The 72089-nt window shown below is 37.6% G+C and overlaps 4 protein-coding genes, 1 non-coding gene and 1 pseudogene across 7 annotated transcripts; 2 read left to right on the top strand and 4 right to left on the bottom strand.

The window, feature by feature from the left end:
- Positions 1-14595: 14595 nt before the first annotated feature.
- Positions 14596-16861, bottom strand: LOC112175589 (zinc-finger homeodomain protein 4). Its single transcript, XM_024313282.2, has one exon. The coding sequence runs from the start codon at positions 16031-16033 to the stop codon at positions 14885-14887; it is 1149 nt and encodes a 382-aa protein (XP_024169050.1). The 5' UTR covers positions 16034-16861; the 3' UTR covers positions 14596-14884.
- A 6636-nt stretch (positions 16862-23497) lies between these two features.
- On the bottom strand, positions 23498-24453 carry LOC112180169 (uncharacterized protein At4g28440). Its single transcript, XM_024318673.2, has one exon. It carries the CDS (start codon positions 24382-24384, stop codon positions 23827-23829), a length of 558 nt encoding a protein of 185 aa, XP_024174441.1. The 5' UTR covers positions 24385-24453; the 3' UTR covers positions 23498-23826.
- Positions 24454-35267: 10814 nt separating this feature from the next.
- LOC112177873 lies at positions 35268-42198 on the top strand (annotated as a pseudogene).
- A 506-nt stretch (positions 42199-42704) lies between these two features.
- LOC112181064 lies at positions 42705-42821 on the bottom strand. Its single transcript, XR_002928674.1, has one exon. It is a non-coding gene; the product is annotated as a U5 spliceosomal RNA (small nuclear RNA).
- Positions 42822-49188: 6367 nt separating this feature from the next.
- On the top strand, positions 49189-54340 carry LOC112176880 (carbamoyl-phosphate synthase large chain, chloroplastic). Its single transcript, XM_024314980.2, has 3 exons — positions 49189-50843; positions 51173-51865; positions 52554-54340. Exons 1-3 carry the CDS (start codon positions 49515-49517, stop codon positions 54102-54104), a joined length of 3573 nt encoding a protein of 1190 aa, XP_024170748.1. The 5' UTR covers positions 49189-49514; the 3' UTR covers positions 54105-54340.
- A 213-nt stretch (positions 54341-54553) lies between these two features.
- On the bottom strand, positions 54554-59965 carry LOC112176881 (1-acyl-sn-glycerol-3-phosphate acyltransferase 3). Of its 3 annotated transcripts, none has more exons than XM_040510561.1 (12): positions 59830-59965; positions 59554-59716; positions 58216-58338; positions 57611-57650; positions 57415-57488; positions 57035-57094; positions 56762-56839; positions 56521-56679; positions 55976-56101; positions 55610-55702; positions 55096-55182; positions 54554-55000 (listed from the first exon to the last, which is right to left on the bottom strand). In XM_040510561.1, the coding sequence occupies exons 2-12, from the start codon at positions 59701-59703 to the stop codon at positions 54779-54781; spliced, it is 1212 nt and encodes a 403-aa protein (XP_040366495.1). In that variant the 5' UTR covers positions 59704-59716; positions 59830-59965; the 3' UTR covers positions 54554-54778. The 3 variants fall into 3 exon arrangements, with proteins under 3 accessions (XP_040366495.1, XP_040366494.1, XP_024170749.2); XM_040510560.1 differs by having other exon boundaries at positions 59554-59722; positions 59830-59916; XM_024314981.2 differs by lacking the exon at positions 59830-59965 and having other exon boundaries at positions 59554-59797.
- Between the last annotated feature and the right edge of the window lie 12124 nt (positions 59966-72089).

Genomic DNA, 72089 nt, shown 5'->3' with positions numbered 1-72089 from the left:
CCTAGAGTCTCAAAAGATTCAGTGAGGTAAAGATTAACATCACCTGTTAAATAAAATACACCAGCATCAAGAGGGGAGACCGCGGTTGGCAGTCTTTGCTCCTTCGATGCTAAAGTCATTTAATATATTTATGTTGACAGAGTAGTGGCAGGTAAGTGTTATATGTGTAATGAATAAAGAGAGCGGAATACCTTTTATAGATAAGATGAGGGTTGGCCGTGGTCTTATTTTCGATGTGAGACAGATATGCTTCAGTTTAGTGCTTTTAGACCTCTTTGAGAGCCTATTGTTGCAAGGTAAGTGACAGCATGTCAAAGCTATTTTGGCTTTGTGAGGCTAGTGACGGCATGTCAAAGCATGTTTTGGCCTGAGGCTTGACTCAACCAAAAGCTTGGCTTGCAGTGTTTCCGTTCCTCATACTTGTTGAACCATTTCGACTATGGGAGGCAAACCTCAATTGGTGCTAATTAGTGTCATGTATGTACACCCACCATATTGTGCAGGCTATCTAAGAGGTCGTTGCTTATGCCTAGCGGTGTGTGATATAGGCGATATGTACCCTATTGTTCAAGTTGTCAAGGGTCATTGTGGTTTTCCCATAATATAGAAGAATACCCTATTGATTAAGCACAACAACTAAAACTCATAGATCAAGAATTATGGTCAAATGAAAATTCTTAGATCATCATGGAGTTATAAGAAAAATAAAGAAGACTAATGAGCAAAAATTAAAGCACACCATGCTGATAATGTGTTATAAATTAGAGAATAATAAAGAGAGACACAATATTAATAAACCAGTTGATAGAAGACACAATATTTTATAAAACTCACTGTTAATGTTTAGGATTTCAGAGGATGTCGGATCTCATTAATGCGAAAAGGGGCCTAGAGTCTCAAAAGATTCAGTGAGGTAAAGATTAACATCACCTGTTAAATAAAATACACCAGCATCAAGAGGGGAGACCGCGGTTGGCAGTCTTTGCTCCTTCGATGCTAAAGTCATTTAATATATTTATGTTGACAGAGTAGTGGCAGGTAAGTGTTATATGTGTAATGAATAAAGAGAGCGGAATACCTTTTATAGATAAGATGAGGGTTGGCCGTGGTCTTATTTTCGATGTGAGACAGATATGCTTCAGTTTAGTGCTTTTAGACCTCTTTGAGAGCCTATTGTTGCAAGGTAAGTGACAGCATGTCAAAGCTATTTTGGCTTTGTGAGGCTAGTGACGGCATGTCAAAGCATGTTTTGGCCTGAGGCTTGACTCAACCAAAAGCTTGGCTTGCAGTGTTTCCGTTCCTCATACTTGTTGAACCATTTCGACTATGGGAGGCAAACCTCAATTGGTGCTAATTAGTGTCATGTATGTACACCCACCATATTGTGCAGGCTATCTAAGAGGTCGTTGCTTATGCCTAGCGGTGTGTGATATAGGCGATATGTACCCTATTGTTCAAGTTGTCAAGGGTCATTGTGGTTTTCCCATAATATAGAAGAATACCCTATTGATTAAGCACAACAACTAAAACTCATAGATCAAGAATTATGGTCAAATGAAAATTCTTAGATCATCATGGAGTTATAAGAAAAATAAAGAAGACTAATGAGCAAAAATTAAAGCACACCATGCTGATAATGTGTTATAAATTAGAGAATAATAAAGAGAGACACAATATTAATAAACCAGTTGATAGAAGCCACTGAGAGAGAATAAAGAAAAACCCTAACAGAGAAAATCTACTAGTCCGGCTGCGCCACCATACCTGTGCTGGCCTATGGCCTCACCAGCATCTGCCGAGTGTGGCTGAACAAGATGTTTGGTGTAAATAGTTAGATTTTGGGGTCAGGAGGTTTTCTTTTGCCTCGTTTCCAGTTGACGGAGGTGGCTGCACAAGTTTTAGTTTCGAGGCAGAGGGTGATCTGCGGTGTAGATGGGGTGTGCACTAGATCTGGATCGTGGGTTTGTGGATGGATCCACTCAGATCTCGCTGTAAATCTGGTAAAGATAGATGGCTTGGTTTGGGATCAAGCAGCAAAGGGCGGCAATGGAAGTTTCAATGCTGGTTTCGCTCTCTAGGTTGCAGCCTTGAGGATTAGGAAATCTGTTGGTGCTTTGCTAGCAGTGTCTGCTCTACGACGGTAGGGATCCGAAGGTAGAGTGAAGGACAAGGGGGCAGTGGTGGCGGGACTGTCTATGCAGCAATCAGCCTGGGCTGGGTCCAAGGCTGGGAACCTTCTGGCCTTAATCCAATGGTGGGCCTGTCACGGGCCTAGTGGTTCTTGGGCCTGGGATTTTACTCTAGGTCCATTAGAATTTGATTTTTATGTTAAATATTTTAGTTATTGTTATTTTTACTTGTTAGTTGTTGAGTTTATAAGTTGCTACCATTATTTGGTGAAACGATGTGGGCTTGGTCTCGGTATATGCACCTTGAGTGCCTTATCTGTTTTAGGTAGGTAGCGAGTTCCTTGCATTGGCAAATGGTGGCAATCTTCTAGTGGCAGTAACATGTCTGATCTAGGTAGGTGGTGAGTTCCTTGCTTGGTCAAATGGTCGCATCCGCCTAGTGGCATGATGAAACTAAGTGTTACTTGATGTATATTCTAGTGGTAACATAGTGAGAAAGCTGTGTTATTTGTAATGATACTTCTTCGAAATAGAGTTATCTTCCCGGTATGTCACCGCAATTGTAAAACGAATGCAGTAGCCAGTACGTAGAGCACTCTTCGCTAGTTGGTGTTTGTCAGAAGACATTGTTTTAGTTAAGGCTCTTGTTATTATTTCAGAAAGTTCTCATGATGCTTATTGTAATATGGGGTATAGGCACTATGTCCCCCCATGTATTATAAGGTTTCATTAACTAAGGCTTGAGGGCAACCACATTGGCCCTTATTCACCAAAAAAAAAAAAACACAATGTATGAGGGAGTTAAAAGATTTCTCATTAGACTCTTTTATATAAGAGTTAGAGTTTGCATCCTAAGAACATAACTATTAAATATTTACATGAAAAACCACATTTATTTATTATTTAAAACAGTTAGATCTTTTCCAATTTATTTTATAATTTTATGATACTAATAAATTTTGTTAAAAAAATAACATTTTATTTGAAAAGAAAAAAATATCAAATCATATTTTTTCTTCAAAGAAAATATGTTTTGCAAGTTGAAAATGTATTTTTTTAGTATTTATATATACACACGCACGTGTGTGTGTGTGTGTGTGTGTCCCGGGTATCCCTAGTCATAGAGGACAGAACCAGAGCCGCCATCGTCGCTGCTCCGAACCTCCTTGAGTGGTGTCCGCACTTTTGGATCAGTTGCGGACGTCCGCTATATATATATATAAGACCTCTTTAAACTTGAAAAGTGAGGATTTTTTTTTTTTAACTTTTAGCTTGTAGTTTAAAATCTAAACCATTCATCCTCTAGTTACATATACACATATGAATCCTACAAAAAATTAATCAAATCGGAAAACGTTTAACCATTTGATTAGCACAATATTCATTTTAATTTTATCTAACGGACCACATTTGTTTATAATCATTTTAATGACCAAATGATTATAGATTTGGTTGATTTTTTGTAGACGCAAATCTTGCATAGGGCTCTAAAGGATCAATGGTTGAAATCACTGAATTATGTCATATACTAGTATAAAATAGTAAAAATTCTCAAATTCTCAAAGTAAGGATGTCCTCTCTGGAATTGGCCTCTATATGTGTGTGTGTGTGTGTGTGTGTGTGTGTGTGTCTACAGATTTTATCCAGAGCGGAGCTCCGCTTTGAAATTAACGTGTGAAGTTTGAGTTTTGGGTCACTTTTCTGTCGCATATTCACATCTCGACCATTCAGTTTTGAGGTACTACTGTATAGATCATCTCTGCAAATTTTCAGCCAAAATGATGATAGTTAAGATATCTAACTTGCTTAAACCAATGGACGGACTGAATCTGTCAACCTGAACCGTAATAGTTTTAAGGCAGTTATCAATGCCTTAACGATAACCATTTTGGCTGAAAATTTGCAGAGTTGATCTATACACTAGTACCTAAAAGCTGAACGGTCGAGATGTGGATATGCGACCAAAAAGTTACTCAAAACTCGAACTTCACACGTTCATTTCAAAGCGGAGCTCCGCTTTGGATAGGATCTATATATATATAGATCTTATCCAGAGCGAGGCATCGCTTTGAAATTTCAGAGCGAGGTTAGGGTTTAGGGTCACTTTTCGGTCGCATATCCACATCTCAACCGTTCAGTTTCTAGGTACTAATGTATAGATCATCTCTGCAAAATTTCAGCCAAATTGATGGTCGTTAAGGCGTTGATAACTGCCTTAAAGCTAGTACGGTTCAGGTTGGACAGATTCAGTTCGTCCATTGGTTTAAGCGAGTTAGATACCTTAAAGACCATCAATTTCGTTGAAATTTTGCAGAGATGATCTATACATTAGTACCTAAAAACTGAACGGTTGAGATGTGGATATGCGACCGAAAAGTGACCCTAAACCCTAACCTCGCTCTGAAATTTCAAAGCGATGCCTCGCTCTGGATTGGATCTGTATATATATATATATATATATATATATATATATATATGTATATACTTTTACTAAAAAAAACACTTCAGTCCCTTGCCTTTTAATTTGACATGTTTAGTCCCTATACTCTCAATTTTTGGACCAAAAGGTCCATTCCGTTAGTCTCCATCCAAAACATCCGTTAAGTTGCTAACGTGACATTTTTTTTCCCCCTAAAATGTCTATTCTACCCTTACCCTCACTTTTTTATCTAAATTTATTTTTTTCCCTTTATTTTTGTTTATCTCTTTCTTTTTTTTTCACCTTTCACCTTTCACTTTCCCTTCGTCGTCTCTTCTCCTTCTTCAGTTCTTCATTCCCAGATTCAAACTTCCAGTTCACCCCAAAAAAAAAAAAAAAAATCAAACTCCCAGTATTGTGATCTTCAAAGGCGCCATAATCAACACTTACAAAATCAACACTAATACCCACAACCCAAGAACCCAAAAGCGTCCAGCTTGTGATGCCCTGGAAATTCGTATTTATTTTCCGAGGATTTTTCGGAATTTAAATTAGGGGTATCGGACGGTTTCGTGGCTCATGGATGGAGCGGAAGTGTTTCAGGCGAATAATTTTTCAGGAAGCGTCGTTTTAGGGGGGCGCAAGGGTTGACTTTTTATTCATTGAGATTCTCTGAAAACTTCCTTCACAAAAGTTGTAAAGCGCGTCGATACGAGTTCGTGGACATGCGGAACGTGAGAATCGGAATTCGTATGAAGAAGTTATGGACTTCGGAAAAAGATTCCATTTTGGTATATATGGGATTTTTCCAGAAAAATATCAGAAAAATCTGAGTTTCCATTTTGGGAAACTTTTCTCTCTCTTCGGTCCCGACCCGGTTTCGCCCTCTCCCCTTCGCCGGCTTCATTCTCCATCCTCCAGCCACCAATCGGCGCGATTCCAAAGGGAATCCTGCTCGCCTCAGTCCCCTCTACACGTCTGTGGTGGTGATTCGTCGTGGGAAGCACCGTAGACGGCGTTACAAGGCCGGGAAGTTTGGTGGCGGCGATGCTTCGAACCCATATCGGAACTTCCAATTCCGGCCACCTTTGTCGGTGATTCTTGAGGGTTTTTGGAGCCCATAGGACGTTGATGCTTCTCCTAAAGCGGTTTGGGACTATTTCACTTCTGGAGGACGAATTCGAAGCTTTAAAATTCTAGGGCTCATCGAATTTCAGATATTGCGAGGTAAATTCTGGCCAAACGGCTATGATTTAGACTTTGTGTTAGTTATGAAAGGTTAAATTGGAGTTGAGATGAAGAACTTTGGTGTTGGGAGTTTTGTCAAATTCTGACTTTGGGCCCGGGGCGGTGCCGCCATTGTGGTGGTGTTTTCCGGTGGTTTCCGGCCACCTCAGGGATAGTTTATGTTCCTGAGTTCGATCTACTCGTCAATACGAGCATTTTGATATATTGTTTGTAATTTTTGGAGATCGTATGAGCATGTTAGGGTTTTTACGGTTTCGGACCGTTCGATGTTCCGATCCGTGAGGATCCGACTATTCGATCGACTTGTGGTTTTGGCATATCGATCGTAGAAGTATTCTAGAGACATTGGGTGGTCTCGGATGTGGTTTCGCCTCGATTGGCGTCACTTTGGGGATTTTAGTTCAAAACAGGGGTTTCGGACTTAAATCGTTTGTGAATTGTTACTAAGTGGAAACCGATTGTGATTAGGTACTTGACGAAGTATTCTTGGACGGTCGTTTTGTGGGTTGGCTACTTTGTTCTGTATTGAAGACGCAGCAAGAGTTTCGAGGTGAGTAATCTCACAATGTTCATTCACGAACGTGTTTACCATATTGTCTTGAGAGTTATGGGATTAATTGTGACTATAGTGGTATTAGTGACATTCCTGAGTGGTTGATCATGTGTGTGTGTGTGTGTGTGTGTGTATTCGCGTGATATATATATGTATTGGTGGAATCTGTGTGATGAGTTGGATGATCACTATCTGTGTGATGACTGGCGATATCTGTGTGATGATTAGTTAGATGATCGCTATCTGTGTGATGACCGGCGATATCTGTGTGATGAATATGTGCGATGATCGCTATCTGTGTGATGACCGGCGATATATGTGTGATGATTAGTTGGATAATCGCTATCTATGTGATGACCGGCGATATCTGTGTGATGATTAGTTAGATGATGACTATCTGTGTGATTATCAGTACGATGATGACTATCTGTGCGATGATCAGTACGATGATGGCTATCTGTGTGATGATCAGTAGGATGATGGCTAATCTATGTGATGATTAGTTAGATGATGACTATCTGTGTGATTATCAGTACGATGATGACTATCTGTGCGATGATCAGTACGATGATGGCTATCTGTGTGATGATCAGTAGGATGATGGCTAATCTATGTGATGATTAGTTAGATGATGACTATCTGTGTGATGATCAGTAAGATGATGACTATCTGTATGATGATCAGTAGGATCATGGCTATCTGTGTGATGATCAGTAAGATAATGGCTATCTGTGTGATGACAGCTCAGTAGCGGAGTTGAATTGTTATTAAGTTAACAAAGATCGAGATGACTGTTGTGATGGTCAGGGCTACCTACAGACGTCAGAGTGTGAGATTACGATGAGTACTATGATTTGAATTGCTTGACTTAGTGTGACCTCCTGAACTAAATTATATGCAGGGGTTGCCATGAATTGTTTTGTTTGTTTTGAATTGTGATTGCCTTGTTTTCTTCTTGATTTGATTGATTGATGGCTTGATTTATCTTGAAGACCATAGTGGTGACGATTGTGCTATGTGTGAGGATAGGAAGGTGATTCATTATTTTCACCTTGATGTCATGTTGATTACAAAAAGCTCCGAGGGGGGGAGGGAATGAGTGTGATTTGGAATTTGCCGTAGTGCGTTAGAATGGCGTCAAACATTGCTTGAGGAAGTCTTGTTTGATTGAATTTGTCTAATGGGATGCTAGGTTGAGAATCTGAACATGAAGTTTAGTCACCAGTTGACTTATGTAGGCACGATATGGAAGGTTATGGAATTAATGGCCGTAGGTGTGAGATATGTGCATATCGTGTTTAGGTTGAGGTGACTTAAGAAATGTGTTTTGCTTTGTGGTTTTGAGTTTACTCATACGAGCTTGCCAAAGCTTACCGGGTTTGTTGTGTGGCATCCCGGTACACCATTCCAACGGTGTAGGGGTTATTTCTAAAGGTCAGGTTAATCGTGGCTGATGCTAAGGTAGCGTTCTTGCAGCTTAATGGTAAGAAGTCAATTTTGTGACTTTACCGTTATAAGGACTTCCGCTTGTAGTGAGCTCTGAGGAGCATTTATGTTTTATTTTGTTGTTGACAATTTAATTCGTAAGCTCGTGTATTATGTGACTCTGTAGAGCGAGTCAATATTGGAATTATGGGTTCAGGGCATCAATATGTACTTGGGTTAAAAGGGAAAAAGTTTCTAAGTATTTTGTATTGATGGCTGAACGTTCACGCATATATAATTATGGAGTTATATATCGATTTTTATTGTGTATAAAATCAGGGGCGTGACATAGCTTATACCAAAGTTTCAAAATTCTGCTTACACCAATTCCTCCGTCGAATCCCATAATCCAACCGTCCACATCGCTCTTCCGATTTCCTTTTCAATTTTAATTCTATGCACAAAATCTCACTTCTTCATATGTTGCTGCCTCTCTGAATGCTCAGAGCTTCGCCGCAGTAAGTCTAGCACACCGCACCAATCTGCAATGGTGTTAAGATCACCTAATCCCTTGGAATTTCAAACCGCGAACCCTAATCAGATAACAACTTAAACATCTGCACAATTATGTATGAAAAAGTTTCCCATGTTCTGGGTAAATCAAAGACCCCAGAAATTAACACAAGAAAGAGAAAATCAAATACAAAAGAATAATCCGAAAGGAGGTTTGATATACAGAAAATGGTGGAGAGATCTGAAAGAAGAGACTGGCTTCCTGAGCTGCGTAAGCCATGGTAGAAATTTAGGGATTTGGAGCGGCAAAAAGAGACGAAGGAAGACGAACAATTAGAGGAAGAGTCTGGAAGCCGTATGTATATGGTTTTCAATGCTTTCTCTGGGACTCAAGGAATTCTATGCTTGACCGAAGATTGCCATTCTTTCTTGTTCGATTCGATGAATTAGAAATTGATTCAATTTTCAAAATTGAAGAAGGGAGAAGACAGCAAAGGAAGACAGAAGCAAGAGAAGACAGAAAGCCATGTACTCCTCTTCAGAAAGCAAGTCCTCGAAACGCTGTCCAGGGTTGAATCCCCGCTATCATCTTTGCTCAACCGCCACCGGAAAAAGCCCCAAGCCCACGGGCCGACGTTCATCGTCTTTTCCCCAGACCGGATCATCTTCTCTCTCGACCTCGATTTCGGATTTGAATCGGAACTCCAAACAGCTGCTCCACCATAGAGCACTCCTCCACCGACGCCGTTTGGAGTTTGGCGGTGTTGGGCTAAGGCTTCTAGCCCAACGAGGTCGGTTGGGGTTCACAGCTCGGCGAGGAAAACTATTATGTGAGAGAGTAATGGAAGAAGAAGAGACAGACAGAAAAAATAAAATAAACAAATAAATTTAGAAAAAAATGAGGGTAAGGGTAGAATAGACATTTGAGCGTGAAAAAATGTCAAAGTCAGCGGCTTAACGGATGTTTTGGATGAAGATTAACGAAATGGACCTATTGGTTCAAAAATTGATAGTATAAGGACTAAACATGCCACATTAAAAGGCAAGGGACTGAAGTGTTTTTTGGATAAAAATCTAAGGACTAAATAGTATTTAATCCATATATATATATATATATATATATAAACAAATACATAAGAAAAAACTTCTGAAACTCAAAAGAAAAGAAAAGCTAAAGAATCTCTTTCTGAGTTTACTAACGAAGAAGCTTTTGAAGAATACTTGAGAAACACTCAAGATGACACATATGATGATTTTATTAAAACAACAAATTATGCTTCAACTTCTGGAATAAAAAATGAACCTACGTTACGTATCAACCAAGTTCGATTATACCAAAAGAGTTGATATGAATAAACAAACAGTGGCCCAATGATGCGGGAAGCGTGAACACGATAGTAAGAGGCTCCGTCAAGCGTCGAAAGCCATGCGAGATGAGCTAGAATCCACTAGCAATTACGGGCACAGCCGTAAGAAAAATAGAGAAACTTCTCTAAGATTTGGTTTTTTATTGATAACTTGAATCAAAATTATAATCTAAGAGGTGCCTTATATATAGGGCACATAGCATAAACCTAATACAACTAGAAAATAAAAAGAATAATTTATTATAGACTAAAACTAGAAAACCTCATTAAATAAAAATCAGAAATAAAATCCTAGATACTAAAGAATATTACGCAAATATATAATTGGAATCCCAACCAAGATTTTGTTCGAGAATCCCGATATATCCAAAATAGTAATTTATGATTAATTCCATCATTAAGAAGTCTATTTGAATACCAGTTTTCAATATTCAAATTATTCTTCTTGATGTGAAGACGCTTCTTTCTTTTCGAGATTCTTTGTTGAAATTGGCTAAAATCTCGTCCTACATCAGTAAATGGGACATATCTTGATCTAACTCATGTATCTTTTAAAGATCAAGAAATAGAAGATTGGACACAATCCATGTTCATTCTAATAACTAATTATAAAAACATATGGACAAAAGAAAGATTCTTAGATTACATAGCAGTAACATTGTAAAGAGACCCTTTGCAGTGGTTAAAATAATGGGAAGGATCCCCAGAAGGAAAGTTACAAAAATTAAATTTACTAACCAACTTTAAAGACATTGACTCAATACTACATGGCTTTACACAAATATTAAAAGAACATTTGTGTGGGGCAACGGATGAAAAAATCATCCATGAAGATGTTGACTGTATATTGTCAAAGATGGAACTTTGCGATATTGTCGGTTTGAAGAATATGCTCAAATGTATAAAAAGTACTATTTTAAAGTAAGATCAGAATCAAGCATATACTGGCATGGTTAACGCAATTTTTTCATAAACTCCCTAATCCATGGGATGAATTAGCATTAAGAAGTTATCCTGACTTCCTAAACAGAATAAATAAAAATGAAGATTTAGGTTTCAGGATAAACTTTGTTCTGAGACTTATCATTGATAGATGTGTGGAAGTTAAAGCTAAAAAATAGGTACAAAGCCAAATTAGCAACGATGCAAGAGGCAGAAAATGTTCTGATAATATACTTAGAGAAAATTGGAAAATTGGTTGTAATCCACAACCAAGATCTTCGGGAAAGAGAAGATATAAATGGAAACCATTTAAAAAGAAGAAATTTTCAAAAAACAAAATGTATATCAGAAAGAAAAAGCAGATAGGAAAAAATCCTAAGCATAAAAAATGCAGATGTTACATTTGTAATGAGGAAGGACATTATGCTCTAGAATGTCCTAGAAAAGGAAAGAATACCAAAAAGATGGTAAAAATGGTTGAAGAAAACAACCTAGAGATATTGTTAGGAGAAGAAATCTCTGACGATGAAGACATTCTCTATGAGCTAGAAACAGAAAGTGATAGCTCAGATGAAGAAGAATTTATCTTTATGCTAAGAGAGCATATTGAAGAAAATTCTGAGGAAGAACTTCAGAATATAAAATTAAAAGATGTCATTGGAGAAGAAATAAGCTTTTCTAATAAACAGCTGCATAATTTAGAAAAAGCTAAATACTCTATAAATAAATAAACTATTTATAAAAATTCTAGATTTCAAATATTTTCTTATAGAATATTTGAACAATTCAGTGGAAACACCACAGCTCAATGTATTGAAGAAGGAACAATGGAAATCCCGTGGTTTGATAAAAAGAGAATAGAAAGATAGAAGAAAAGACATCCAGATATAAGATATGTTCATATTGGTCTAATCCAAATTACTATAACTGCATTGTTTAGGCAAGGTTTGGATACGCCAATACTTGTTGTAGTCTTTGATAAAAGACTAAATAATCCACTTCAGTGAATGATTGGAGGAATTCAATCTAATCTAGTAAATGGAATAGTTTGGTTTAACATCAAACCAAATTACTTTCTATTTATAATAGATAGAAATATTGAAAATTCTAAACGACAAGATAAAAATTCTACAGTCACTTCAAAGGAGGTAGATGTTTGTAGATATTGTATCAATGTCACTTTAACCTAACCAAGGTTAGTGATTTGATCATTTGTAACCATAGTTAGGTTATTTTTGCAACTATAGTAAGTTAAACTCCAGTTACTTTTTTTTAACCATAGTTACTTCTCAATTGTGTGTGTGTGTCTACACATATACATACAAGGCCCTTCTAGTGAGGGATCCCTTTTTTTGGCCATTTTAAGGGATCTCTCATTAGACCTACTTTTCGATCACATATCACATCTCAACAGTTTAGTTTTTAGGTATATATGAGTAGATCATCTCTGTAAATTTTCAGCAAAATTAATAATCATTAAGGCATTCATAACTGCGATTTACAATTATCAATACGAACAGTTCATGTTAGACAGATTTGGTTCGTCCATTGATTTAATCTAGTTCGATACCTTAACGATTACCAATTTGGCTGAAAATTTGTAGAAATGATTTATACATTAAGACCTAAAAACTAAATGGTCGAGATGCCAAATGTGATAGAAAAGTGGGTCCCATAGGGATCCCTTAGTGGAAGGGCTATATATATATACACATAAACATACCAGGACCTAGCTCTGCTAGGGGTTTAATTCCGTCCTTTAAAAAAAAATTCATCATGGCTTTTGGTGATGCAACTGTGACTATGAGTGCAGGGATCTCCTCCCTTATCTTTTCTAGATTGGTCTGAGAATCGCAGCAATGAAGTTTTCTTTCGACGTGTTTTCTAGATTTTTTTGTTCTGCTTACTTCTCGTCTTCAATGTCATTCTGATCTTTGGATAGGGTGTTTTGTTTTAAGCACCATTTAGGGCGCTGTCTTCTTTTGGTACTGGTTTGGTGGTGGATAGATGTGACTTTGATTCAGGTTCGGGTCATAGGACCACCGCAACAAAGTCTTTTTCCTTAGCGTCGGGCTTAGGATTGGGATTACTTCATGCTCTTGAGCATCGAATTGGGATCGACTCCAAGTGTCGGGAGCAGGCTCTGGATTGGCTTATGTTCTTGAAGGCAGGTATTTTGGGCTCGTGATTGGGATCGTGGCCTGCTCAGGTGTACAGGTTTAGGGCTCGAACTCAAAATTAGTTCCAACTCTTAAGCACCGATGGTGGAAGTGGTGCTAATCTTGTCCCTCATGCTAATGGAGGTACGTCCATTTACGACAACGGCAGTTTAACTGCGAAGGAGGCTAATATCCCACTTAACAGGGCTTGGTGGCCTTGGGTGTCTAGGGCTTCCCATGACTTGGTTTTTTAGTCTCCTTAGTTGTACTAGCTTGTACTTGAAAGAGGTAGAGCCTTCTATTTTAAGTAAGGTGTTGCTATCTAAGGAAGGAGTGTAGGGTGTAGGATTACTTTCTACTCCTACTGTTTTTCAGTTTTTGTTTTTAGGTCAGAAGAATCATTAACTCTGTTGTCTCTTTAACCCCTCGCAATCCTTGGTTTTTGTTTAGAATAAAAGTACGTAACTTTAAAAAGTGGGTGTACTTGGGGTATGTTGGTTTTTGATTCTGCTTTTAGAATAGGGTTTTAGGGTACTCTGTACACGGCGTTTTATGATGACCCCATATGGATATGTCGTTTTTGTACTGGTTGATGAATTATAATGAATGAATGGCCTTTTCTACTTAAAAAAAAAAAAAAAATCAATAGTTTCTAATGGAAGACTTAATGACAGTGACTTGAAGTGAAGTTTTTTAAATTAAAGTCCATAAGTTAAAGTGTTGAACAGTCAAAGCTCAATGGTAACATTAATGATTTTTTGCCTACTTTAAGTTAAAACTGTGAAATTTGATAGTTGATAAATAAATCTAAACATAGAAGGAAAAAAGAATCTCAAACATTAAATTTTCACCGATCGATTAGGAAGACCTAAACTGAATGGGAAAACTCATTTAGTAGTTTTGACGTAGTCATCATTTAGTAGTTTTGACGTAGTCATGATGACTACACAGTTTGACGTAGGCATATGGAGGTTCATGATTTTATTTGCTTTGTACTCTGTAAATTTGTATGTGTTTATAAGCGAACATACATATATGAGTGCAGTGTTATATGTGAGAGAGATGTATATTTACGGGTTACTACGTGACATATACGTCTCTTTGTAATGCTAACATTAATTAATAAAGTTATCATTTCTACGAAAAAATTAGCAATAATCGATTAATTAAGAAGAACCTGGACATGGACCAAAACTTTTAGCATGGCAATAAAGAGGACACCATACACCTACAAAGAATGGATAAACTGGCTTCTTGGTTGCAAGAGTCAAGTACGAACACACTCGTTTCCTAAGAATATAGAATCCAAAGTTATGGGAGAAAAGAACAAAATTCAACACATTGTTTTGTCAGCATCGTATTAAAGTAAAGGGTAGTAGTTAATTTTTTTTTTGACGATAAAAGGGTAGTAGTTAATTACCACACTGATTGTGATCTTAAAGAAACTCTGACAATTGTCTAAAATTAATATTGCAGAAACCAATATTGCAATTAAGTATAGTTATTGTAAACTACTGTATCTGTTTCTTCCCCAGATGTAAAAAGAAGAATAAGCTGGAATTCATACAAGCTCATTTCTCATATATGTTATTTTTTATGTAATAAATTTTCAATATTAGCAGTTAAGTAGTAGTGTACGTTCTGGTGAAGAATAAATTACACAAAATATCGATCCGTAGAACTTATTTTAGTCGCCCGGATAATGACTAATATTCTGTACAAAAATTAAATAATTAAGAAACAGGAAAAGTTCATATATAGAATCCTTGTTTGCCTAAAATTAAAAGCCCTTTGATATAGGAATATTATTGAAGTTCCAAATTTAGAACAAAGACTGCAGTACCTCAACTCTTAAGTCTTAACTAATCCATTTCCATGGTAAATGGACTGGAGTACAAGAACATGCATGACCCACAACTCACTGCCAAACCCAGTTTAATTTCCTAAACTACATTGCATAACCCATGTTATTTGATATAACTAACAGAATCAAGGAAAAAACAAAATCGAAGTAGAGAGAATGTGTAAACTAGAGATGATGATCACTTCAATTAAGCTAACTAAGCACATGCAAGCTAGATAGTAATTAATTAATTAAATATATCTACCAGGTTTAATTTATCAAATAACTAAGCAGCAGTACTAGGTGGGGGTTGGGACTTATTCTTAGCCAGATTGTGTTTATTGTTGTGCATCCAAACCTTGAGAACTCTTCTCTTGACACCAATCTCATGGCAGAAGTTTTGTACAACAGACTCCTCTTGCTTCTGAATCTTCCACCCAACTTTCTCTGCAAAGTTGAACATTTTCTCCTTCTGTTCCTGAGTAAACTTTGTCCTGAACCTTTTCTTCACAAGCTGTACTGGTGCCCTGCTGGCCACATTAACCCCACCACCATGGCCATGATGATGAATTTGATCTTGTTCTTGCTCATCAGATTCTGAAGGAAGCTGGGACCCCATCAACCCACCAATGGCCATGTTGTTATTGTACGACATTATCATCTGGTGGGGGTGGTGGTGAGGATGATGTGGTGCAGTTCTTGAGGGTAAGAAGCCTCCTGTGGGATTAGCAGCTGTGTGGAAACCCAAGGCATCAGGGGCTAGTATACTCATGTTCTTGTGCCCATTGGGATGGCCTAATAGGACTTTCCTCCCACCAGTACCAACCCGAGTGTTGCTGTTGAGATCCCATGAGGACATGCCATGATCACCTTCAATTTCTTTTCTGTGGAAGTTTCTGTGGCAGTTGCAGGCAGAGCAGGTGAGAGCTTCAATGGTGCCTTCTTCTCCACTGGGCATGAACTCACCACACCCATCAGTTGCAGTCCCTCCCATGGCTGCTGCATGGTTCTTCAGGCACTCTTTGTACTTGATGCTGCTGTTCACCACTTTCTTGTTATTGTTGCTGCCGCTGTTGTTGTTGTTGTTGTTGTAAGCCACATTGACATGATTGACATGCTCCTCATCCTCCTCCTCCTCCTCCTCCTGATCTAGGCTAGCGGTTTTGGGAATGGAGGACCCATTATTGTTAATGGAGGCAGGGATTTGATTTTGTGGTGGAGGTGGTGCTGCTACTGCTGCTGCTGAAGAGGTAATGAGGTGGTTGTTGTGGGTGAGGGTGTGGGTGTGGGGCGCTGCAGGCTCATGATGATGATGATGATGGATCATGTGTCCATGCCCATGTCCACCAGCACCATAAGAAGAATTTATTGGGATTGGGATAGGGATTGGGATTGAGATTGGGATCTGCCCTTCTTGATGACTTGAAAGTTCCATCCTTTTTTTCTCAAGCTATTATTTTATTTGGGTGAGACTTGACTCTTGTATGTTTGGTTGGGGACCAAAAGAGAATTAGGAACAAGACAGAGACAAAAAAAATTAAGCAGGACCAGGAGGCTTAAATTAATGATTAAAACTGAAAAGTGGTTGATGGTTATATATATATATCCTCAAACCTAGGAGATTAACCTCCTCTTTTCTCTATATATGGGGCCAATTAATACTGCTTTTGATCAAAGAACAAAGTGCCAAAACACCAAAAGGATCCGTCTTCAGCCACCTCTACTTTGCTCAAAGAATGAACAATACTACTGTGCCCAGGAGGAACTGGGCAAAAAAAAAAACAAAAATGAAACCCAATTCAAGCAAATAAACCCATTTTCTCTTTACACATCTCTATAAAGAAAGGCAATGATGGTTAAAACAAGATGGATCTATGACTAGTAGGAGTAGCAGTAGCAGTAGCAGTAGCAGTAGCAGTAGCAGAAAACTTTTTTTCTTCTTTTTCAAAACTAGAAATGGAAATGGAGAGAAGGGAAGAAAGAAAGAAGAAAGCAGGATGAGAAGGAGGTCAACTTCCCTTTGAAAACGTAGCAGGGGCCTTAAACATTACTGAACACCTTCATAGCAGACTAATTATCAAGGACAAGTCTGAAGGAAAAGCACAGAGATAGTGTTTGGCTAAATTTAGATGGAGAGGTGATTAGGTGTTAATAGGTGGTGAAGAAGAAGAAAAGAGAAGAGGGTCTGGAGAGAGTTGAGCAAGGTAGGTAGCTGCTAGAGAGAGTTTTGAAGGTGGGTTTAGCTAGTGAAGCACTAAATAAGAGCGAGCTTACAGAGGGCTAGCTAGTGACGGGGGGCCCAATTAAGAAAGACGAGAGAGAGAGAGAGAGAGAGAGAGAGAGAGAGATTAAAGCAGCAAGCTTTTTTTACAGAGGGAGAGAGAGATTAACACAGTGAGTTTTGGAAGAAGCTTAGCTAGTGAGTTGAAAGAGTCAAGAGGAAAAAGTGGGGTGCTTGCTTTGCTTGCACTATCAGGCAAGTTTACGCATCCACAGCAATACTGAGTGTGTCAGAGAGTGGAAGAGGACAAAGGAAGCCATTGCATCTGCATGCCAGAGAAGAGAGAGAGAGAGAGAGAGAGACCCTCTCAAAAGGAATTATGAAAATAAATGAGCCACTTAATGAAATATATTAGCAAAACCTGCTATTCTATTTTATGAGCTGATAGTCTGTTTTGTCTAAATGTGGGTGAGATATTTTATCGAATAATTTATATATAAATTTATTATAAAATAAAAATAATATAATTAAGAGCAATAATCCGGATTTAATTATGTGTATGGAATTAAGTCAAAAATGAAAACAGTGGGCACTGGACAGAGATCAAGGGAACTCACTTTTTATGCAGTGTAGTGTTGATGCATGGCCATAGGATTAGGTTCTCTCCATACAACAAATAGCAAAGTAAGTTCTTCATGAATGAGATTTACAAAGTTTTATGTTTAAAAATGTAGCGTCGAAATAGATTTATCAAATTTTTTTTTAGTATGAAAGAGGGCTAGAACGGCCGTCCTTAAGTCTTGACATTAATGAAACTGCAGAATACATAAGACACATGATATCTGAACTCCAAATTACAATAAATATAAAGGGAACATCCCGAGATAATAAAGAGTCTCTACAAAAAAGTATGTATTCTAACATGCACCAATTAGTGAATAGTATATTTATGGCTACTTCATTTGCTTTACAAAGGTGGTGACATATCGAAAAGTAAATGCGTACTTGAAGCCATAATATACTAATACGATAAGTTTTTTCAACATGTTGCCAGCAGAAAATGAATCATGTTACACTTAATTTATCATGCCTCTAGGAGGTTGCGACTATTTGACAAAGTAAGTTTTCAACGAGCGGAAATCCTAGTGAGAAAACCATAGCTCAATCTTGGTTTTGAAAAATAGATATGTCAAGATATATGAGTGAGTTTATGTTTATATTTTATGAAATGTACTTGAGAATTAAGTCTCCTGTAAATTTTGTGGAATAAAAAATAAATAAAAACTTGGGAGGTGCAATAATTAAAGGTCAAAGAAAATTGATGGGGTAATTCCAGATCAGGGGAAGCTTTGGTTAGTGGGGTAATTCTTCACGGTCCAGCCTTACCCTGGAGGGAAAGTAAAACTACCATGCTCCAAAAGTTAATATATTTTTTCACAAGAGACCTTATGGTTTGTGTTTTTTCACAAGAAACCCTTGAAACAAGTGATGGATCATGCATCAAATAAGGGATTACTCAATATGGCAATAATGATGTTCCCCAGGGGAAATAAAGGAGACGTGAGGATGCCATTTCATTTCACTCAGATTCATCACAATCACATGAAACGAGAGAGTGAGAGAGTAAACACTTGTTCATAATAATTCATCAATCTAATCAAACAGTGCAAGTGTAGTACCATCAAGCTTAGTAATTTCATGATTGCCTAATCTATCGTTTTGATATTAATTAATCAATCTTAGTACTGAATTTAAGTATATAGTTTAATTGACTCTCTAAATAAAGGTAGATGACAAATCTTCACATAATTCGATAATAGACTCGTAAACAGCCTTTAGCTCAAGAATTCATCAAAGGTGTTGACCAAAGTACCAAACACATAGAGCTCATCTCTCTCTCTCTCTCTCTCTCTCTCTCATCATAGTTTTCTTAGCTCGGTTTGGAGGGAACCCTCATCAAATCTAGGTCTGGGCTATCCCCAATATGATCCCAAGGCTCTTGGTAGCAGTTTCTGTTTCAACTCTAGACTTCGATTCTGAACTTGATCAAAACTCAGTGTAAAATTAATATAAATATTTTCATAATTAGAATATCCAAAGCACTTTATTCTTTTATTATCGCTTCTTTATTCCTCACTCTACACACTTTATCGATCTTTAGCTATTTTGTTTTTATGTTTGTTGTCTCGTGCTCTGGTAATTTTTCCATTACTTTTTCTTCTTTTTTTGCTTTGTCTTCTCTTTTACGAGTTTGCAATTGCCTCTCATGTTCATAGAAAAGTCGCGGAAAATCTAGCACGCTTGAACTCTATGTTGGACTATTTATCATAAAAATGTTATTAATAAGGAAAAAAAAAAAACTTTTTACATGACTTTGTCCCAACTCCATTTCAGTTGGCAATCATGTATATGAAAGAAAAAGAATTTTTAAAATTCATACTCTGAAAATTAATTGAGTATGTTGAGGAAGAGGAAGAGAGAAGCAGAAGCAGAAGGATTAATTATGGCAGGAAATTGGTCCACAAAAGTAAATGGAGTTGATGAATACATGACAGCCTTGTCTTGCCTTGATCACAATTTTCAAGACGTTTCGGACCCCAAAAATTCTCTTCTTTTCTTTTCTTCTCTTTTGGGAAAAACACATGCTTCCGTCCATCCCATCTCTATCACTGTTGGCCTCATTTTGAACCCTCACCCACTTTTTACATTTTTTCCATTTAAGATGGAGCAAATTATATGGATTAATTTTTTTTTGAGATATTTACTAGAATTATATACAGGAATTGGATTTAAAAAGAAAAAACTACAAGCGTGATGTTTTTTTTTTTTCCCTTTTAAGAAACGTTTACAAATCATAGTCGTAGATGTATCTGTAAAATAAATAGCACACTATTATTTCAACATCATGAAAATAAACACAACATAAATAAACATGTAACAATTAGACTATAATGTCTAAAGAGCAAAAGACAAAGCTGAACACCCGTTTATCCATTCATTTGGTCAAGAATAAAAGATATTATTCTATCTTTTATTTTTATTTTTTTGGAATGGAATTTATGTGGGGATGATATGGTCCAAAGTGAGTTAGAGAATTTCATTTATAATTCTTCTACCCTAACTTCTTTTTATCTGTGCTTTGCTTTCCATAGCTACAAAACAAAGAACTAAAGAGAAATCATGGAAAAAGATGATTCTAATATTCACTTTAGTTTATCTCAAATGAACACTAAACTTTTTGTTATATTAAAAGCAAATTATTCTGGGTCAACTAGATTGGATTTCATCCTCATCATGCATATAATAAAACACGAGCTGTCCCTCACAAATTTACTTTTTAAGATACCAAAACTTTATGGTTTATTCTAATAATCTCTCATCACTTGTCTCTACTCTTTCCAAAGGTTCTTGCATGCTTTGTCTTAGGAAACCAAAGCCTTTGCTTTAACAAGGAAGCCAATCATATTTTGATTTCCAAATCGATCAAATTACGCGGTTCTCCGCTTAGAGATGCTCCTCATCATTAAGACAACCAACCTTGTGATTACCTATTTTTCCAATTAAAGGATAGATTGACATGACATGTACACTATCATCTCCTTTAAATTTGTAGTATACACATTATGATTATGATAAGTAGAGAACCTCGTGGTATGGGTACTTTCTCTTCAAGAGCGGTGGCTAGGGTTTTGGTCCTCACATTGGGGTTGTCGTTACGGAATTTCATTGGTGTAGTTTGTTATGGTCGATGGATGATGTTTTTGGTGACCCGTTACTGGCGGTCAGAGGCACTAATGAATCGAACAGTCTTTGTTCCGAGGTAGTCGGGTTGATCTGGTCAAGGCGATGTTCTGGTGGTGGCAGGCAGTGTGTGAAGAGTGTGTGTAGTGGGCAAGCCATTAGATCATTTCGACGATTTAGTGCCTACCTGAGCGACTCCAAAATCAATTCATTTGAGTTGGACGTCTATTGACTGGTGGAACTGGATTTCCCCTCCCGTCGGTAGTTTAGGATGTTTGTAGGCTATACCTCTTTTTGGCTACTTAAGCTCTCTCTGTTTTTTTAGTCTCTAGAGCCTTCAACTGGTGCATTTGTTTTGGGTAATCAACTGCAATATCTAGTTTACGTCAGCTATTCTGGCTCTTTAATTCTCTTTTTCTTTTTCTTTTTTTAAAATAAAAAAGAAAAAAGAGAAGAGAGTTTTGATCTAACATGTCTGTTCCACCCTAATGGGTTATACAGACAATATATGCAGACATTAGAAAGAGAATAGCATATAAGCTTAATTACAATACATAGAATTTAAAAACTTCTCCATCTAATTTTGTGCATCACCAAAACTAGCTAGTCTTTTTTACTACCAACCGAAAGGGCAGCTTTGTCCTTTGATGGACAAGCATCCAACAAATTAATACATGTTATACTTCTGCACTAGAAATCAATGCATTGCCCAAACTGAAGGTGACCACCACCATCGATCACCACCACCACACCTTGATCCAGTAACTAGTACTATAACTAACATATGAATCATTCTAAGCTTGCTAACTTCATACTCATGCTCTCCATCACTTTTTCTCTTTGCTTTGCTTCTTCTTTGTCACCGTCCAACTTAAGGATATGGCATGCATGGGATTCAATCTTCCTAAAGTACATACAGCAGCTCCAACTAGCTCTTTTAATTTGTTTGGTTCCCATTAGGGCAGAAAATAGCAATTGCTTTTCCTCGAGATGAACTTTAAGCTGTTCAGGATCCCAAACTTACACAGAGACCATCATTCAATCCCTAAATATATCTCATTTTGCACTCAAATGCATTCTCTTTGTTTATCCTGCAATTCTCTTTTCAAATTTTCTATGGTACTACAATAATGCCTAGGTTTCTTAAACCAGCCGCATTTACTACTTTCATGCCTTTGATTCACTTATACCCTAAACGACATGTGATGCAAATAAAGGCAGCGATCAGTAAGTGCAATCTCTTGTACATAAAGCTTCAAAGGCAGGTATCTAGAGCTACATCTACTACTTGAATAAGATCTTTTCGATCTATAGTTTTCATTGAGATGTAGCTATCAATTGACACAGAGCAACCTAATTGTTAAGGTCGGCCCTATCAATTAGGTTGCTCTATGCTAAACTTCAAAATTGAAAAGAAAGAAAAATAAGTACGTTCGAATTCATACGAAAATATACACATTATTAACCTAATTGTTACTCTTATAACACAACATGCAGTAACAGACTTAATTACAAGCCAAGGATTATAGCAAGATCCGCCACACGGCCAAGGAAATCAACTACGTCGTCTAATTCTAAACTAAAACCTCCATCGAAGGTTGAGGAATAGCTTCAAAACCAGAAAAGAAAATCAAGGGGAGAAATGGGATTTTTACATTACATTATAGAATTTGATGAGAAAATGTAGTTGAATTTTGTTAGATGTGCTTTTTACATTTAGTGTTGCCTATTGCTATCATTCATTCATTGTCTTAACAAATTTGACATTTTCTTCAAATCATTGTGATGATTAACTAGTGCATGTGTTTCCAGTTTGAATCAAGTTCAAGCCGCACCTTTTCTTAACTTTGCTATTGGCACTTGAGAATTTGGCGGCTTTGTTATTGTGTCGATCAGAATCGTATATATGTAGGGTTCTTCTTTTGATAATAGTGGTACATATGTAGGTTGCTTTCAAAGACAACATTTAAGCATGTGGGTAATCATCTCTCCTCCTCCTTTTTTTTGTTTTTTTTGTTTTTGGGCTCCCTTAAGGGGGCATAGATTATCGCATTAACTGGTTCATGACAAGCACTTTAGAAGTTGCATGCAGTGCATTGAATTTATTTTCGAACTTAAACATGTTTGTGAATGCAGGTGGTTTTATGTGCACAAGAAAAATTAGGTAGTCTTATGGTTAATTAAAGTTTTAAAATGACACTTATGAGTAATTTTCTATGTGGTTTAATAATCTTTCGTCAGATTTTGTGTCTAAATGATGTTTAGGAGTTAATTAAAGATAACTAACTCTAAGTTTATTTCTTTATTATTATTATTATTATTATTATTATTATTATTATTATTATTATTATTATTATTAATTTTTTTTTTTGAAGACTAGAAGTCATAAACAACGCTATTACATGATCGTGAAAAACATTCACCCATATTATCAACTGGTTTGTAAATCAGCCTGAGCTCTATGAACCAACCAGCTAGAACGGAAAATTCCTATCCCAATAATTAAGTACACTACGTATGACGCTTAGCAACGAAACCAGTAATCTCAGTTGCACATACGAGGTACCCAAGAGCAGGTTACCTTATTGAAACGCTCAAACGCCCCGGTTGTCTTTTGAAATTCCTCCACAAGGTGCCCATTAGCTGCAAGACTTTTCTCTAGCTCCTTCTAAAAAGCTAGCTCCTTAATGACTTCTTGTGCATCTAATTCCAGTTCAAGCTGAGAAACCAAGCTCTATTGCCAATTGTAGCTCGCATGAGACTTTTCTTTTTTTGTTTACACACTAAGATCTTTGAATATCTAGGATTAGATACGCTGCACAGAGAATGTTGGAATTTTAGTTGATATTTAAAAATGCACAATTATATATATATATATATATTTTTTTTTTTTTGTTGAAACCAAAATGAGAGTATGCATTTGAATAACAAGTCCAAACAGAAAACATATTAACATGGATCAACCAAAGAGAGTTTCTTCTTGGTTGGTAGCTAGCTTGCTTTGACATCACCAAACATCTCATCCACCTACGGAAACATCTTATCTACGTACAAAAGAAGCAAGAGATCTCTATCTCTGGGAACCTTATCTCATCTCCATCTTCTGGACTATTGCTAGAGCCTAGAGCATGTAACATACTAATTATTCTCACTATATATTTGAACATTATTTTACCCCAACTCTCTCTTTTATTACTAAATCTTCTTCATCATATTCTACCTGATTGGCCTGCTGGGTTTATTATTGTCACCAGCTTCTTTCCTCCTCAAGTGAGTGTGTGGCGAAAATGGCAGCGATGGCCGAATCCACAGGGCACACCGGCAAGCCAATATTTGCAGACCTTGGTCTTGTAGAGCGGGTGGCGATTCACCGGGCGCAGCTCCTCCATGCCGTGAGCAAATTTGCAGTGGTCTTTGCAACGGCAGTAACCAGAGTCCTGCCAATTCAAGCAAAGCTGAGTCTTGGGCATACCCTGCTCGTACACCTCCAGTTCACGTGGCCCCTCCTTTTTTTGGTCTTTGTTGACATTTCCAAATGATGCTTGAATGAGTGAGAGGTTGCTATCTTCCTTCACAGTAAAACCGGCAGGCTCAGCAACTTGAACACTGCCACTTTCGTCGACAACAAGCCTCATTGAATCTTTGAACATGTCAACTTTGGCATTTTGCAGAGTTACAGTCAAACTCACTTTCATCAAGTCCACTTGATCGTTTGTAGCTCTGAAGATTATCATTCCAGTTTCATCGCCAACCAAGCACTCAGCAAATTGAATACCTACTATCTTAGTACTAACAACCTTTACAGTGAGAGTGACATCCGACATGTCTGGGCGGAGCTTTTCAACCTTTATGGCATTGTCTTTGTTGACCAATTTTCCAAACGATGCTTGAATTGGGTTTGTAGCAGCAACACCGCCATGCGCATTTCCAACCGATGCTTGAATTGGGTTTGTGGCAACAACACCGCCATGAGCATTTCCAATCCAAAAATGCACAATTATATAGTGGAACATATATTTGCCTTAAAGTTTCTTTAGCAATGCTAGTCATTTTTTAGTCAAATTTTAGCCAAAGTAGCTAAAAAATTATTTTATCTAGCCACATTAGAAATACGTTTGCACCAGTGCTCTCTATTTTAGCTAGTTTTGAATTTATATTATTTTTAAATGAAGATTAAATAGTTTAAATATATTTATAAATTACATAAAATAACTCAAAAGGAATGTTTTAAATTATAGAGAGTCTCATCTTGCTCTCTATATTTAGGAGCGAGATAACTAAAAACTATAATGGAGAATTACTTAGGAGTCTATTGTAGTTGCTAAAAGATCTAAAAAGCTAAACATACTCTCTAAAATAGCTAAGGAGTCAAAATAGAGAGTCTGCTAAGAGCATCTTTAGCAATGCTAGCCATTTTTGAGTCAAATTTTAGCTAAAGTAGCAAAAAAATCATTTTAGCTAGCCACTTTAGAATTACGTCTGCATTAATGCTCTCTATTTTAGCTAGTTTTGAATTTATATTATTTTTAAATGAATATTAAATAGTTTAAGTGTATTTATAAATTACATAAAATAACTTAAAAGGAATGCTTTAAATTATAGAGAGTCTCATCCCGCTCTCTACATTTAGGAGCCAGATAGCTAAAAGTTATAATAGAGAGCCACTTAGGAGTCTGGTGCAGCTGCTAAAATAGATAAAAAGCTAAACATGCTCTCAAAAATAGCTAAGGAGCCACAATAGAGAGTCTGCTAAAAATGCTCTAAAGATGCTATTATATTCTAAATGTGTCAATTTAAACCACATTAGTTAATGACCACTGATCGACATCACTTGCTGCAAACACTACTAGAATTTTCCTCTTAGACATCACGACAATTACATCGGTGAGGAATTCACATGATGTAAAAAAATGTCATTAACATCGATTCCTCAAATTTCGATTTATATGCATATAATTGACATCGGTTATTACTGTTGATCGATGTCTAGAGTTTGATTCAAAAATTTACAAAAACGCGGAAAGACTAAGTTGAAAACTTTCGGGTACGCGGGGAACAAAATTTTCATTCCCCCCACACTTTATTATTTTTCCTACTTTTATCTCACTCACTTTCACCGTTTTCTCTCTCGCTCTTGCCCGAAACTCTAGCCCTCTCCTCCTTCCTCTCCCGCCCTCTTAATTTCTACGGCCACCATCGCCTTCCTCTCCGCTCACTCCCGCTACTGTTTCTCTTTCCTTAACCACCTCCAACCCCTCGTCAGTGCTATCGCCTCCACCCGCAAGCTCTCTCTCTCTCAAGCTTTCTAGGATCTCAGAAGATTTCAACCTGGCAAAGCACCCTCTACAACAGGTTTCAATTTGAATTAATCGCGTTAATGGTGAGTCACTGCGACTGAATTCTTTGTTTTCTGTTTGGGTCCTGAGAATTTTGGGGGTTTTCAATTTTAGGGTTTTAATTATAGATGGGTGGAGATTTGGGGATTCCTACGTTCCCTGAAGAAGACTGGGAGCCCAATACAATCACATGATAAAATGGGTAAGCTCACAACTAGTCTTTTGAAAAGACTCACTTTTTCTCCTCTAGCTTCGAATTTTCAATTTCTCCATTGTTAGGTTTTTGAAATTTGATGGGTTTTAATCAGGTTGATGAATTTGAACCTTTGAGCTGATCATCGAATGGTATTCCTTTTGAATTTGAATGTTGACATCTGGGTTTTAATTCTCTTGGTTTGTTCTGATCTATTTGCTGCTTCATATTTTGTAGGCATGGTTTAAGTTGGGTTTCTTAACTTATCTTTTACTCTCATGGATATCAGGTAGCTGATTTGTATGTTTTCTTATATATAAAGGGCATAAGCTTTTGTAAATAATTGTAGCTTGAATACTGATGTGTAATTGACTTATGTTGCTTTTGAGTTTCAAATTGGCAGTAGTTTTATCAGTTTGTACATGAGTTTTCTTCAATCTGTAAAATGCTGTTGCATTCGGTAAAATGATAGTAGTTTCTGTTTATTGATTTAAGTTGAGGATTTTCTTGACACCTGGATATAGTTTATATGTGTCTGCAATGATTCACTGCTTTTGAAGAATGTCCCTTTTTTTTGCTATGGTGAATGTGGTTCCCTCAGCTGTGGTATTTGGTGTGGAGTGATTGCATCATGTGTTTTAATGTTGCCATTGTGTATGGAGTAACTGTATTTTTATCTTCTGGTGTAGTGACCATGGTCAAATGAGTACTTGCTTTTAATTTTGTTAGGGTCAATACAGTTGCCCTGCATCTTCATGGTCAATGCATTTTTGTGATTGAAAAATTATTTTGGCAAACATTATTTCCCCTGTTTCCTCTTGTCTATTATTCTCATTTTCAGAGGCATTCAGTAAGCCATAGGGGTGGCGTTCTTATGATGGTGGCATTCTGTAAGCCATAGGGGTGGCATTCTATTTGTTGTTTTCTTATGATGGTGACAAAGTGTGCCGTTCTTATGATGTCTCTGTTTGTGTTCTTTACAACCACTATGTCTGTGTCATTTACTTTGAGAGAGACGCAGACTCGGATGCTGAAGTTCACAGGTTTGTTTTATTGTATTGTGCTATTTCCACTAAGTATCTTCTTCTGTCTTAAGCGGATGAAACAATGCATTATTGACTTTCATATATTTTCAATATTCAGTAGTAGTATAAGTTCCTTGTGGAACTATGAATTATTTTTTTTGTCCGGTTGATCCAAAACAATATTAATAAACTGTTTTCCTGGAATGATGAGTATATCCTTGACTATGAATTGAGAAGACTGCATAAGTATTTGTGTTATTCATTCTCCTATCCTGCCTCTATAATTTGGTGCTTACATTTGTCAAATTATTCCAGTGCAGCTTCAACACCATGCTCGTCATCAGCTTCCAACATTTCAATTGATTTTTGTGCATGTAATTGAATCACTTGTCTTTGTCCCGGTGAGTATACATCCTTTTGGTTTGCCTTTACCATAATAGAATATGTGTGTGTGTGTGTGTGTGTGTGTACACTTAATGCTCGTTTTTGACATATGCTTCACTTTCAAATAACATGATCTTGGGTTCTGCAGATTATGATTGGCATATTGTTTTTTCTGTTCGAGTTTTACGATGATCAACTATTGGCCTTCATGGTCCTACTTCTTGTCTGGTTGAGTGAACTATTTACCCTGGTCAGGTCTCTATCTCTCTCTTATTATACATATAATATATAGCATCATTTGATATGGGAAGATTGCATTTTAAAATCCTTCACTCAATAGTCACTGCCTCTCTTATTCTTTAATTTTATTGTATGAAGGTGGCTAAATTGGAGTCCATGTTGTGGTGAATCATCTTATATGTTTGTATTTTTTTTTTCTTTTGTTGTTTAGTCAGGCCGTAGTTTGGAAGGAAACAAATCAGATAATGGTTCAGACATTGTTCTAATTGCTCAATTTAAAGCGGTCTTAGTCTTTTTTCTTTCGAATCTTTGTCTTTTTTCTGTGCTCACTAGTGAAATTTTTTTCACACTATTGATAATGATTGTTGGAAAACCTCCTTTTGTAATCTAGGCTTTTTAGGCAGAATACTGTTTATTTATTTCTCAATATGTTGAATCATTTGCTTTGGAGTACTATTTTCTGAATCACACTTCTCTGTCATTCAACTGCAGGTGGGAATACTGAAACATGTTCTTGAAGAGGTTGAGAAAGTGATGCATGAGTTTAAAGGCACTCTATACAAGTCTATGGAAGATCCACAGATAGATCTAACCAATGTAAGCTTAGGATGTAAACTATTAGCACGTATTTACTCTTAGCAATACGTTAGAGGTGTTGGATCCTTTGTTTCTTGTTTTTGTTAGTGCTTAATTACATTAGCAACATGCACTTCGTGCGAGCCAGCACTTTTGTTTTCAATAACAATATAGAAAGAAAACAAAAAATTTGAAAAAAGAAAACAAAAAAAAATTAAAATGAATGAGCAGCTTTTTGGAGAGGTATTTCTTTTTGTCCATAGTATGATGCAAACTGATTGGGGTAGTTTTGATATATTTGGCTTTATTTTTACCTTTATTTTATCAAAAAGAATGTTTTAACAATATTACCCTCATATAATAAACATGTATGTCTAACAAAGGGCTTTTTGGGGCCTTCAGAAGCTTAACCATAATAAGCCTTGTTGGCTTAACATATAAGAATATAAGATACAGGTGTTTTTCCTATTACTCAATTTTTTTTTCTGCGCTCCACTTCAATTGTATGAAATAATAATCAATTTGAAAAACCAAGTCATTAACAAAATAGCAAGTAAACAGAACTTTGCCTAAATGTGAGATACCCTTGTTGCATGAATTCAGTGGTAGTGCAAAAGAGAGTGGGATGGATGTCCATTGAGGTATGTAGTAAGCTCAACATTTCTTATATATATATATATATATATATATATATATATATATATATATATATATATATATATATATGATTTTATAGCTCTCTCCTCAAGTAATCTGTCTCATTTAAATGGTAGGAGGAAAGACGCCTATTATATGTTGCAATGACTCTGCTCGAACAAAACTTTTCATGCTTTATGTTTTGACGGATTCCAATTGGTAGGTCTGTTTTAGCTTAAGGCTTTATCATACTTTTATCTATTTATATATTTTTTCTAGTTTGGTCACAGTATTACAACAAATATATTCATGCAATCTGTCTGTGCCTAGTTTTTTTATAGTAACTTGTTCAGCATTGTTGACCTTTGACTCGATTAATCATAATTAAGGACTTAAATATCCCAGAAACGTATAGTTAAGTTAACCAACAGATTGTGTTATGGATGCTAGGATAGGAATGTCTTGTAAGCTCAATGTCTTTTTGTCCTTCCCTTTTCCTTTCTTTTCTTTCCTTATGTTTTTCTTGTTATAGCTAATTGTTCATTTCATTTTATTTGCAGGTGAAAACAGAAGAATAAATGGGATATAAGTACGGCGAGGCTTGCTTTCGTTTATGTACCATTTACACCTAAATTTTTGTTTTATTTCGACATGTTATGCATAGAAATACTTGGGATGTTGTTATGTACTTTGAGCATCAATATTAATCAAAATTTATTTACTTACGATATGTATTCTCATTAGATTTCCTAGCGATAATTACAAGTAAGTTTATACTATAAAAATGAAGTCATATAAGAAGTAATACATCAGTTCTAAAAGAAAAAATTGATGTCCCATAAGCCAGTGGATAACAAAATATTAAGTAAGAAACGATGTAACACAACCCAATGAACATCGACTTATTAAGTAAGAAATGATGTAAAACAACCCAATGGACACCAAGTTATTAAGTAAGAAACGATGTAAAACAACGCAATGGACATCGACATTGTGTAAGAAACGATGTAAAACAAATCAATGGACATCGATTTATTAAATGAAAAACGATGTTTAGTATAAGTATGAACATCGGTGCCAATCTCAAAAACTGATGTTTAATAGAAAATTGGACATCACTTCATAAAAGGAAACGATGTTTAATAGAATAATGAACATCAGTCGCGTAATATAAAAGAATGTAGATTCAATCTTAAATAGTGTGATATATGACAAGTACTCGTAGAGCTTATAAACAGCAGGCAAACTTTAAAAACACCGATGTGTAAGAGAATATAACACATCGTTTCTAGAATGAGTAACGCTGTTAGAATGAATACTAGTGCTGTTGGACCTATATTTTGTTAAGCATTAAATGCATAAATATGAAGGTTTAACAATATCTAAAAACACCAATTTGTGATCATAATAGCAGTTTAACATCGATTCTGGAACATAATCCGATGTTTATTATTATATGGGACATCGGTTAAAAACCGATGTCTATTTTTTTCCGATCTTTTACATCACCCACTAACACATGTGTACAAATTTTTTTTTACATCGGTTTCTGGCTGATGTATATGAGGAAAATTCTAGTAGTGAAATTACATAAGCTTATAATATGATAACAGTAAGAACAAAATGAATTTTATATCTACCTGCAAGGTCATTTTGCTCTCAGTCCAACTGCATTGACTTTGTAAGCTCAAAATCACACTAACTTTGTACGTCAGTGAACTTGGTCGTCTAATTCTTAACATGTAAATACATGCATAGCACAACAGTCCACTTGACAAAACACACAGACATTTTTTATTTTAATAAATCATTCCAGAAAATCAAAATTGGTATCAAGAATAGAGAACTTGAATTTCCTCAATTTTGTTCATAACTTGCAAAAGGAAAAATTACAATAAAAACAACTGAACTAAGGAACATAGAACACATAATTTAGATTTTCAGAATCTAGTGGCGACTCCCATTGAACTCAAGCTTCCAATGCAGACAAAATGTCCATATTTCTTGCATGTTTTTGAAATGCTGCAACGTACTAATATGTACTTAGCATTTTAAGTATTTAAAAAAAGGATTAAATACTTGTTACTCCTCATACTTTTCCCTAAAAAACAGTTTGGTCCCTCGCCTTTTAAATTAAATTGAATAGTCCTTATTCTCTCAAATTCTCATATAACAAGTCCAAAATGATCCGAAATGACTATTATGCCCTAATTTTCTATTTTTATTATTATTTTTATTGTTTTCTCTATTTTTTTAATTTTTCTCCCCTTTTTTTTAATATTTTCTCTCTCCCTCCCTCTCTCCCTCTCTCTTGGCCGCACAGTCTCTCCCTCTCCCTCGACCTCTCTTCTTCTTCTCTTCCTCTGCAACCACCGGAGAACACCATCTCCGGCCACCATTTCATCACGCCGCTACCTCCAATCGATCCAGCACCCAAATCCGACCCAAGCCCAAGCCTCACCATCGACATGCACCGCCTCCGGCCTCCACCCGCGACCACCCAAGGCTGCGATGGTACCGCCTCTCTACCTCCATCGATTTCCGACCATCACCTCGCCATATCGACACCACCGTCAGACTCAGCAAGCCTTAGAGAGCAAAACCCAGAAACCCCTCTGCCAGCCGACGCCTGATGACGCCGTTCGAGAATCACCGGAGCTCTCGGCTCTGCATGCCTTCGATTTCTAGTCTCCAGCTCGAATCGAGCTTCAACACCTCCATAAACGAAGTCGGAGCTGCACTATCTTTCGAAACCCCAAACTCCCGACCTCCGATTCTGACCAAAGCCGCCGCACGTGCTTCACGCGCCACCGCTGGTGCGTGGGAGAAGATAGCTCCGCCGCTCATGGCTGCTGGAGCTTCAGACCGCCTCTATTAGGTAATCTTCATGTTTTTCCTTTGATTGGAGCTTCTGGGTTGACGAGAAATTGAATCCCTAATTGTGTTGTTTAATTTTGGATGGTGATGAAATGGTGGCCGGAGATGGTGTTCTCCGGTGGTTGCAGAGGGAAGAAGAAGAGAGAAAGGGAGAGTTTAGGTTTTTGGTGAGATGGTGGCTGGAAGTGGTGGTCTCCGGTGATGGCAGAGGAAGAGAAGAAGAAGAGAGGAAGAGAAGAAGAGTAGAAGAAGAGAGGTCGAGGTTCTCCGGTGGTTGCAGAGGAAGAGAAGAAGAAGAAGAGAGGTCGAGGGAGAGAGAGAGACTGTGCGGCCAGGAGAGAGGGAGAGAGGGAGGGAGAGAGAGAAAATATATAAAAAAAAGGGGAGAAAAATTTAAAAAATAGAGAAAAAATAAAAATAATAATAAAAATAGAAAATTAGGGGCATAATAGTCATTTCGAATCATTTTGGACTTGTTATATGAGAATTTGAGAGAATAAGGACTATTCAGTTTAATTTAAAAGGCGAGGGACTAAACTGTTTTTCAGGGAAAAGTATGAGGAGTAACAAGTATTTAATCCTTAAAAAAATGAACTGGAGGTTTAATAAGTAGGAGATGTTGAAATATCAAATTTTGAGGTCCAACTAGAACCACCGTAGTAATAGAGATTTAAAATTTATGCTAAATGGAAGATATTGTAGATAGCGAAGACTCAGACTCCAATGAAACAAAATAGATGGGAAACTTCAGATTTAAGTTCTTTGGAATTTAAGGTCATGAAAAGTGAACAAAAAGAAGAACAAGTGTTGCAGACTTGTAGTGTAAAAGGTTAGACAAAGTTACGAAGTTAACGACTCAACAAACCATTAAAAATTTCTATCAAGGTATCATCTCGCATCCAAGTATGAGAGATTGAAGGGAGAATATATTCTGAAAGTAAAGAAGAAAAATTGACGAGATTTGTCGTGGAGGTAAGAAGCTAGAGTATATGTTTTTTTTTCTCTCTCTCTCTCTATGTCTTTATTTGTATTTTTTGCAAGGCTTATTTGTTTTTTCATATGAGTTGACAAAGTCCAATAACAATTGAAAAAAGATGGAGGTCAAAAAAATTAAATATAGAGGTGTCACTAAAACCTTTTTTTTTTTTTTTTAATTTGCAAAATATGATTTCATTTTAAACTTTTTTTTTAATTCACAAAAATGAAAAATACGATTTCATTTTCTCATTTTTATTTTTAAATATAGTGTTTAGAAGAATCAAAATATTACTAACCATGCTCTTACTTTTTTGAATCAAGCCCACGGGGCGAAATAGTATATTCATCACAAGCTAGAATAAGTCGTTATATACACTTCCGTTGTCATTTAAGGACATGGACAAACAAGAAGGTAGTGGTAGTACCCACAATGGTATGTAGAAATAGACCCACTCATTATACATTTCAGATCGTAGAGATAGCGGAGATTCTCCTTTGGTACTACGCCGGAGGCACTAGAGATCTAAGTTCCTAATATAAGGAAATTATTGAATTTAGATAAAAACTAAATGCATAGGGTTGTGACAAGGGCCTAAACCCTAGCCCAAATAGCAATGGACTAGGGCAGAGCCCCAGCCCAACAGTTCGTGGCCCAATAGGGTAGTCCACCAAGGGGAAAGGCTCCAGGCCCGTCATGTTGGTTCGAGCTAGTCCCCCGTCTCTCGCATCCCTGTCGTACATCACCGTTCGGCCAAGCTCCGCCCGACCCACGTTTTCCCTATCCGCCCCGCCACTGTCGCGCCTTGCATCAGCACAGAACAACCATCCCAGCGATCGCAGTTGTCCTGAGTCTAGGCCGCCACCGTGACTTGCATTAGCACAGAACATCCATCCCTGAGCCAGGCGTTGCAACTGCACTCTGCCATCAATCCATGGCACCGTCGATCCAACAAAACCCAGCATCGGGGATCGGCAAATCAGACCATAAAGCACGATCCCTCCTTCGCGACCATCCCAGCCGAAAGCACAGACATAACCTAAGCAAAATCCCTTCGACAACCCCATGGATAGTAGGTCTCCCATCCGGCAGCAAACCCTATGATGACAGTGAGGCTGGAGACCAGCCCTGACATCCGGGCGTTGCTGGACGAGAATAAAGTTTCAACCGGAGGCCACCTTAGGGTTTCGTGAGGTTAGAGAGAAGAGTTCACTAACCATGCTCTTACTTCTTAAAGAAGATGGGGTTGAAATTTCTTGGATTAATCGTTGGTCAATGGGAGCAACATGGACAAAAAGAACAAATACTAAAAAGAGCGCCCAATTTTCCAAGATATTGACGCTGCTCTCGCTTTCTTTCTAACTCGTCCATTTGACCTGAGGTCTAAGTTATTTTAAACCATCACAATTATCAAATCCAACATCAAATCGTGTTTCCTATACCATCTAATACACATATCGATCAGGGATATATATTAATTATAATCTTTATTGTTTGGTTTGATTAGGATTCTCGTTCTATGTTTAGCTTTCCTATTCTATCTCGTACGCAAATCAAAATTAAGTAGTAAAGGGAGAATAGGAAAACTAGCCGAGTCTGAAAAAAGTAAAGATTGAATCAGACTCCAAAAAAGTTATCTCAGATTTGAATTCTTCTAGTTCTTGCAAAAACTGGAGAATTTACCCGATTATAGCACAAATTAGAAGGCGTTGTATGGGTTTTGATGATTATAGTTGGGACTGTGTTCCCCGTGAAGTGAACCATGCCGCTCATTCAATAGCTTCGCTTGCCATCTGGTTGGTGGGTCCTCTGCGATGGGCTGATCAGCCACCACCTTCCCTCTCTCTTGTTCTACGCAATGATGGCCTCCCATGTCCTCACACAGCGGAGCTGTAACTGGTTTCTTTTTTTTGGTTTCATCGGCCTTTTTTTTTGGGTTCTTGACCCAAAGCACCAAAATCAACAAAAAATGTCTCACTTACCCCAGCAACAAATTTTTATTCTCACTAACCCAAAATGAAGCAAAATGACAATTTTAGCCTTAATCTAATTAATAAATTACACTTGATGCCACTCTCCTCTCTCCCCGATCTCTATCAGTCTCTCTCTCCCCCCTTCAAAATCCGATTCCAGTCTCTCCCCTCCAAAATCTGATTCTGATTCCACCTCCTCGAACAACGCCTCCTCTCTAATTCGAATCAGATCTGGTGAGTTAAGGAGTGCCGCTGGAATTTTGATCCTTCGATCTCTGGTGAGTGGTGGAGCTGCATTAGACGGCTTCAAAGCCTTCCCCGTCGGCGGAGACTGTGACGTTGACACAATTGACTCCGCAGCCGCACGGCTCTTCTGTTCATCGCCGGTCTGGGATCCGAGCCTTGCGTCCAGGTTCTAGAGGAGGCCGGAGCCAACCTCGAAGAACAATAATCTTCAGCGAGATTTGGGTCCGATTTTAGGAAATTTCAAAATGGGGATCCCTGGTCTCTTCATGTCCGGCAAGCTCGACTGTGGGCTAGTGGTGTGGTTTAGATATTCCCCGAACCAATTCTCCTCCTTGAACAGTGAGAAGTTGTGCTCGGCTCCGAGAATCTGTTCAGAAGGAGAAAAAGGAGAAAGAGAAGCTGCGGCCCCTAAATCATTTTTTTACAAGTGAGAGACGTCGGCGGTGAGCTCCGAAGGTGCTTCGATACGGTGGTTTTTGTCCGGCTCTTAACTTGGGTGCCCAAATCATTTTTTTATTTTTTTATATTTTTAAGTAATGGGACAGAAAGAATGAAAAAAAATTGAATGTCTATTGAGGAGCAATAGGAGTCTATTGGAGGGTAATAGACGTTTTTAAATTGATATAATCTCTTCATTTTTTTCTTTGAACAAAGTTTTATTTGTCTAAATTTAAGGAGATTAATTCATATTTTGGCAACCGAAAGTTTTATTGGGGATAATAGACATCTATTGGAGGGCAATAGAAGTCTACTGGGGGGCAATACACGGCTGATAGACGTCTATTAGGGGCAATAAACCTTTCCGGTGAGGTTTTCGGAAAAGTCTAGTGTGTGGCGGCTGGTGACTGGAATCCGGCGAAAATTGATCGGATTCCGACAGACGGTGACCGGGCTCCGACGAAGTCTCCTATGGTTTTTTTTTTTTTTCTCTCTCTCTCTCTAAGTAACAAAGGGGTAAGGGTAAAATGATATTAAAAAAAAAAAATTTAAAAAAAAAAAAAAAATCTTAATAGGGTATTAAGGAAGACCTCCTTAGAGTGTTTTGGGTAAGAAGGAATTAAAAAAAAACTTAATGGGGTAAGTGAGAAAAAAAAACAAAAATGGGGCAAATGGACAAAAACCCTTTTATTTTATTTTATTTATTAATTTTTTTTCTTTTGGGTTTGCTTCCAGTTTCTATGTCCTTGTCGGACTTAGTTGGCAATCATTCCTTTCTTAGTTGTATGCTTCCTGGGCAACGGCTACTTTGTTGTGGGCTCTTGCTTGGGCTCTGCCCTTAATGAGAATTATCCATTTCCCAAAAAAAAAAAAAACTAGCAGAGTCTCATTCCAATTTCTAATAGTTTTAGGAATCCCCTATTCTATAAATACACTTGAGGGTATTCATAGAAATTACACATAAACTAGAAACAAACAAGGGGCAGAGAAAGCTGAGGGATAGAAATCTTCCACGCTGCTAGTGATTTGTTAAGACGGAAAGTTTGCATAAAGAAAACACACCAATAGACAATAGAGAGGTAGAAAAAGATAATGGAGAAGCAAAGAAACCAATAGTGACTCCATGGAAGGTAGAGGCCAAAGATGGTGGCAAAATCGATTACGATAAGCTTATTAACCAATTCGGTTGTCAGAGGCTCAATCAATCTTTTAACGACCAAGTCTACCATCTCACCTGACGTGCGCCACACGTCTTCCTCCGCCGCAAGGTCTTCTTCTCTCACCGAGACTTCAATGAGATTCTTGATACTTATGAGAAAGGAGAGAAGTTCTATCTGTACACAGGAGGAGGGCCTTCTTCTAAGTCTTTACATTTGGGGCATCTCATCCCTGTCATGTTCACTAAATATTTGCAAGATGCCTTCAAGGTTCCACTCGTTATACAACTCACTGATGACAAGAAGTGCATGTGGAAAAATCTCACCGTGGAAGAAAGCCAGAGACTTGCTAGGGAGAATGCTAAAGACATTATTGCTTGTGGCTTTGACATAACAAGAACCTTCATCTTCTCTAATTTTGATTATGTTGGGGGTGACTTCCACAAAAACATGGTGAAGGTGGGAAAGTGTGTGACCTACAATAAGGTTGCTGGCATATTTGGTTTCACTGGTGAAGATCATATAGGAAAAGTTAGTTTTCCACCAATAAAGGCGGTTCCGTCATTTCGTAGTTCATTTCCACATCTTTTCTCCGGTCAAGAAACCGTCGTTGCTTAATACCCTGTGCGATCAACCAAGACCCCTATTTTAGAATGACACGAGAAGTTGCTGCACGCATTGGATATCGGAAACCTACTTTGATTGAGTCTAAGTTCAGACAAACAGAACAAAGACAAAGGGAAAGTTTGGGAATTTCTGAATTATTGATCTTCTCTAAAGATGGAGTACATATACAAAGTATACACATCCCTAATAGGAAACTAATTACACCGTGATATTCTCCCCCTTAACTACATGATATCCTCCTTAACTATACAATCCTAATTATACTACAATTCCTACAATTATGGAGAGTGACTCACGCCAACACTCCCCCTCAAGTTGGAGCATACAGATCACGGATGCCCAACTTGTCAAGTGAGTCACAAAACACCTTGCTAGAAACTACCTTTGTAAGAATGTCAGCCAACTGCACCTCAGTAGGTACGAAAGGAAAAGAGATGATTTGTTGATCCAGCTTTTCTTTGATGAAGTGTTTATCAACCTCCACATGTTTTGTGCGATCATGTTGGACAGGATTATGAGCAATTTCAACTGCAGCTTTGTTATCACAGAATAAGGGCATGGCTTTCTTCTGCTTGAACCCCAAATCCCTCAACAAGTGCCTTAACCACAACATCTCACAAACTCCACGAGCCATTCCTCTATATTCTGCTTCAGCACTAGAACGAGCCACCACTTTCTGCTTCTTACTCTTCCAAGTAACTAAATTCCCACCTAAAAAAGTAAAGTATCCGGAAGTGGATCGTCGATCAATTATACAACCTGCCTAGTCTGCATATGTATATCCTAAAACATCCAAATGCCTATGCTTAGAAAACACCAACCCCCTTCCAGGAGCAGACTTCAAGTACCTCAAGATCTAAACCACAGCTTCCATATGAGCCTTACTAGGATTATGCATGAACTGACTCACAACACTAACTGCATAAGCTAAGTCTGGTCTAGTGTGTGACAAATAAATTAATCTTCCAACTAACCTCTGATATCTTACCTTATCCGTGGATACTTGATCTGGATACTTAGCTAACCGATGGTTTTGCTCAATGAGTGTGTCAACTGGTTGGTAATCGAGCATACCCGTCTCTGCTAATAAATCAAGGACATACTTTCTCTGGCTCAACATAATACAATCTTTTCCTCTAGAAACTTCAATTCCCAAGAAATATTTCAAACTCCCCAAGTCTTTCATTTCAAATTCTGCTGACCATGCACTCTGCAACTTCTTAATCTCCTCAAGATCATTACCTATCACCACCATGTCATCCACATAAATAATTAAAGCTGTAACTTTACCCTTCTGGTGCTTAAGGAATAGGGTATGATCTGAATTGCTCTACCTATACCCAATCCTCCTTATGAATGTCATGAATTGACCAAACCAAGCTCTTGGAGATTGTTTGAGACCATATAAGGACTTCCTTAAACGACACACCACCTTGACTCCAGTGGAAGTACCATATCCCGGACGCAAATCCATGTATACTTCTTCATTCAAATCACCATGCAAGAAGGCATTTTTAACATCAAATTGTTGCAGAGGCCAATCAAGATTAGTAGCTAGAGACAGAAGTACCCGGATTGTATTGATCTTTGCTACTGGTGCAAAAGTTTCATCATAGTCCACACCATACTTCTAGGTATAACCTTTCGCTACTAGCCTTGCCTTATATCTGTCCACCGAACCATCTGAATTGTGCTTCACTGTATACACCCATCGGCACCCAACTGTTTTCTTTCCAAGAGGTAGTGATACTAACTCCCACGTTTGATTTTTTTCAAGTGCATCCATCTCCACAGCCATTGCTTTTGCCCACTTCTCGTCCTTTATTACATCCTGCACTTTACTAGGAAGTGACACAGAAGATAATTGATTCATAAAGGCCACATATGGTTTAGACAACCTATGAGTAGACACATAATTAGCTACATGATATTTGGTCTTAGCACACAAACTTGGTTCATATTTCTTGGCAGACTGGGCACGATTGGACCGTTCTGATAAGACTCGTGTTGGAACATGTGTAGAATCAGTTAAAGAAGTAACGCTATTAGACAAAGGTCATGGAACAAAGGCAAACTACTACGTACCTCAGATGAAGATTGAACAGGGGAGACCACTGATGGAGAGGGAGAGACTGAATGATTAGGAGCTTCTTCTTGAAGGGTAGATGATTCGGCAATTGTCTTTTCTATTTCGGAATTCACAATGCTCTATTCGGCAGTTGCATGGCGAAGAGTAGACGATTCAGTAATTGCCTTTTCTATTTCGGAACTTGTAATGCTCTGTTCGGCAGTTACATGGCGAAGGCAAGACGATTTAGCAATTTCCTTTTCTATTTCGGAACTCGCAGCGCTCTGTTTGGCAATTGCCTTTTCTATTTCTGCAGGAGTGTCGTTAGTTTCTGGGGCATTGGATACTTCCTCTTTACTAACCGATCAATTGTTTGAGACAAAGCGATCGATCGTTGGCCCTGTTTGGCACTGTCCTTCATAAAAAACACCCTGCTCCCCCTGACTATAAGTCGTAGAAGGTGAAAAATAACATGTATCCTCACTGAATGTTACATCCATGGTGACATAAAATCGTTGAGAGGGAGGACAATAACACTTGTATCCTTTCTGCTGAGTCCCATACCCAATAAAGACACACTTAAGAGCCCTTGCATCTAACTTAGAACGTTGGTTCTTATAGAGATAGACATAGGCTACACAACCAAAAACATGAGAAGGAAGGGTATTAAGAGATGGGATAGAGACATAACTAGACAATACCTCGAATGGAATACGACCTTGAAGAGAGGAAGATGGGAGTCGATTAATAAGATGGGAGGCACACAACACTGCCTCTCCCCAAAGGTATTTAGGCATATTGGCACTAAGGAGAAGGGTGCGACCCATGTCTAACAAATGATGATTCTTCCACTCAGAGACCTCATTCTATTCTGGTGTTTGTGGGCAAGTGGTTTGGTGAACAATTCCATGAGATTGGAAGTAATCACGAAATGAATGATTAACAAACTCCCCCCATTATCAGAACGAAAGACCTTAATACGAGCATCATATTGGGTATGAACAAGATTATGGAAGGCTGTAAAGGTAGAGAAAACTGCATCTTTTGACTTAAGCAAAACAACCCAAGTTAATCTGGTGAAGTCATCAATGAATAAAACAAAATAATGCATTCCTGAAAGAGTTGAATTTTTGGAAGGTCCCCATAAATTGGAATGAATTAATTCAAAAGGCATTGTATTAGACTGAAAGCTAGAAGGATAACTAGACCTATGACTCTTGGCTAAAGAACAGGTTTCACAATGTAGACTAGAATCACTTATTCCAAAAAAAGGGAAGGCATGGACTTCTTCATGACACCAAAGGATGGGTGACCCAAACGGCGATGCCACAACCACAATTCATTCATCCGATCAGAACTCAATGTCAGGGCAACAAGACCTTGTGGACTTGATGGTGCTTGTGTCGATCCTCCGTACATGCAATCTAAGTGAAACAGTCTCTCCCTCAGATCTCCCTTGCGAATTATCACCCGAGTACACAGATCCTGAAAGATAACATACATAGGATAAAAGGTGACAGAGCATTTGTTTTGTGTGTTTAATTGAGACATAGACAAAAGATGATGAGATAAAGAGGGTACATAAAGGGCATTATAAAGAGTAATGGACGGTGTAACTTGGACTGACCCAATTCCTAAGACTGGAAAGGACTCACCATTGGCATTAGAGACATGTGTTATGGATGGGGAGGACAACGTGACGAAGAAAGACTTATCATAAGTCATATGATCAGACGCACCATAATTAATTATCCATGTATTACTACCAGTAAAGCCAGAAACATTTAAAGCGACACCAATTTTACCTCGATTCTCCTGAGTTATGGAAACATTACCCTTAGTTTGATCTTGACCCTCCACATCATAGAAATCAGGTTCTTGCTCCTGCACCAGTTGGATTGCCGCCTTGCTTTTCTGACCATTGTTACTTCTTTTCCAACCAGAGTTATTGGAGTTGAGTCTTAGCAACTTGGGGCATTGACTCTTGCAGTGGCCAACAGTTTTACAATAGTTGCAAGTCACCTGACTGTTGAACAACGAACTAAGGGACAAATCTGCCATTCTTCTTCTTCAAGCAGCAACACAAACCATAAAATTTGACACAGCTAAGGAAGGAGAGGCTGACGGCAAGGTATTACAAAATTTAGGGTTTTAGGGAAAAAGGAACAGAGGATGAAGACAAAGGACAAACTCTTAAAGAGTACAAAGACAAATTTGCAGCGGAAACAAACGAACAGAGTCCAGATAGATCTCTGCTCTAATACCAAGTCAAACAGAACAAAGACAAAGGGAAAGTTTGGGAATTTCTGATGTATTGATCTTCTCTAAAGATGGAGTACATATACAAAGTATACACATTCATAATAGGAAACTAATTACACCGTGATATTCTCCCCCTTAACTACATGATATCCTCCTTAACTATACAATTCTAATTATACTACAATTCCTACAATTATGGAGAGTGACTCACACCAACAAGTTCTTCCCTGCCCTACAGGGAGAAACGGGAAAAATGTCAGCTAGTGATCCAAAATCTGCCATATATGTAACTGATTCCTCAAAGGATATTGCGAGAAAGATAAACAAGTTTGCATTTTCAGGGGGACGAGACTCAATAGAGGAACACAGACAGAAGGGAGCAAGGCTCGACGTAGATATACCGTACAAATACCTTCAATTTCCTAGAGGATGACAGTGACCTCAATTATATAAAGGAAGAGTATGGTGCGGGACGCGCGCATGTTAACTGGTCAAGTAAAAAAGAGGCTTATTGAAGTTTTGACTGAGATAGTAGAAAGACATCGTCAAGCTAGGGCTGCTGTGACTGGTGAAATGGTAGATGCATTTATGGCAGTGAGGCCTCTACCTTATATGTTCAACTAAAATTAATCGAGGACATTATTTTACACCCAACCCTTCAACGGGACTTGAAATTTTTGTGAATTATATTTATATTTTTGTCATCACAGTTTTAAGGTTTATTTTATTTCTTGTTTGCTTTGTTTCTCACTTTCTCTTATCCTCAACCAACGTTAGGCAAATGAAATCAAACTTGCATGTGATGAACCTCGTCTGAAAGTATCAAATTGTGTTATATCATCGCAAACAATTAATTTTTACTTAGCTACAACTAATTCCATCTTCTAAGAAAGAATTTGCTATTAGCTTCAACAAGAGATAAATCATTGTTAGCATCAATGGAAAACTAATCATGTTATCATAGTTTCCGGTATGAAGATGATGAAATCAAACAGACTGATGAAGTACACAAGCAAAGCCAACAACTGCTCTTAAGTCAGTTTCAACATATTAGCTACTGTCATTACTGTGTTTAAGATATAAGTCAAGTGCTACTAACATGCGATTGCCAGTCAGAATTAATTCTGAGGGGCACCCACAGAGGTGCAACCTTTCAAAAATAGGCGTATGCCACTTAAAGCGCCACGCACACGGTATTCTTTAGTAAAAGGCGAAAGAATAGTTCGATCTGTGCTCAACGCATGGCTCCATGAGTTTTAAAATTGCTGAGCTGCTTTGTTATATAACTCCTACACTAGACATACACTGCTCTTCTATGCTGTGGGACTTGTAGAATCTATCATTAATATTAAGTACTCATAGTTTAAGTATGACAGTGACATGCATTATTATTGGCATTTCAGATCCATCATTTGAGATGGATAATGAATTCACCTACTCCAATCCTTGGAGCTAGGAAATCCAAGCAAAAGAAACCGAGCAAAAGCACTGTACATCTTGCCAATCCCACGTACTTTCCTCTCAAGGTTCCAATACTCTACTACCAAGCGAAAAGTCTCGCCCATCGGAGAGACTAGCTTCACCTCATCAATTCACTGCATAGTGTTAGGACAATCATGTCTAGAATATAATTTTGGGTTCTAATAGAGAGCCATAGAGGCTTAAAAGGAAGCTTAATACTGAGTATGATTCATCATTCATGCTAATTACCATAAAAATTTAGCTTACTGGCACTTTCAACTAATAGAGAAGTTAGAATTTTAAACCACAGAAAGACGCTGCCAATAAAAAATGAAGCTGCACCAACACGTATGAGGAAACTTGCATTTTCTGTAGAGGTACTGCAGAGCTGCAGAGAAATATCAATGCAGACTTGAGGTTGCAAGTGACTTTCATATTCTTCACTTAAATGCTGCTTGGCTTCACTAGAGAGGGCTGAAAAGAACAAACAAGAAAAACATTATTAGAATTTAGGGAGCCAAATCAGCCAATTAAAAGTAATTCCCTGCAACCATTAGTGTTGCTACTTGCTACTTACTTTTCTATAGTGCAAGTACAGCAGGTTGTTATGGGGTTTTGTAGCTTCTGCAATAAATACAGTCATCACAGCTTCGACGGTTGAGGAGCTAGCTAATATTGATATGTTAGACAGATTTAACTAGATGCCTTCAATATTGAGATTCAAATGCTTTTCGCTCTGTCAATTGTCCGTAATTGACTATCTAAGAGAAAACTAGAAATCAAGACCTGTATCAGCTCCCTCGCATGAGCCACCTAAGAGAGAGGCTATGTAAACAAAGCAGCAAATAACACATGATCGGAACCCAAAATTAACTTGCTGCTGTTTGCCTGCGTTTGTTTGATACAATCTGATTAGATCATGGAAGTCTGGTATTGTATGAAAAATATTACCCCTTTGTATGGAGATAATGAATATACAAGCTTGCTCACCTAAGGGACAGTTTTAAGGGATAAGGACAAATGCATCTCAACTACATGTATTAAATATAAAAGCAGAAATTATAACTACTATCTAGTATTTATTAGAGATTCTGTTGGTTACGTTGGTTACATTTATTTCAAATTACAAGCCAATTATACATTGTTACCATGTTTAAAATATAGATAGCTCTTATTAACACAATCGACCGACATTAAGATTAAATGGTATTCTACACCATCTCAACATCATATTCAAGAGAGATGCAGGGCTCCTATTTGCAAGAACAACTGAAAGAAGATATATTTGTGACACTAAGAAGTGAGATGCCCACAGACACAAAGTGAGAAGCAACCTAGCTGCTCTTGTTATAATCAGATGGTAACATACACATGCAATGACTCTTTCCTTTGTTTCAAACATCATACAGTCTCTTAATCTATGAAATCAATGTTCAAACACCTAAGTAAACTGGATACAGTAACCAAAAAGAGGGCAAAAACCCTTGCTCTCAAAGATGGAAAAACTAGGGAGTTCATATTTTTATATATTGCCACAAAGTAACTTAGATAGCAACTAAATCTACATACATTCAGATTAATTTATTCACACAGTGGTGTGCAACTTCTGCAACTCACGTGTTAATGTGTCCATCACGTCACTCTTAATAAGTTAATATGGCAATCGCTTGCTACAGATTTAGTCGAGCTAATTGATTCCTCCTTATCTAAATTTATCTCGAGGGGATTTCACCTCGAGGAATTTCTCAAATAAGTTGGGCCAGCTCTCTGTCGGCCCATTCCTTGATTTGAACTCGATTCCGCTTTACCCAGATTTACCTCAAGGGGATTAAGTGACTTAAGTCCCTTTGAGGAATTTATCAAATAGGTTGGGTCACCTCTCTCTCAGCCCGTTTCTTGACTTAAATCCGATTTTGCCTTTACTTTGATCCACTCTGATTGGATTCATCCTGGAGGGAATTTCTTGAATAAGTCGGACTGCTTCTCCTCCGCCTCATTTCTTGATTAGAACCCATTATTTCTCATTTCTTAATTAGGAATCCATTCCAGTATTTTACACGCGGAGCCAAGAACAAGTGAATAGCTAGAGGTGAATGAGAGACATATGATGGAGCTCTTCATGCAAAAAGTGAAATTAACTAATGAAGTGTGACTTAAGATTGAGATAAACAAGCCTTACCCACCCAGCTCAAATTCGAGTCTGTTCCCCGGCCATCCGAGCTAAGCTTGAGCTTAAAAAAATGACTCGAGCCGAGAGAGAGTTTGAGCTTGAAATTTTAAAAAGTAAAAAAAAAAAAAAACTCAATTGAGTGTGATTATTTATTTATTTATTATAGTTTGATTAACTGAGAAGCTTTTCATTTTAACGTTAGTTGAGGATACATTTGCATGCACCAGAGTTCCAGAGAAATAAGCTTTTCATTTATTTCTAATTCATTGATGTTCCCTGTACATAATGGTGTTTAAATTTTTACCTCTTGCATTGATCGGAAGATTAGTAAGAAAAACCTCCGTTTATGTTGACTTTCGACGTCTCATGAAGATGAAGCTCTACAATTATGACTTGGCTGGACTCGAGTATTATGTTTTAACTTTTAACCTTGTGAGATTTGGTATACACAACGCTCTGGATACTTTTACAATTTGAATTCTGTAACAGACTGCTTCAAGGCTATTAGCTAGGTCACTCTAGTTTCCTATATTATGAGCACTACTAGTCTTGTTATCTTATCTATCCGAAACGTGTAATACGAGATGGATCATGTATTGATGAGATTCTGAGAAAGGGAAAGGAATTTCCCTAATGATGATATCCGATACATAGAATCATGAAGATGCATATTGGACGATAGATCGATGATGCTGGTACCATAGAAGTATTCCCAAGGATCGATACTAGCATAACATACATATTTACTCACCAACCAGTAGCCAGTGTTTGACACATGCAATGATTCATAATGTAGGAAGGATACAAAAATTTCTCACCACCTATTTTCACAATGTGAACCAATTTGCCTGGACTTATTCCCAAGAACAATGCTCAAATACAGAAAATCGAAGTTCATAACATATACTTCCACAACAACTAGCAAATCACACAAATGCCTCGTTTGGTTCACGGAAAGGAAATCAATTCCTTTGTCGAAATAGGGATGAGAAATTAAAATTCTTGTCAGGTTTCCTTTTCAGTGTTTGGTAAAGCAGCGAAAACATTCAAGAAAGATTATTTGATTTCTCTTCCATTGTTTGGTTGGTTCAAGAAAGGAAAGAAAAAATATATCAATGTTTCAATGATACCCTTGTATTTTAAAATTTATCATCATGGGTGAAATTGGCAAAAACACATTTGAGTATGGATATTGTAGTCCTAAATTTTCATAATAAATGATGGGCCTTGGAAAGAAGAAGGGAAAATCAATCCCATGGATTATGAAAGGAACCATCTTCCACCCTATTTTCCCATCTGTCAGGAAAATAGTTCCCAGTTTGTGCCTATCAAACAAAGGAAATGAACAATTTTCCTTTCCTGATTCCTCAAATCTGTGAACCAAATATGGCTAAAGATCACAAAATTTAATAACAAGGGAAACTGTTTCTTAATTTATTCCCAAGTATGCAATGTGACGCCCTGCCTTTTTAGCATACCCCAGACACAACATTAAATTGGTCCTCAAGCACATAGAGCAACGTTGAATTTGCTGAGGAAAGTGAGGATTACCTCATTAATTTTCTCTGGAAGTTGTTCTTACATTTGCAATTAAACTAAGACTATGAGTTTAGTCAACAAGCTTATTAATTAGCCAATTTGTGCCACTGCTAATTAATTTGGGGAAATGTATACCCTACTAACCACATTTTTTGTGATCGAGTGTTAAATACTTGAAGAGTTACAACTTTTTTTTTTTTTGATCAAATAAGAACTTCATTAATAATGAACTGCTTACAACGAGTTTTAGGCGACATCTCTTATTCAGAAATGGCCTCTAGACTTCCCACTGGAACTCTATATACTGACTCTAAACTTGCACTACAACTGTATGACAAAGACAAAAGCGCAGGAGCAGTGAACCCTTGACATCTCACCTCTCGTCCAGCCAGTAAGAACTCTAAAACTAGACAACTCACTTGTGTCGACACTAAACTCACCCACCAGAGTTCTCCTGACCAGCTTTTAATCGACCAAGCCAACACTCATTGTGACCTAAACTCAACCAAAAGGATTGCCGGACTTTCAGACCTGGGACTAAAGAAAACCCTACACCATCACCACCATATTGTCGACACCATCCATCCACCACTGCTCCAAAACACCATCGCCTCCAACCCGATCCCAGATAGGAAGGACCCACTAGAAGGCCAAGGATGATTGTCTAGCTAGACTGTTTCGCCACCGCTGCTGACCCAACTCCAGAACAGGAACGATCTCCGAGACCGCGACAGAGAAGATCGTCTCTGCCACACCTTTAGTAGTGTCTTATTACCAACAATAAAATAAAACCAGACCCGAATAACACTAGTAACAACCAAGCCCGCCACCATGGCAAACCTGATCCACCATCTCACCACCACCAGCGGCGCCCCATCCACCACGATCTCCACCTACCAACCAATCAAACAAAAAGCAGCCCAATACCTTAATCCAGGCCCAAGACCAAGCCCAGACCCCATACGGACTGCTCCAGCCCATTAGCCAAAACCTGCTCTACTAATATCATGTATCAAAGATTTTAATACGATTTTAATTTTAATTTCGGTCGATTGTGTTAATAAGCTGAAGAGTTACAACTTTATTACGATTTTAATTTCCACTAATATCATGTATCAAAGATTTTTATAATGATTTGCCAAAAAAAAAAAAGATTTTTATAAGGCTGCGTCTATTGCCACCCTACAATTTTTTTAGTTCACCCTACAAATATTTGAATTATTGAAAGACTATATTATCCAAATATAAAATGACTATTAAGTACATTAATTTTCTAAAATCCAAATTTATAAGGAAAAATAAATAAATAACCAACGAATTAAATAGAAAGACTACTTAATTTCTCATTGGATAACATTAATCTTCATCTTCTCCACCCAAATTTGAATTTATTACTATTTTTTTTGTCTTTTTGTTACCTCTTCATCATGAATTCGTTATTTAATTCACAAATCGTTAGTGTTAACTACATCAAAATCTTTGCAATATCTTTTGTGAACATCGGAAGTAAAAATCTCAATATCTTCTTCATTGCTCATAGTTGTTAACTACTAATCTTTTGACATAGATTGAAATAGATGAACATTGAAGCAGAAATAATTTTTTTTAAAATGGAAGTAAATTAGATTCTGATTTTGTTAGGAAGCTTTAATATATTATAGTTTTTTTATGGTATAAATTAAATGCGAGATTTTCATTAAAAAAAAACTTGGTTACAGGCTCAGCATTGTCCTGTTCATTCGAAAGCTCCTCTCCTTAATAGAATCTGGAAGCTTAGAATCCCTCCAAAAGTCAAAATTTTCTGTTGGATTTTACTTAGAGAAAAGCTTAGAACTAGAGACAAACTCTCTACTTTTAATCCAAATATTCCTCCTGATTGCCCTCTGTGTTTCTCCCAGCTTGAGTCGTTAGATCATATTTTTATGCATTGTCCCTTTGCTTCTTATGTTTGGAATCTCTCTCGGCTTCCCTTTACTCCTATTTTTTTGGCAAGATTCTTTTGTAAACTGGATTCAGTATCTTTTTGATAATCCTAATATAGAGACTACTACTATTGAACAAATTTTAGTACTCTCTTGGTCTATTTGGAATACTAGGAATCGTCTTTCGGTGGCAAGTTCCTTCCCCTTCTCAAACTTGTTATGGGGCTGCTAATTTTGGAACTAGCTACTGGCTGGCTAATTGTTTAGTTCCGAAACAGAAAATCTCTTGATCCTTTCATATCAAATGGAAGCCTCCCGATGATAATCAAGTCAAACTTAACTTTGATGGTTCGGTCAAGCATGGTGTTGCTTCGATTGGTTTTTGTATTCGAGATTCTAATGGTAATCCTATTATTGTGGCTGCTCGACAAATTGGTCCTGCTGGAGTTCTCACTGCAGAAGCTACTGCCTTAAGAGATGGTTTGAGCTTCGCTCTTTTGAATCAACATCTCAGTATTTGGGTGGAAGGTGATTGTAAGCTGCTTATTGACTGCATTCTCAAGAAGACCCCCCTCCTTGGCGGATCAAGCTTCTAGTGGATGATATTGCTTATCTGGCAGCCAAGTTCCACTTCATTAGATTTCGACATGTTTTTCGTGAAGCCAACTTTGTGGCTGACAAGCTGGCTAGTTTAGGTTTTCGTAGTTCCACTCTTTTGGTCTGGTTCCATTGTCTCCCCGTTTCCGTGTCCCCAGCGTTCCATTTGAAACCTACCCTCTCCATTTTCAACGTCCTAAAACCCTACTCTGAGTCTCCGTGTGTAATCCACAAGGGGAGGGAAAGCAGCAATGGGCCATTGCTGCATGAATCACACCGACACTGCTCTCTCTTCCATTTTTGCTCAATCCAACCTCTCCTATCTCTCCACGCAACCAAACCCCTTCCGCTTCTTCCTCTACTCCAAGACCCACCGAAACGCCGCCGTTCCCTCTCTCAGACTCCGCTCATGGCCCACTTCAACGCCGCCGAGCCTCCGAGTAGCCACCTCGGTTCGGAGCGCCACCAAAGAAGAATCAGCGCCGCCCAAGAAGCAGCAGCGGCAGCTGGGGAAAAGGACCGACCTGAAGAAGATTCTGATACTGGGCGCCGGCCCCATTGTGATTGGCCAAGCCTGCGAGTTCGATTATTCAGGGACTCAAGCTTGTAAGGCTCTGAAAGAAGAAGGATACGACGTCGTTTTGATCAATTCCAACCCGGCCACCATCATGACCGACCCCGATTTGGCCGACCGGACTTACATTACGCCGATGACGCCGGAGCTGGTGGAGCAAGTCCTCGAAAAGGAGCGCCCCGACGCTCTCCTCCCCACCATGGGAGGCCAGACGGCGTTGAACCTCGCCGTTGCGTTAGCCGAGAGCGGTGCGCTTGAAAAGTATGGGGTGGAGTTGATCGGAGCCAAGCTGGAGGCCATAAAGAAAGCAGAGGATAGGGATTTGTTCAAGCAGGCCATGAACAACATTGGGATCAAAACGCCGCCGTCTGGAATTGCCAACACTTATGAGGAATGCGTCGAAATCGCCAATGAGATTGGTGAGTTTCCCTTGATCATTAGGCCGGCTTTTACTCTAGGAGGGACAGGGGGTGGAATTGCTTATAATAAGGAGGAGTTTGAGACCATCTGTAAGTCGGGGCTGGCGGCGAGCTTGACTTCTCAGATTTTGGTGGAGAAGTCATTGTTGGGGTGGAAGGAGTATGAGCTTGAGGTCATGAGGGACTTGGCGGACAATGTGGTTATTATTTGCTCCATTGAGAATATTGACCCAATGGGGGTTCATACTGGGGATTCTATCACCGTGGCGCCTGCGCAGACTTTGACTGATAAGGAGTATCAGCGGCTAAGAGACTATTCCATTGCTATAATAAGGGAGATTGGAGTGGAATGTGGTGGCTCTAATGTGCAGTTTGCGGTGAATCCCAAAGATGGGGAGGTTATGGTGATTGAGATGAATCCTAGGGTGTCGCGGTCCTCGGCTCTCGCATCCAAAGCTACTGGATTTCCGATAGCGAAAATGGCTGCCAAGTTGTCAGTTGGGTATTCATTGGATCAAATTCCCAATGACATTACAAAGAAGACACCGGCTAGTTTTGAACCTTCCATAGACTATGTGGTAACAAAGGCGAGTGGTTCTTCATTTCCCCTGCTCTAGATTGTGTTCGTTCCCTTGCTCTTAGATTGTGTTCATTTAAGGTTGTACAATTTTGATTTTTATCTGTCTGGTGTAATGTTCAGGACTCAGACCATGGACAGGACTTGTGTGACTGTGAATTGTTAGGTAGCATTGTGTATTAGCTTCTGGCATGGTTTGCTAATTACTATTACTTATGCAGGAAGGAATATCAGTTATCATCTAACTGATGACAATTTATATCTCTTAATCCATGCATTTGAATCTGTTTTGCTTTCTCTTAGTTTTTCTTACATATTTCCATCATATTTATCATGCAGATTCCCAGGTTTGCTTTTGAGAAATTTCCTGGTTCACAGCCAATATTGACGACCCAGATGAAATCTGTTGGTGAGTCAATGGCTCTGGGTCGTACATTTCAAGAGTCCTTTCAGAAGGCAGTTCGATCTTTGGAATGTGGTTTCTCTGGATGGGGCTGTGGCAAAATTAAGGAACTGGACTGGGGTTGGGACAAGTTGAAATATAGCCTCCGAGTCCCTAACCCAGATCGAATCCATGCCGTATATGCTGTAATGAAGAAGGGGATGAAGGTAGATGAAATTCATGAGCTGAGTTTCATTGACAAATGGTTCCTCACACAGCTCAAGGAGTTGGTAGATGTAGAGCAATTCCTCCTGGCTAGAAACTTGTCTGATCTAACAAAGGATGAGTTCTACGAAGTGAAGAAAAGAGGCTTCAGTGACAAACAGATAGCTTTTGCCACTAAATCTTCTGAAAATGAAGTGCGGTTGAAGAGACTATTGTTAGGTGTTACTCCAACATATAAGCGGGTAGATACGTGCGCTGCAGAGTTTGAGGCCAATACTCCTTATATGTACTCTTCCTATGACTTTGAGTGTGAATCAGTTCCGACCCAAAAAAAGAAGGTTTTGATTTTAGGTGGAGGACCAAATCGAATTGGTCAGGGTATTGAATTTGACTACTGCTGTTGCCATACATCCTTTGCCCTTCAGGTTTGTGCCTCATCTGTTTACTGGCTATTTGTCTACCTTACCATCTTGAACCCCTTTACAATTTTTGTTTTTTGATAAAATTATGCATGAGACTTTGAAATCTTATATTAACTTGAAAATTAAAGATGGTATGTGAGTTGATCTGCCGACTGGAATTAATGATAATTTTTCCTTTTTACCCCTAAAGCATGATGTATCCTAATCATCGATAATATATTACTGTCACCTGTGCAGTTGGATCTCAGAACTTAGATAATTACAAATCGAGCAATGTGTTGGACGTTTTCTTCTCTTCTGAGAACTAGAGTCAAGATTCCTATAGGATTTACATGAGAGGGCCTGTGGTGCCTAAGATGATTCCTGTAGCTTGTAGAGTAATAGAAAGTTACATATTAATGGATCTACTGGACCAAATATGCAAGTATATCTCTACTATTTAAGTCATAGGTTATATGAACTTGCCTAGATCATTATATGTATGTAGATATTGTTCCACATTGTGGCCTGCCATAATTTAATCTGTTCTGTTGAAGATGCACTCCCTAGAAGTTAACTCAGCATTTGTATAAGTTGGTATATTGGTAGAGCCTAAGATTGATAATTGCAAACCTGCATTTTTGTTTTGATATGTTACTTTTGCTCGTATCTTTCGTTATGTTTCACCTGTTTCTCCATTTTTCTTTTGCAGAAAGCAGGATATGAAACAATTATGATGAATTCAAATCCTGAAACAGTATCTACTGATTATGACACGAGCGACCGTCTATATTTTGAGCCACTGACTGTTGAAGATGTGCTGAACATAATTGATTTGGAAAGACCTGATGGGATCATTGTGCAGTTCGGAGGACAAACACCTCTGAAGCTGGCACTTCCCCTCCAGCAGTATTTAGACGAAAACAAGCCGAGATGTGCAAGTGGGATTGGACATGTGCGCATTTGGGGTACAACACCTGACTCCATAGATGCTGCTGAGGACAGGGAGAAGTTTAATGCAATCCTTAATGAGTTAAAGATTGAACAACCAAAAGGAGGAATTGCAAAGAGCGAAGCAGATGCTCTTGCAATTGCAACAGACATTGGCTACCCTGTTGTTGTCCGACCCTCCTATGTATTAGGCGGCCGTGCCATGGAGATAGTCTATAGTGATGAAAAACTTGTGACCTACCTTGAAACTGCTGTTGAGGTGGACCCAGAACGCCCTGTATTGATAGACAGGTATCTGTCAGATGCCATTGAGATTGATGTTGATGCACTTGCTGACTCTCATGGGAATGTTGTCATTGGTGGGATAATGGAGCACATTGAGCAGGCTGGGGTCCATTCTGGTGACTCTGCTTGCTCAATTCCGACAAAAACCATCCCAGCTTCTTGCTTGAATACAATCAGGTTATGGACTATAAAATTGGCCAAGAGGCTGAATGTGTGCGGGCTGATGAACTGTCAGTATGCAATTACAATGTCTGGTGATGTTTATTTACTTGAGGCAAATCCTCGTGCTTCCCGTACAGTCCCATTTGTGTCCAAGGCAATTGGACATCCATTGGCTAAATATGCTTCCCTGGTTATGTCTGGGAAGTCTCTTCATGACCTTAATTTCACAAAAGAAGTCATTCCTGCCCATGTGTCAGTAAAGGAAGCTGTTCTTCCATTTGAGAAGTTCCAAGGTTGTGATGTACTGCTTGGGCCCGAGATGCGTAGCACTGGTGAGGTGATGGGTATTGATTTTGAGTTTCCCATTGCGTTTGCCAAGGCGCAGATTGCTGCTGGACAGAAGCCACCACTTTCTGGCACTGTGTTCTTGAGCTTAAATGACTTAACCAAACCTCATCTTGAAAGGATTGCAACCGCATTTTTAGGCCTTGGATTTAAGATTGTCTCAACTTCAGGGACAGCTCATTTTCTAGAATTAGCGAAAATTCCCGTGGAACGAGTGCTGAAGCTGCATGAGGGGCGACCTAATGCTGGTGACATGGTTGCAAATGGACAAATCCAGTTGATGGTGATCACAAGTTCTGGGGATGCACATGATCAAATTGATGGACGGCAGCTAAGGAGGATGGCTCTTGCTTACAAGATTCCAGTAATTACCACAGTTGCCGGAGCATTGGCCACTGCAGAAGCAATAAAGAGTCTAAAGTCCAGCTCCATTAAAATGATTGCTCTTCAGGACTTCTTTGATGACGAGAACAAAGCTCTCGGTAATAAGAAGTTGCAGTCAGCCTCGTCCTCTATATGAGAAAACCTGGATTTTCTGATAAGGCGCTTGGGCTTCCTCATCATGTTTTTTACTTTGTTTCCACTTTGTGTATCCTTAATGTTGTCTGGAACATGTTTTTCTTTAAGTTATTAGTTCTTAGCTTAATTTAGCCAGTTTGCTTAACCTTTTTTTTTGCAAGATTTGGGCAGCTATTTGTAATATAGGATTAGTTCGATGGTGGTAGAATTAGCATTTGTTACTACTTTGTTGATGTATGCTCTTGTGCACAGACACGTACTTTTCTAAACTGCTTCACAGCACGGTTGAATCTGCATTAATGCGTAAGGGCACATAACCCGGTTTGTGTAATGTGCTGACAATTTCTGGAATTGATCGATCAGAAGCTGGGAGGATGCTAGCGCTACTAACCTAAGGTTCTCGCACAGAAGATAAATATAACATGTATATATATGCTTTTACTTTATAAACTATAACATATATATACATATGTTTGTACAAATAAACAATTTGGTGCTCACTGCAGATTGGAGCGGTCGCCCTCATTGCCCCTCCCTAGGGCAGGGTCCTTGGCTGAAGCTCCATTAGTTGCCTTGAAGGAGTTTCCATTGAACCCCAGTCGTAAGCGAATGAGGATACAACAAAGAATTTCTGATCTATTGTGGACTGCCTACTGTAAGATCAAAATCTCAGGATCATTGTTGAATGAGTTGCTCCGTCACCGAGTCTTTTGGGGGCACCTTGAGAGGTGTAGAACGCTCCGAGTCAGATGACTGGATGAGGATTTGCATAAGAATTACAACAAGGACCAAGAAAGTCACTGAAAATGCAATGCCTTCCCATGTGGATAGTAGGGAAGACCACTGAATGAACTTGAAAATTCCATAGCCGAGGAGGCAAGACCAAATTATGACAACCTATTACAGCAAGAAAATGGAAAAACCATGAGAAATAAGAAAATGATCGATAGTAATTTGGTTAGTTATTGCTTCTAATTGAAATGAGATCTTACAAGCAAGGACTTTATAGGTCTGCCAATGTTTTGAAGTTGCAGTTCACTGAATGTGGCTTTAGTATAATACTTCTCCAATAAGGCATCCTAGTGGTTCGAAATATAAAAACAAACACCATCAAACTCATATGGTAACTGAAGAAGATCCAGCTGGCTGTCATGGTATGATTGCAATCTTTGCACCATGAACCAACTAGATAGGACATGCATGAGAACCAAAGGAAAAACAACTGTACCGAAAGGTACAAGTAATAAGCCAAATATGAAAGCATCTTGGATCAACTCCAAGATTCAAACTGCATGTTAAGAATGAGAGGTAGTGGAAGTGCTTTATCATGGATCAAGTCCAAGATACAAAGCACATCACCTTTGCTGTGTAGCTGTATCCAATATTAGTAATTGCTTAAGCAGGCTGGTAATTTCTCCACACAACTACTTGAAAGTTTCAACCATAAGACTATTGACGTTGAAAGATGAGAGAAAAGAAAGATTGCAGCAATGATTATTATTATACCTTGGTAACAAATACATCTTTACACCACTGTCCAATTCCGTCGCCTGTTTCTGGTAAGTCTTGCATTGGATGTCTCCTGATTTGTAATTTTATCTGTAGCCATTTGCACCTCAGTAAATTATTCATATAGTTATCTGACCTTTTCCCACAAGGCCACAAATCCTACATGGTAACAGCTCCAGTTGATAATCCTCTTGTCCTGGTTTTTGTTCTTAAACTAGTACAGTACACGAGTGTGTATTGAAGAAAATCTTAAAACTGATGAATGATATGTGGAAGTATAGGTAGATATTGGACGCAGTAGAAAAAAGTAAGGTTAATACAGCAGCTCTATTAGCATAGGCAGAAAGAGTTTTGTCATCGTACCACAGAAGATTGACCTCTAAACATTCTCAATAGTGTAGGTGGTGGCTGATTGTTGGGGATAGCCAATGTACAATCATAAATTGCTGGAACAAATGAGCGCATATGACTTACTGATGAAACAAACCCCTGCAAGTGTCCCAATTACATTAAAAATGATAAACTGTACTTAGTGCAGCTAAAGACTTTATGTCAAGCAGGATATCATCATCCTGATATCACACAGTGGGTTTGGTCGTATCAGTTCTCGCATTTCATTCTCTTTATTATAAGCTATGTCTCCATTAAAAACCTATTTTTTTTTTTTTTAGAAGAGGTTTAAGTGCTATAATACTCATTTTCAAAACAAAATGGACACACAAAACAGTAGAAATTATGGATGAACTAAGTTGATGTGCGACATTATGAATCAAGGGAGAAAGGAACATCTAATTCCAATGTAAGGAATATCTACTTAATTTGAAAAAGGAGAATACATACTCCAATTTGACATAAAAGAAGGGATAATGAATTGGTATACATGAATAAATTGTAACTGATGTACATACCTTCGTACGTGGAAGCAAGACATTCCTAGGAATAGGCAATCCTCTTGAAGCAGCATACTCTTGAGCTGCCATTAGCTTTGACTGTGTAAACCGTGTTCCTTCTACAAAGAGAGCCAACCAAAATGGCATAGGGAAATCCTCTAGCCGTCGAAAACCTGACTGTATTGCAGAACTCTATGAGCATATAATTGATGAAAATAAGACTGTCTCAACATATGAATATGCACATATATACATGTACCTTCAACGTGCTTTCATCTTTAGACCAACTTCTTTCCAAGAAAACATATTCACAAAACCACATTGACCAACCTATGACCTGGAAATGTACCATTTATTGCAGATCCGATCAATATGGGGAGCCAAAAACTCAAGACGGGATGCATAGTGGGTTCCACATGCAAATCCCTTAAAGCAAACATAGAAAGGAATCCCTTAGTAGTGCAAGAGCTCGGTATATATGTATGTGTGTATATATAAAATAAAGCCATATACGTGTTTAGTGAAAACTCACTGGGAGGAACATTGCTTCTTTCTTCATGATGGCCAGTGCGCTACCAAGGCAACCCGAGCGCTGTTATTAATAGATTAAAATGAATTAGTGAACTTGAAAGAACACTAATGAAGGTATGATTAAGAAGTAGACACAAGTCTGTAAGAAAGATGCTGTAGAAGATAATGGTTTTGTGAACTTGGACACTTCTGTGGAAGGTATTGTTGAGACTGGAGGTCAACAGATGCAAAACAAAAGGGAGGGAGGACGATAGCAGATTTTATGAAGGTAACTCAGGTATTTTATGATGTAATACAATTAATTAGAACACTGATAACAAGTTTGCATCTTTACTATCATACAAGTGGTACGGCTGGAGATAAGTTCACAAAGATAAGCACCTGAGCCATGACCCATCCAACAAGCCAATCAATGTCACTTCTGTGATTACAAATGAGAAGTGCATGTTCTTTGCCTGAAAATTCCTCAACATAAGAGATTTGTATACATAAACAAGACCTAAATTTTTGGCTAGCAAAATCCTAATTTTTGCTTGGGAATGAAAGATATACAGCCAATTAATAGTTTTTGCCTTACCCATTAATTTAAAAGTTTCTGAGTCTACATACAACTCAACCTGCAGCGAAGTGCAAAGTAGTTAGATCATGACTATGATCGAAGGAGCCAAGTACACCCATTCAATCGAAACAATCATGTTTGAAATTCAATAGTTGTTAAAAGATCAATATGCTAAAAACCTGAACATAGTAATACTTTTATTTATAGATTGATCTATAAACGAAACAGATTGAATTTGAAGTTCCAAGCACCCGAGTATAAGTGCCAACTAACGCAAGTTGGAGTCTGTTTCAATAAACAAATAAGTAGTCTATGTTGGGAATGTAGAACATGATTGGCATTGACCTATTGAAAATTTAAAAGGGAAGAAGATTTTCTATCGTTTTCTATCCCGAAGGTGCAAGTCATTTTCTACTTTGCTGCTAATTTGAGGATTTAATAATTGGAGGGTTAATTTGGACAATATTACAGTGCATTTAATACATCTGGGAGGATTTAATACTTCTATCAGTGGCACAGTGCATTTCTCTAGACAATATTACAAATGCTAGAAACAGATCTATGATATAGGAGGCTGAAAATGAATATGTATAGCTTATACAACTTTTTCAATTAACGCACACCTTGATGCCCGCCCACCAATCAATTAGCCATATTAGTTCCAACCACAGCAATTCTGCAACTACTTTGTTGATCTTTCTGTACAATTTCTTTGATATAGGATGAATAAGGATGAAAAGAACTGCCTGAAAGTGCATATATAGCTATAAGAACCAAATCATGATATGTGCACAGAGTTTACGATAATAGTTGGCCCAAAAAAGCTCTGCAGACTAATTGAGATATCTGATAACATTTGTTGAATGATAAATATAACAAACTACCAGAAGACTAATCCATATATTGTATGCAAGTGCAAGGGTATATGCAAAGATGCATGATATGGTGTGAACCGGGACTGAAAGTATATCAGTAAATGATACCACATACCGTGTGTTGAGTAGTTTGTTTTATTAGTATAGTAAATCCGCACTCCAAGTCATTTGGTGAAAGTCAGACGATGACCAAGGCTTAGAGCACTCTAGTAAATGAATTTTTTCTCATTAAAGATTGGAGTTTAATCCATTGTGTTGACAGTATGCATTTTGACATTCTTGTATGTTGCATGAACTGGAGATATAAACACTTGAAACAACCATTACATCAATCTGGATATCTAGTAATTCAAAAAATATTATTTGCAGGTTGTGAGTGTTATATGCAACAACTAGTAGACCATTACATGAAGCCAAACATTAGAAAATTCATTTTTGAATGAAGCACCTAACGCAAGGCATTATTCATTCCGAAAAGGATTAATAGATGGAGGTTTAAGTAATATATAAAACTAAATCTGTTCCACAAAAATTTGCAGAACATTGTCATCAAGTAGAAGTAGAATCAATGAATCTTAACATTGTTTTTTGTTTTTTTTTTTTAAAGATTCATCTTCGGCACTTGTTGCTGACATACAAATTCTATTCAATAGAGTTGTGGTGGCCACAGAACTCTATTGAATCAAAACTATACATACTAAATTTACCACTGTGTTTAATATTACGACCAAATTATTCTGAGCCAACGGAGATATTACAGAAAATCATGGACTAATGAATCCAAATCATATATTAGAGCTTTCAGATTGACAGCTTTCCTTGCACCAATTTTAATATTACTAGTATCCCAACAATCAGAAATAGCTGGTGGGTTTGAACCCTGAGTTTGTTTGTTGGTCACATTCTCACGTAATAAACAAACATGCAATCGGGAGGTGATTCAATCTCATTACAACAATCAAATTAAGCCTCATGATGACAATGACGTGAAGACGCAAATAGAGTAGCAAAGCGCGTGGATAACAGAGGATGATAATGGCAATGTGCATGATGGTTCATATATAATTGGTAACGTAAGAGAGAGACCTGCATGAGATTAACAATGAGGCCTGAGAGAATGAACAATATGCCCACCGGAACAATAGCCACTACAGCTGGGATCGCCATGCCTCGGCTTCTCTCTCTGCGTTTGTTTGTTTGTTTCCTTGTTTGGGGCTGCGTTTGTTTTGGATTCATACGCGTACAACTTCTGCCGCTTTGAGATGTCAAATAATACGAGAGTAAGCATTTTTTTTTCCTAGGGGAAGATAGGGGAAACACCCCTAATCAATATTATTCATAAGAGTAAAAGAAACATTAGACCTTGGAGGGGTATTCCGGGTTACATTCCAACATTATTCTCATCCAGAATGAGGTTACATTCTAACAATATCCTCATCAAGAACGTCCTGAATAATAATAGGAGTCTCATCTAACCAATATTCATCAACGTAAGAATAACTAGCAACATACTTTAACCTATTGTCTATGTCGCACTTGTAAAGAACAAAAGTGTCACGCCCTCAAATTCAAGACCAATATCGTACTGAAATATGGCTCGTGGATTTGTGACGTAAGTTAAAACAAATAAAACTTCTTCTTGAATAAATCAACAGAAAGCGAAATAAATTATATATATGTTTGAATCGTACTTTTATTAGAAAACAAAATCATTATTATCTTTAAAAAACCAAAGTTTAGCAAAATTCAAAACATTAAATAGTACGTAGTAGAAAAACATTCTTTTACATAGTAGGTTCATCCCATTTCCCGAAACATCTGTTTGAACCCAAAATGCAAAACTGGAGCCAAACAACATCTACTCGTTACCTGAAAAACAAGAAGTGTAGCATCATGAGCAACACAAGTCCAATAAGTACACAACCTATAGTCTTATATTAATATGTCATAAGAAATCAAATTTGAACAACGTACCAAGTAAAAATGTACCGAGAACCATTTATATGTTCATGCTATGCAATTCTTAAATATGTATATATATACACACAACACACATATATGTTTAAATATTCATCTGCGTGAATGTTTATGAGACTAGTATAAATAACAAAGTCACGTGCTAGAGTCCACTATACTCAAAGCACAGATAAGCTGCGGCATACCGAGGACACTACCAAAGTATGTATACTCAAGGTTGGCACTTCCTTCCTATGAGTATTATCTGTAGGGACTAGGGCCCAGGCTAACTCCACATATCACAAAAAACACTTTTACCAGTAATTCACTTAAGCACGGGGTAGTACTAATCACCCAGCTTCACATCTCCAGGAATAATTACGTCAATAGAGTATAGCGAATTTTAAGTAGTAAAGAAGACAATTACTTAAACACTAACAAAGCATATAAGCAAGCTTACATAAGTAAATATAATTGAAAATTGTCAATACACAATTAGAGTGAGCAAATTAATACACACACATAATTAAACTTGAAACTAAGTGTGCAATAAAATAAGTAAAGGTACTTTAAATTAAAAGTAGTAAGAGAATATTAGTTAGTAGTCAAAGAATTAGTAATCCTTTTTCCCATAGTATTGGAAATCTTAGTCCAAAATGTCCATTCGTCTAACAACATAATAGTATCAAAAACCATACGTCAACTTTCCATTTCTATAACTTGTTCAATTTATGTCTGAATTAGGCAAATGAGGATACCATGTCAAAGGATTTTTCGTAAGGAATTTACTGGAATAAGTCATGTAATCTAGTTCCAAGTGAGATTGTCCAGAAATGCTGAAACTCCAGAACAGCGCAGAAACTGATATTTTTGATATCAACCTTTGATGTCTAAGTCTTTACATGCTGTATATTTCACTATTGCTTGTCAAACTTTCCAGAATAAAAATAGAGGTCCTAAACTTCAAATTGATATAAAGTTTGTAGAAAATGGTTAAGAGCTGAGGGATATATGAATTTTTGAAGTTATGATAGTTGTGTGAGATTTCCAGTGAGTTTACTAGTTGAGAACGTTGATTAGCCATAACTTCTTCATTTCTTAACCTTTTTTAGTGATTCAAAAGCCTAAACTGAAGCATACTATGATTAATTTTTACAAAATCAAATTTTATTATTTACAAAAATGCAACTTTTGCAGCAAAGTGTATACTTTTCCATTTTATCATCAGTTACGCATTTTGATATATCTTAAAGACAAAAGAGTATAGAAATGTATTCATGTACTTACTTAAGAAACTCATAAGTGAAGTGAAGATTTTGGTCATGGATTCAAGCTTGGACTTCTTTGACAAAAAAAAGAAAAAAAGAAAAGAGAACTTCTCAAGAGAAAAATGGTGAAGGATTTGTGTGAGGAATTTTAGTCGAGTTTTCTCTTCAACTAAGGGAGCTTCTAATTAGCTTTGCATTTGATCTTGAAGCTTGAAGGAAATATGTTACAGATCATATGTTTATATAGGCTAGAAACATGCACTAGAAATCAATTCTCAATCATCTTATTTGACTTCCAAGACCAAGTATTAAAGTGAGTTGATAGCTAGTCTAGTTAGTTAGGATAATTGTTCACAAGGAAAAACAAACAGTAAAAGGGGTTGAAAAGAAATCAGCTAGCTACAAATACATATTGACATTTTGATTGTGTGTGTGTGTGTGATATATATTTGTACCTCAAATAACAAGTAAATGATTCTTGCTATTTCTCTCTTAAATGCAAGTATGTGTTGGCAATAATTAGCACAAAAATAATATGGATGATAAAAGTAAAATAAATAAGAGTTAATTAGATTAAAGTCCAAAATTTAGACCTCATATTAATTGTAATCCGCATCAATTTTTCTTGTTAATTGCGGTCCAATGACTCAGTTGCCACCTCGGATTTATTTCCTTTTCCATCTTGCTGACTCAATCCTCATTAATTTTTTTTTTTGCATGACTAATATGCCCTTATTGAATGTCTTTGCACATAAAATGAAAGAATTAATCATATTAAAATTAGCAATTTGATTAGTAATATAATATCATATTTGATGTGTATCTTTCTTAAATTATTGTTATTGATCCGGTATAAAATCATGGAATTGATATGACATTGAATACTATATTTATTGTAAATCATCCTAAAATTATTCTAATTTAAAAGATGTCTTCTATAAGTTAAGAATCTTTTCTAAAGCAATTTTTTGATAATGTTTTTCTTCAACACCAAAGCTTCTCTGGTTATGGCTCTTGTTCATAGTGTCAAGTTTTATATGAACGTCGTTCTCTTTCTTTAACATTAAGCTTTCTTGGTCAAGCTATTTTCTTATTGGCCCTATACGATTGTGATCCTTTTCATGTAAATCATTCCATGGATGGTAGATATTCTTCTTCTTCTTCTTCTTCATTTTTTTTTTTAACATTTCTTTCTTAACTTACCTTTAACCTAGAAAGGAACATGTGTGTGTGTGTGTATTTTGTTGGTTGATTAACCACTATTGTTACCTTATTCTAAGGTAAATATTATGCAATTTTTTGTAGTAGATGTATTAAGAGCTCAAAAGTTCATCATTTCAGTATACCTCATATATAGGTAGTTCTTCTTCTTCTACTAAATCATCTCTTTTTTCCTCTCCTTCTGTCATGCATCTTCTTTCCAACACACAATTCTCATTTTTTTTCTCTAGCTCGAATCTATATTTTTTGTCTAGCTTCTTCCTTCTTAGTTCATTTTTTCAAGTCTTATTAACGTGACTTCTTCAATTCGCAATTACCTTTATTATAAACTTGATCAGAATTTTTTGCTTACCTTTGATATAGAATCAATTATGGTGGTATAGGTAAGATTTGTCCTAGAATTTGATTAGACATTTTTGTTTCTCATTTACATGCCTTATGTATAGGTAAAAATTCACAAGTTTCTCAATATCTCTATATCTAAGATTCTCTCATTATCTCCCACTTTCTCTTTCACACTTTTTATCTTTTAATTAGGTATAGGTTCTATATGTACATATTTGTACCTTTTGCTTAGATTGGTAATATATTATATATATATATTTTCTGCTTCGTATGTCTAGGTAGGTCAAATCTCATACAACTTTAAATACCTACTATAGAGATACAATTGAAGCAATAATGTTTGAATTTTTGTTCTGATTTTTTTCATCCTATAGTATAGGTATATAAGTATTCGATATTTCTATACCTACATCTTAGGTATATTGAATGTCATAGAAATGTATTTAGTGTATATCTGAAAATTATTCATTGATGAATTGTAGATTATGGAATTTGAATTTGAAATTTAACATTGAGCTGAAATTGTGATTCAATTAGTGAATTTAGAATTATTTACCTTATTTGGTTCTAAGGGTAAAATTGACTATTAAAAAAAATAAATGGACCGCAATTAACAAGAAAATATGTACGGACTACATCCAACTTTTATATAACAAAAAGGACTTGGATCAAAATATCTCAATAAATAATAATCTCAAACTTAATGACGAATGTTGGGTGTAGGGAAAAAGATACAACCAACTCACTACTTCGTAAGTAGGGTAAAATGGGGCCTTTGGCTTCTAAAAGAAAAATGTTCAAAACAAAGTAAGATTTTATGAATATAATGAATTGTTGTAGGAGAATATGATTTGAGAGAAATTGTGTCTTGTATTATTGATAATAGGAGCCCTTTATATAGGGGATTACAAGGTACATAGAAGGTAATAGAATCTGAATATAACTAGGAAATCTAGAACCTTATCTTATTACAACTCTAGAAATAACCCTAGTTTGAAGAGGCACATTAGAATACAACATCCTTAAACACTCCCCCTTGTGTCGCTCAAACTTGGTGATGACTGTTACGTCCCAAACCTAAATTTATCAGTTTACTAGTTATTTGGACGGTAAACGACAATTTCTTTAACTTTTTACTTAGTTTCGATACTTTTAGTGGCCCTAAAAGTTGACTTTTTGTTTGGGTCAAAATTTGAGAAAATTTTCTTCATGAAAGTTGTAGAGGACGTTAAACCGAGTTCGTAAACATGTGGCACGCTAAAATTGGAGTTACAACGAAGAAGTTATAAGGGTTTCAAGTCAATGGCATTTTTGTAATTTCACTGAAAACGTATTCTCAAAATAAAGTCTGATTTGCCATTTCTGGAAGGGAAAATTTCACAAATGGTCATTCAACTATGACTCATTCGACACTTTGGTAACTAAAGTTTCAAATATATCACTTTGGTCACTAAACTATTACATTGTCAATCACTTAAATCACTTTGTTAATTTTTTCATTAAAAAAATTATAAAAAATACTCTTTGGGTGACTTAAGTGATTGACAATGTAATAGTTGAGTGACCAAAGTGATATATTCGAAACTTCAGTGATCAAAGTGTCGAATGAGTCATAGTTGAGTGACCATTTTTGGAATTCTCCCTTTATGGAAATACCCAGAAAATTTCCAGATTTGCTTCTCCCGCCGACCTAACTTCCCGACGTCACTACCGCTTCATCCGACTACCTATGGCCATAAAATTAGTACCTATCTCTTTGTCTTGAAACAAGCTTTCCATCACTATATGCCTTGCATCCTATCATGCACTATAGACGACGAATCGAAGCCAAGAATAAATTGGGTTTTTGGGCTATTTCTTCAAATTCCGGCCAAATAGGATGTTGAGGCTAATTGGGCTTTGTTCCTCTTACCATGTTCTACCAACCTACACAGTTTCATCATCAAGTTTGAGATGTGGAAGGAGAATCGGAGATTTGAGCAAAATTGAGGGTTTTTGGGTTTTCAAGTAAAATCGACCCTGTACACTCAAAATGGATCAATATTGTAGTTATGAAAGATGCTTAGAATATTGAGATGATGTTGTGGATGAAATTTAGTGGCCGGAGGAGGAGTTGGGCGCCACATGAACAGTGTCGCTGATTGAATACTGGTGGTGCTTGAACAGTAACTTAAATTCTATTTGTAGCTAATTAAATCACATAATTGATGTAGAGTTTGTATATGTGATTTTAATAAGAGAAAAATTCCGCTACCGTCCCCAAACTATGTTGCCAAGGCCAATTTGATGCCCAAACTCTCAAAAGTATCAATGTGATACCCAAAGACCTAAATTGGTATCAATGTGATATTTCCGTCCAAAATTTCTGACGGTGCAGTCTATTTGCTGACGTGGCAAACATGTGGCAAAAAAAAGAAGGGCAAAATCGACTTTTTACCCTTTTTTGTTAATTTATTTTTCTTTTCTTTTCATTTCTTCTTCTTCGTCTGGGATTTTCTTCTAGCCCAAGGCCACTCCGATGACGATGGTGACTCTCTCCGAAGAAATCAAAGAAAAATAGCTTCTTCTTCTTCTTCTTCTTCTTCTTCTCCTCCGCCCAAATCATCACTAACGCCCCCGAGATCCTCTCCAGTTCCTGCCACAAATCCATCTCCCTCGCACTCCTGTGGCACCCCTAAACTTTTTGACTGCATATGTAATTGTTGCTTGCAATCTAGTTGACTTGAGTTTCTACACACACAATTATTAATATTGGCACCCCCTAGTTCTCCACGTGATTGGCTTCACATGAAAATATAATATATCTCACCTATCTTTTGATTGGTTAGTTTGGAATAATAGTAAATAATAAAGAATTCTTGGATTTTAGAAGCAGAACCATGAGTAGAAGAATATTTGGAGCATGCTTGTTGCACCTTGGTATTTGGAGAACGCCACCCTAGAGCACGCTTGTTTAATCAAATCAAATCAATTATACAATTATACAAAGGGGCAAGGGGTTGTTTAATCTGATCAAAATCAATTCAATCCCATTAAGATGAATAGCTGAACAGAGGGGAAAAAAAAGAAGAGACTGTGGTTATGCTCTCATGAGAGTTTGATTCCTCATTCAGTCATTCCTCTATTAGTATTTGCAGAATTGCATCAAGATTCGATACAGGTGCTATGCTCTCTTATGTGGTTATCTACTTATCTGAACAGCTTTGTTTTTATGTGGAGCTGCTATCATAATCTTGATCATTTTCACCCTTCTCCAGTTCATCATCTTCACCCCTACTCAATCCTGAAGCTTTATCTTCATTCCTATGATCAAATTCAACCATCTTTACTCCACCATCTTCAACCATGTTATCAACTCTAACATCTTCAACCATCTTCTTAACTCTGAATTCTTCAACCATCTGAGTTTAAATACAGAAACTAACTAAATAAATCACAAATTAACATGCCCAAAATTTGCAGAAAAAGAGAGAGAGACGTCAAAATTTGCAGAAAAAGAGAGAGAGAGACGTTGTACCAAGACCCAAATTAGTAAGCAACGCCTGCAATTTGAGGAAAAATCGAACAGCCCAACAAAACCCAAGCCGAAGAAAAGAAACGGATTCAAGAGAAGGCACCGGTTCGCTGCACACTAAATTCCGGCGAACCCAGCTCCACCAACCACCTCCTCCCATCGCTTTCCCTGTCCGATCACTCAAGTCCCTCCCGTTCGGCGCCAATATCGCTACCATGCTCGACGGCCACTCTCTCACGGCACCTTACAGCTGACCGCCTCGTCTCGCTCAAAAACTCGGCGGCCCCAATTTACGCCGACGGGTCGTTGATCCTCTCGGCACCAGCAGGTTCTTCGACCGGTTTGATTGGGAGCTTCAGCCCCTTGGTGCCGCGAAACCCTAAGAAGAAGAAGATCCCAGAAGAAGAAGCAGAGAAGAAGCATAGAAGAAAAAGAAATGAAAAGAAAAGGAAAAAAAATGAATTAACAAAAAAAAAAAAAGGGTAAATAGGTCATTTCATTTTTTTTTTCCGACCCACTTGCTTGCCACGTCAGCAAACAAACGGCGCCGTCAGAAATTTTGGACGGAAGTATCACGTCGATGCCAATTTAGGTCTTTGGGTATCACATTGATACTTTTGAGAGTTCGGGTATCAAATTGGCCTTGGCAATATAGTTTGGGGACGGTAGTTGAGTTTTTCTCTTTTAATAAAGATTGGAGAAGTTTTGAATCGATTATGAATTTTTGAAATTTTGATTATCGATTTACGAGAATCCAACCATCGGATTTCTTTTGAATTTGCTTTAGAAATTGTAAATCGATGAATATAAATTATTGGTGAAGTTTGGATAAATATCAAGGAGAATTGAGGGAGTTAAGATTAAAGGAGACATTTAGGAATTTGACTTAATTATTTTAAATTTAAATTTCCGTTATGTATTTATTTATTTATGAGCGTTATTTTATACAGGACGTGAGGAGGAACCACACGGGGGGAAACTTCGAATAAACGGCAAACTTAGCCGTACACTGTGAGTGGAGTTTTGTTTTAAATGTTGATGCATGCGTTGTTTCTTGAATTAATGCTTGACTTAATTATCATAATATTTTGTCGAGCATATTATTTTTAGTTTCGGATATTATTTGGTTTTGGAATATATATTTGGAATATTGATCGGATTTTCCATCATGATTTTAGAACGAGAGTTTTCTACGCTCGAATTTGAATTTATGATTTATAATGATTTTTCGACGAATTATTTTCCGATGTGATTTCTGGAATTATATATTATAGTTCTATTTGTCGATTTGAGATTTTTAAAAGATTTTCGAAATGGGATTTCGATGGAGATATTTTTTTTATTTACTCATCGACTTTCGCTATTGGCATTGGGAATGCCTCATTGATGATTGTGGATTTGGTTTTGTTTCTGAGTTACGATTTATAATTTGATCTCGCCTATTTGTTATGATTTTGAGAATATTTTGGCGTGCGGGGCCACGTCATTGGAATATACTTATTTTTCTCGTGAGATGTTGGGGAAGCTGACAGGACCCGCCCTGGATTTCACCCTGAAATCCGAAGTGGCCCTGAGGGGGTCCACCTTAGAAGAAATTCTTCCAAAAATTTGGAAGAACTTCCCCTAAAATGGACTATCGAAAACCTGTAGAAATGAAATTTACACTTCTAAATCACTCATCCTTATTCTCCTGGAGCCATCCTGCTCCCCAAATCACAACATCGTCCAATTCACATAACATAAAACGCAACTTGAATAACATTAATCCCACAGGTAATCAGAGCAATTCTAATAGAAAGGTAAACAAGGAAAACGCGGAAGCCACGCTGTCGACTATGCCTCAACTCCATGTACGCTCGACCTCACGCTAATCTGGCCTGCAAACTGGGCATTTGAAACCGAAGGGCCCAGGGGAAAAGCATTTAAAAACCGTTAGAGTGAGTGGACGAAAAATAACCAATCTCGAAGGAAAATAATTATAAGATTTAGTGCTTTCCCAAATTATCCTCTTAAAAACCAAGCATGCAGTAAGATCTTAAAAACACTCTTAATCCTTCTCTTTACTGAAATCTCAATCACGTAAAATAGAGCATCTCGAAATCTCTTTAAGATCTCAAATCCCTCAAATACATAATGATATTTCAAACATCTTGTTAAATTACTCATATCTCAAATCATATCTCAAAATGGACGATGACTAAAGGGGACTGCCGATTAGTCATCTCATGCCTCCTGGAGCGAACTACCGACCAGTGACGCATCGAAGGGGACTGCCGACAGGACGAGGAGGTGATGGTTAGATGGGACTGCCGACTAACCATAGGTAGTTAGAAGGGACTGCCGACCAAATGACTAATCGGAGGGGACTGCCGACCGGCATATTCTGGAGGGGACTGCCGACCAAATGACTTATCGGAGGGGACTGCCGACCGGAATATTCTGGAGGGGACTGCCAACAGGAATATTCTGGAGGGGACTGCCGACCAGAATATTGTTTGCAGGGGACTGCCGCCCAGACTATTACCTGAAAGGGACTGCCGACCAGGTAAAGTATGCATGCGCTGACTTATTTACCTCCTCAATAAACTGGATTCAATCTCTTTAAGGTAATTGGTTCTGGAAAGAACCCGATATTAATTCACTAAATCCTCAATAATTCATCGAAAGCATAACTCAAGAATATTTTGATAACTCAAACCTCAATATCTCAATAAATCCTCGAAAGCATAAATCCCATACTCGATAAATCAATAAATGCTTTCGGAAAGAATTCTCAATATAACTTTAAAGCTGATAAGTGCGGAACTCAAAACTCAAGAAATCTTGATAATTCCATTGTGCTCGAATATTTGATAAATCATTCATATTAGTATATCATCATATAAATCGATATTTGAAATCAATATAATTCTCATAATATTTTCTTAATTGATCACTTTCCAAAATCATTTCCCAACTCAATAACTCATAACTAACTATCTCGAAAATCTACTAAAACCCTGGGGAAGGAATTTCAACTCTAACCCTCGTAATTCATAAATAAATCTCAATAAACCAGAGTTTATAAAATCATAAAACTTAATAATTCAAATAATAAATTAAACCTCAATTAGAAAATAATAATATACTGCATGCACAATTAAATTAAAATAAATGTCCACTCACAGTATTATTTAGGCGATCACGCATACGAGTTCCTTCATCGAGTAATAGCTCGGTATATCGCCCTGTACACAATTATAATTCGTGAATATCGATTCGGCAATTGAATACGATTCTAATATCTTATTCTCCTAAATCAAACTTCCAATTTCTTTTTCAATTTAATCCAACTTCACCCTTAATACCAACTCATTAGTTTAAAGGTTCTAGGGCAGAACTGAGAGAAATCCAACGGCCGGATTCTTATAATCCAATGATCGACAACCTAAACTTCAGAATTACACAATCGATACAAAACTCCTTCAATTTCCACCAAACTTCACATATACAAGCTCTACAATATTTATAGGATTTAATTGGCTAAAAACAAGAATTAAAAACCTGCAATACGCGCCTCCACGAGCCATCTACAGTGGCAGGCGTGGGCCCCACGCGCCCCCGGCCACCACCTCCGATGGCCACCAAATTTCATCCACAGTATCATCTCAACATTCTAAGCATCTTTCACAACTACAACAAATCCAGAAAATGACTAGAAGTACCTCAACAATTAAGGAGAAGTTTGAACCCGAATTATGAATAGTAACCCAGAATTTCAAATCTTCGATTCGACCTCCACACTGCAAATCGTGGCTCAAGGCTAGGGGCAACATGATCCTTGGCAAAAACTGTACCTTCGACGTCAGTTTGGTGGCCGGAGATGGTCGGAATCGCCGGAAATCGACGAAACCTCCGTTCGGCTACAGTAATCTTTGCAGCTCAATTCCGAGCTCCTCCGCCCGAGCCACCGCAAAACACTACCACAGATGTGACAAGGAGGAGGAGGCGAGCTTGCCGGTGCCCAGATTCTGTCGTGGGTTGGCCGGAGAAGGGAGAAATCAGAGGAAGAAGAAACCAGATAGAAGAGGAAGAAAGGGTCTGGGGGAAGGAGAGAGAAAAGCCGGTAGGTTTCCAAAAATGGAAACTTCCCACAGTAACTCGACTATTTATAGAAAATTACCATGAACAGTAACTTTACCTTTTCGGTTATAGCTTTTGCATATGAACTCCGATTTTTACGTACCACATGTCCACAGACTTGGTTTAACGTCCTCTACAACTTTCATGAAGAACATTTTCTCAAATTTTGACCTGAACAAAAAGCCAACTTTTAGGGCCACTAAACTCACTAAAACGATAGTAAAAGTGAAAGTAAAGATCGTTCACCGTCCAAGTGACTAGTAAACCGGTGAATTCGGGTTCGAGACGTCACAGAAGCTTTATGGATTTATGGATTTACTGGTTTTCGATTGTTTTCCTCACCATACTCGGGTCGTTCGGTTAGTGTCTCCTCCTCACTTACTTTGTGTTTGTGAGTGGTAGTCGAGGTGATTTATTCTCCTCCTCACGTGAGTGGTAGTCGAGGTTATTAGTTCTCCTCCTCACACAATCTATGTGTGAGTGGCAGTCGAGGGTAGAGCCTAAGGGGTTCCTTTACCCTTATGGTGATATTTCTTCCCCATATCCTATTATTACTTGACTAGTGGGGCTAGTCTGATTTCTCTTAATCAGCGGGGCTGGTATGTTTTCACGAGATTTTGAGTTTAAAGAAATATGTTTTATAAACGTTGCATGCATCGAGGTTTTATAAATTTAAATAAGTAGGAAAGTATTCAAGTTTGTTTCATTTAAATTATCTTGATTATTTATTTTTGTCCACTCACCCTAACGTGTTTTTCAATACTTTCCCCTGGGCCCTTCGGTTTCAAATGCCCAGTTTGTAGGTGAAATTGGTTGAGGTCGGGTGTACACGGGTTGAGGCATAGTTGTCACTGCTTCCGCATTTTAGGATCTATCAATCCTTCACCCTCTTTACCTTTATATCTATTATACCTTTTGTTTTAGAATTGCTCTGATAACCTGTGGGATTAATGTTATTAAGTTGAGATTTGTGTAATGTGAATTAGAAGATGTTGTGATTTGGGAAGCAGGGTGGCTCCAGGAGAATAAGGATGGATTGCTTAGAAGTGTAAATGTCTTTCTACAGGTTTTGCGTAGTCCATTTTTAGGGGAAGTTTTACCAAATTTTTAGTAGCATTTCTTCTAAGGTTGGCCCTGCAGGGCCACTTCGGATTTCAGGGTGGGTCCTGTCAATGACGCTTTGATCGTTGCCTCAC

Source organism: Rosa chinensis, chromosome 7 (genome assembly GCF_002994745.2).
Source record: "Rosa chinensis cultivar Old Blush chromosome 7, RchiOBHm-V2, whole genome shotgun sequence".
Classification (NCBI taxonomy): domain Eukaryota; kingdom Viridiplantae; phylum Streptophyta; class Magnoliopsida; order Rosales; family Rosaceae; genus Rosa; species Rosa chinensis.
This window is presented reverse-complemented; position numbering and strand designations above follow the sequence as displayed.

What these genes read in the sequence shown, in the direction of transcription:
- LOC112180169 (XM_024318673.2), bottom strand. Translation starts at nt 24,384, where the DNA reads ATGTCGGATGTCACTCTCACTGTAAAGGTTGTTAGTACTAAGATAGTA.
- LOC112175589 (XM_024313282.2), bottom strand. Translation starts at nt 16,033, where the DNA reads ATGGAACTTTCAAGTCATCAAGAAGGGCAGATCCCAATCTCAATCCCA.
- LOC112176881 (XM_040510561.1), bottom strand. Translation starts at nt 59,703, where the DNA reads ATGAATCCAAAACAAACGCAGCCCCAAACAAGGAAACAAACAAACAAA. An exon ending in AAGATGAAAGCACGTTGAAG is followed by an intron (nt 56,680 to 56,761) that starts GTACATGTATAT and finishes TCTGCAATACAG; the next exon opens with TCAGGTTTTCGACGGCTAGA. An exon ending in AAGATGTATTTGTTACCAAG is followed by an intron (nt 55,183 to 55,609) that starts GTATAATAATAA and finishes TCGAACCACTAG; the next exon opens with GATGCCTTATTGGAGAAGTA.
- LOC112176880 (XM_024314980.2), top strand. Translation starts at nt 49,515, where the DNA reads ATGGGCCATTGCTGCATGAATCACACCGACACTGCTCTCTCTTCCATT. An exon ending in TAGACTATGTGGTAACAAAG is followed by an intron (nt 50,844 to 51,172) that starts GCGAGTGGTTCT and finishes TTTATCATGCAG; the next exon opens with ATTCCCAGGTTTGCTTTTGA. An exon ending in ATACATCCTTTGCCCTTCAG is followed by an intron (nt 51,866 to 52,553) that starts GTTTGTGCCTCA and finishes TTTCTTTTGCAG; the next exon opens with AAAGCAGGATATGAAACAAT.